Below are 72089 nucleotides of genomic sequence, written 5' to 3' on the forward strand. Positions count from 1 at the left end.
TTTGTATGGCGAATGTAGAACTTGGATAGGGTGAGGGAGCTTGGGATACCCCAATAATCTGTATAACTGAATACTCTGAGGTCCACTTTATGGCTGCACTGTACAAAGAAAGGAATGTTCCACAGGATCTCTACTGTAGGCTTATGATGACTAGTACTCCTTCCAAAGTTTAAAAGCTACACATAGTCACTAACTCTTCAGCACTGGGGTTATTTACTCACATAGCCACATGATCATTGGTTGTCTTTTGCCGATATTCACCAGGCTCCTCGTAGTGAGGGAGATGTAGCCTCACACCACCATAAAACAGCTGGACTCTTTCCCACCAAATTCTTCCTAGTTCTCTGCAGTCAGTTTATCCAGACTCAACTTGATCCCTGGACTAAAGCTTGCAAATTCGCCCCCAATCTAAGCCTAGCTGGGACTTTGATGTCTTCCTGGTAACTTCCTTGTAAAATCTGGCCCCAGGGAAGAGACCCCCCTAGGGTTCTCCTCCTGCAGAACAGGACCTAGGAACTCTGCTGCTCAGGCCTCAGACTATTTATGGGCTCCCTCACCACCTACTGGGCACACCTCCCCAGGGATTGGATGGAGTCCCATATATATTTTGGCTGCCTGCTCTGTTCTTCCTCCCACTATACTTCTAGAATCCTCTTGAAGCCAGGGGGAAGTAACAGAGCAGCAGCTTGTAAGACTCTGAGCACCCCTAAACAATCAACACCTGCTTCTCTGGCTACATGCTAATTACATTTTCTTAGCAGCAGGGGTGGAATGACCATTTGGAAACTTGGGCACTGCCCGAGGGCTCAGGATCAGTAGGGGGCCCCATGAGATGCCCCTGGTACCTTTTTCATAGGCTTTTTTGAGTTTGGGCAAGGACACAGGGGCCTCATAATCCCCTATTGCCCGGGGGCCTCATGAGTTGTCAGTACGCCCCTGCCTAGCAGCCTTCTCTACACTAGGAAAGTGCTACACATGGATTATATGGCCAAAAGTTGGTGGACACCTGACCATCTCATCTACCTAAATGATCAATAGTATTTGACCCCATCCAAATTTTTGAGCTCTAGGGTTTCCATTGAAAGGTACTGTTAATACTATAGTATTCAAAGACATTTTAAAGATTTTGCACTCCCCCTTTTCTTACTAGCATTAATTCATTCCTCCCCGTAACATGTGCAGCGCACCCCCTAAAGAACCACTGGCGAATTTGCTCCTATTTCCCCACTTGGAGCACACGCAGCCAGGAGCACCACATTTTTGGCATTCTTCAACTGTCTCCAGATAGCAGTCTGTGGATTTCTGTTTGGGTTTTTATGGCGAAAGTAGAACTTAGATAGAGTGAGGGAGCTTGGGATACCCCGATAATCTGTAGAACTGAAAACTCTGAGGTCCACTTTCTGGCTGGGCTGTACAAAGAAAGGAGTGTTCCACAGGATCATTGGTTGCCTTTTGCCACTATTCACCAGGTTCTTCCTAGTGAGGGAGATGTAGCCTCACACCAAAATAAAACAGCTGGACTCTTTCCCACCATTCAAAGACATTTTAGGAAATTGTACAAACTGTGAATTTTGGAGGGCCATTTTTGTTCCAGCACGACTGTGTCCCTGTGTACAAAGCCAGCTCCATGATGATATGGCGTGTTGTTTCCTGCACAGACTTCTATTCAGTACCATTGAAATGTAATAGAATGTTGAATGTGAGACAGATCTTCTCAGCCAACATTAATATATAACCTCATGAATTCCCACAGGAATGCTCCAAACTCTTGCAGAAATCCATTCTACAAGACTGAAGGCTATTATAGTCACTGAGTTGGGTGGTGGGAACCAACTCTATATTGTTGTCTCTAGTTTGGGAACTGAAAGTCCAGGAAGCTGATACGGGTGTGATGGTTAGGTGTCCATAAGTGTTTGATCTATAGAGTAGTTGTTACATAACAAAACTGGCCATACACCAGTAGTATTTAATTTGAAAATATTTGTTTTTGAAACTTCCATTGATTTTCTAATAGTTAGTGGGGGCAAGCAATGATCATTTTTGACAATAGTGATGAGAAAATTAGAAGGAACAGGATGGAAAATGTTTTCTTGAGCTAACGAAATTGTAATTTTGAATATGGTTTTTGTTCAGGAACAAATGTACATGTTGTAATGTTCATGTTCTAGGCATAAAAGAAACCTGTTTGACATGTCTGGAATTCTATTCAAGTAGCAGGTCTGGATCACATTTTAGGGGCGTTTGAACAAAATGTGTTGAACAAATGGCAAGATCAAATGCTCTGATAAACGAGTTTTCAGAAATTTTATACAAATGTTCAAAAAAATTCTACTGATATATGGCAAGCTTTAGGTTGCAAAGAGGGCACTTGGACATTCATAGGAACTAATTAAAAAAGCACCTTGAATCCTTAGAAACCCTAGTTGATCAAGATTCAGAGGAAGGCAAAATGCTCTGTAAAGCATGGCCCAATTCATATGTACTAACCCCTTAATGGATAATCAATTGGACTAACAATCCATTGTGTATTTTTCTAAGTGTAACCCTTTATAATATTCTATTATTTTCCTTACAAGACGGTATCAAACTTTTTTTAAAAAAATCCTGAATCTGCTAGAATTATGGAGTTCTACGGAAACTCAAGTGGCCTTCTCAGAGTCTGGATCTCAACCCTATTAAACACCTGTAGCACTACCCTTGTGAGGGCTGCTGGATTTGTTCTGGGTCCCTCTATGTTCTGCATGGCATGGCAACATGCATTTTCCACATCTTGCACACTGGAGTCAAAAAACGGTCCATGAGCTTGGTTTTGTGATTTTATTAAGGGATTAAGAATTTGGATGAGGGCTAAGGGTATATGGGATGGGAGTTATTGTAGGACTTGAAGACAGCTCCTTAGCAACTATGTACAAAATGCAGATAGTAACAGTCTCTTCTTAGAGAGAGCAATAAAGACTCTTTGGTGTACCTTCTCAGACCCTGGATGATCACTCCTCTTCACCCAGCTGCACTGAGGGTATTCCTTGGGCAAAGGGACCCAAGAGCTGTTCATTTAGAAACAGTCCCATATGAGAAGCAAGTTGGGTCTTGAACCTGACTGCCCTCTCTCCTTATCTGGCTCAGGGGGAGTAGGACAACTTACACTGTCCTATCCTGTCAGCTTAGTGGGTTGATAGCTGTCTTTAGGTCTTTCACTGGGCTGGTTCCTTCCCTGCTGCTCAGGATGTCCTCCCCAGGAGACACAGTGGAGGTCCTCTTTTTTAGCATGTTGCTTGTAGGTAGGCCCCCTCCCTGGGGTCCCCTCCCAAGCTCCACACTCCAGCCTTCCTCACTCCATCTTCCACCTGACGCTGCCCTGCTGCACAGGCTCTGCCATTTTTAAGGGTTCCCTTGGTCACCACGCCCAGCCTCCTGCCAGGGGATTGTCCAAGGTCCCTCAAACATGTAGATCTGGGCCTCCTCCCCTCCTCCACCACTCTTCCAGAAAGATATCAGGTTTCTGGAAAGGTGGGAAGGCTCCAGAATTTCTAACCTGTTAGAGCCTCCTATCCTGTCCTGAGGTGAATGTGCTACCTCACTCCTAGGTTGAGTCATCCCAGGCTGCTACTCAGCCTTTATTTTGAAAAAAGAAAAAACAAAGCCTATCTAGCTAAACCTGGAAGGCCTTACACACCTATGGGGTAATTTGGCTACAATTGTGAGATAGGTCATCTCTTGCAACATCAGTATCTGACCTCACAAATGCACTTTGGCCCAATGGTTGCAAATTCCCAAAAGACACACTGCAAAATCTTGTTGAAAGCCTCATCAGGAAAGTGGAGGCCACAAAGAGTAGGACAAATACAAAATAATTCCTAATAGTTTTGGAATGAGATGTCCATGTAGGTGAGATGGTCAGGTGTCCAAAAATCTTTTAGGCATTTTGTTTAGTTTCATTCCATGTTGACCCTACCAGTAGTCTGTTGCTGCTCAGAAACCATTGTCAGGTTGTTCCTCCATGAAGAGAGTTCAGTACTGGTTCTAATATAGATCTGTGGAGTCCACCAAGTTTTATCCTGTGTTGAGCCCTGATAAGGGGGAGTGGTGTTGCGCCCAAAACACATTGTCTGTTTTTATATGACTATTTTTATCAATAACTAAATTTTTGTTGGATTCTTTTATCCGATCTTGGTCTGGTGCTCCTTTCTGTATTTCTATGACCCTACTAGTAAATTTTTTATTTTTTTTACTTTCCTAATTAACCTATGGACAGGTAGTATTAAATGGACTTTAGAGAAAATGTAAACAACATAATGCACAACTTTAGCCAATACTGGTTTAAGCAGTTATGGTTAAATATACTGTCTCTTTAAATGTTTTATTTTCCTTTTTTTTTTTTACTATTCTTCAATTTTTAAGACAAAACATAAATAATGAGGGGCCATTTTCTGGTACAAGAATAGGTCCAGGATGGATGAAAAAGCTTCTGTACCATCAAGAGCAATCTACTTTAGTACATTTTGCCAAAATTGAAAAGAAAGCCCAATTTTAGTTGGAATTTAGCTGAAATGAAAACTCGGTTTCACTCATTCCTATATGTCATCATGGTGGGAAATGATCCTAGGTTTGCATCAAGGTAGAAGCACTGACCATGTAGTCCCTAAGTTACATATAAAGGGTCTCTATTAAGCATTAACTTTATCTACTAGAGTAGCATAATACATCTTATTGTTTATCCCAATATTATTTTACGTGCATGATGAGCTGTCTTCAAATAAAAATAAATCTTTAAGATAAATAATAGATAAAATTGTGCCTGTGCAACAAAAAAAGAAGATAGCAAGCCAGCACACTTCTATGTATCACTCGTGCAGACTCCACCTCCGCAACATCGCCAAAATCCGCACGTTCCTAACCCCAGAAACCACTAAACAGCTCATCCACTCCCTCATCATATCACGACTCGACTACTGCAACTCCCTCCTCACTGGCCTGCCTCGCCGCTGGCTATCCCCGCTTCAGTCCATCCTGAATACGGCTGCCAGACTCATCCACCTTACCAACCGCTCCGTTTCCGCCACCCCCCTCTGCCAATCCCTCCACTGGCTTCCAATTGCACAACGGATCAAATTCAAAATCCTAACACTGACGTACAAAGCTGTCCACCATACTGCCCCGAACTACATCACTGACCTAATATCCAAGTACCACCCAACACGCACACTCCGCTCCTCACAAGACCTCCTTCTCTCTAGTTCCCTGGTCTCCTCCTCCCATGCCCGCCTCCAGGACTTCTCCAGGGTGTCACCCATCCTCTGGAACTCCCTGCCCCAACCCATCAGATTATCACCTACTCTCCTCTCCTTTAGGCGCACCCTGAAAACCCATCTCTTCAGGGAAGCCTACCCCACCCCCTGCTAACTTGCTGACATCCTCCACTCTTCCTACCACTCCATCCCCCACAGCTATCTCCTCCTGTGCCACCATCCCCTCCCTCCTAGATTGTAAGCTCGAAAGAGCAGGGCCCTCAATCCCCTCATGTTTTGCATTGTATTGGTATTGTTCTGTCACATGTTCTGTCCCCCTTTGTAATGTACAGCGCTGAGCGAACTATTGGTGCTTTATAAATACTGTATAATAATAATAATAATCACCCGCAAATGAACAAATAATATGCCAAATCAAATAATAGTGTGCTGAGCTAAAAAATATTATGTACAAATAAAGAAATATGTAGCATATAGGTATCTTTCTGAGGAAGTCCCCTCCCAGGGACGTAACGTGTAAGGGAGGAGCCTAGAGAGTGATGTCATCATACACGCCCACCTGCTGTGTGCTCTGCTAAGCAGATGTTCTCCTATCTGTCGTCTTCATTTACTGGCTCCGACCACCAGGGAAGCAGATTTTTTTCTTTCTGATTTATATTATTTAACAATAAAAGTTTGTATGGAGAGCTCTATTTGGGGTTTTATTGATTTAAAGGCTCTTACGATTTAAATGGAGCAGATCTTATGGACACGTGTGAAAGAAAGTTGGAGCAACAATCCCTGTTACCATTACAGTACCTGTTACCATTGAGGGCGGAGTGTTGGCTAATGTTTATATTTCCGATTCTGTTTTAACCTCTTATAATTTGAAGGTTAAAACCAGGGGCGGACTGACAACTCATGGGGCACCCGGGCAATAGGGGATCATGGGGCCCCTGTGTTCTTGCCCGCACTCAAAAAAGCCTATAAAAAAGGCACCAGGGGCATTTCATGGGGCCCCTACTGACCCCGGGCCCTCAGGCAGTGCCCAAATGGTCAGTCCACCCCTGGTTAAAACCAAGGTGAGTAGAATGACATACCATGTGGTGTTGGAAAAGTTACTCGCTTGGTCACAGACAGAAGATTTCGTATAAAGTTTACAAGCTTCAATTCTGAGACTGAACTTTTATGCCGCTGTATAGTCACTCCTCACTTTATCACACAAAGAATTTCAGAAGTTAGAAAATTGATTTTTAGCGATTGAGGACACTTATATGTGACATTTATTTATTTGTACATAATATTTTGTAGCACTGCACAATAATATTTGATTTGTAATAACTTTAAGATACATACTGAAAATAAAACACTGAAATGATGACACAAAATGTAATAATTCAACATATACATGCTTGCTGAAACTACTCTTCCTTTAAGATGTAAAGGCTGTAAATCTTTCATATAATATATGCTTGCTGAAGTGAACTCATTTATATCCACTAAGATGACTGACTACCTATTTTAAAGATCTGACAGCTTAAAATCCTCAAAGTCCATCAGACATTAATAGATTTGTTATGTGGAACAAGAATACCAGGTGGGTGGCAAGTATCACCAAATCTAGATATTTTTGTTGTGATTCAGTGAACCTCTTTCGATCACACTGAGGAACAAAAGGCACACACGCAAAAGGGACTAACTTATTAATGGAATCCTCTCCAGCCAAGCATGTGCCACTTCAAATATCCAATCAGGTTCAGAGGCAATGTTACTTTCCTTTTTCTTTTTTGTGTGTGTTTGTGTGGGGGGGGGGGGTTGTCCTTAAAAGAACAAAGGTCCATCCACTCACTGATACTCACCTTCCCTGTGGTCCCAGATCCATTGGAGATGGGAGTCCTGCACCCAGGTAAGCCCCACCTGTAGGTTTCCCCTCTGAAGCAGGGCTGCTCAACCAGGTTTCCATGGAACCCTGGGGTTCCTCCAGAAGTTGCTAGGGATTCCTTCCTTCCATCCACCTTACCAACCGCTCCGCATCTGCCACACCCCTCTGTCATTCCCTCCATTGGCTTCTGATTGCCCAACGCATTAAATTCAAACTACTAACAATGACATACAAAGCCATTCATAACACTGCCCCAAACTACCTCACCGAACTGATACCCAAATACCACCCAACCCGTGCTCTTCACTCCTCACAAGACCACCTACTTTCTAGCTCCCTGGTCTCCTCCTCCCACGCAGGACTTCTCCAGGACTTCCCCCATCCTCTGAAACTCACTACCTCAATCCATCAGACTGTCACCTAACCTCCTCACCTTTTAGGCGCACCCTGAAAACCCATCTCTTCATGGAAGCCTACCCCACCCTCACCTAACAGCCGATCTCCTCCACTCCTCCTACCACTCCATCTCCCACAGCCACTTCCTCCTGTACCACTATCCCCTCCCTCCTAGATTGTAAGCTTGAAAGAGCAGGGCCCTCGAACCCCTTGTGTATTGTATTGTTACTGTATTGTCTCATGTACTGTCCCCCACTATGTTGTGCAGCGCTGAGCAAACCCTTTGGCACTATGTAAATACTGTATATTAATAATAATTCCTTGAGTAATGAGCAATTTCTGCCTCTCAGGTAAGTTCCCACTGACACCATTGGTCTTTTTAGCTACCTACAAGTGTAAGGAAGATTCTTCCCACTGACCATCATACTAATGTATCATGAATTGTAGATATTGTCATTTTTAGCAAAGGTTCCCTGAGACTGGCAAGTTATTTCAAGGGTTCCTCTGTTTTGAAAAGGTTGAGAAAGGTTTCTCTAAAGGGCCAGCTAAATTGGTCCCAAGGTCCTTTCCCCAGTAGATGCTCTAGCAGCCAGGCACACTGTCTCAGTCACTCCTCCAGCTCAATGATCAGTCTAGGGGATTTTTTTGTATGCTTTATTGAAGAAACGTGAACTTGGATGGGTGCAGGGTAGCCATTAGACACTCCAGCAACGTTTAAGTAGCAAGTTGAGAACACCTATCTTCCTCCTAAAGATTCTGAGCACAGTCCTTTCAGAAGAAAATAATGGGCTGAACTATGCTGGGACACCAGGTACAATGTCCACTTTTAAGCACAAGCTGACTCATATATAGGGGACAGAGGGACAGAATCAGCACTCACTGGTATCTCATCCACAGGTCTGTACTCACTAATGTCTTTGGATAACTGAATGCCTCCTTTCAATATCACCCAGACACCTATCTCATGAAGTCTTCAGACCAGATCCCCAAAAAGAGATCCCTAAGTCAGCTCCAGATCCCTAAGTTCAGCAGAACCAATCCCCCAACTAGCAAGTTGGGACCTCCATGAGCTGTAGAAAGCACAGCTGGACTGCCCAGAAAGGCATCAGCCCTTCAGGCTGAGATCTCCTCCTCCTGGAAATGAACCTTCTACTGCTCCAGGTCTATGCCCGCTCCCAGCCACCATGTGGGCACTTTCCCTAGGTATTAGCTAAGGTTGCATAAATATTCAATTGCTGATTTGACTCTTCCAGCACACTACTTTCTAGAACCATCTAGAGAACAGGTGGTAGCAGTCAATTCTGCAACCAGTGAGACACAGTCACCAAACATCCATTATCTCCTGCGCTCAAGGACTCAGATCAAACAAAGGTTAATAACAAACAGTATGTTCATCCACTCGTGATCAAAGGTTGTGCAACTCTATCATGAAGCTGGGGAAGCTGAATAAACCTGTAGAAGGGGATAAAAGAAAAAAAGCACAAACCTTGCGCATTACCTCAATAAGAAATGAATAATTTTATTGTATTTAGGAAATATACTCACAAGAGTAGTGGTAAAACAGGCATAAAATAACCATAATCCACACAGGGTGACAGGTCAATCCAAAGGGGAGAAAAAACTAACGCGTTTCGAAGGGTGCTCCCTTCTTCATCAGAGCTGATCAAAAAAACACACACAGGTTCTCCTCAAAATATTACATAAATCACAGATATTCACCATGGCATAACAGGTAGTAATACTGTAGATGAGCATAAAAATACGCATAGAAATACTGTAAATGAGCATAGAAATACTAATACTTATAATGTTAAGGTCAAAAAAGACACGCAGAAAAAATGGGTAGGAATATATGGTGGAAAGATTGAGCGCTTCATTGTAAAACTAACAGAAAAATAGATTGATTGACAATAAAAAGTAGTGTACCAGTGAGACACAGAACAGACCAAAGTAATCACATGCAGCTCCACTGATTACAGGAGAGCCAGAACCAGGGGCGGACTGACAACTCATGGGGCCCACGGGCAATAGGGGATCATGGGGCCCCTGTGTCCTTGCCCAAACTCAAAAAAGCCTATGAAAAAGGTACCAGGGGCATCTCCTGGGGCCCCCTACTGACCCTGGGCCCTCGGGCAGTGCCCGAGTTTCCAAATGGTCAGTCCGCCCCTGGCCAGAACTAAATTTACCTCAATTAGCACCTGACTAGGAGGGTGCTACACCCATAAAATGATGCTGATGCTTACAAAGAGTTAAATTGTTCCTCTTCTCCTCATGTGATGACTGCTTGCCCAAGCAAGGCATAATGGGAGAAAGTTTCACACTTCCCCATGATCAGAATTAGTGGGTATTTAACCTCTTCCTGCCCGGCCTATGGCCAAATGGCGACCGGCAAAAACCCTCATTTTTCCGGGTGGACACCATATGGCGTCCTCCCACACATGCGCAGTTTGCGCGCCTGCAAAGCCGCTCAGCGGCACGATCTGTCACCGCCCGTGTACCTCGGACACGGCTGATGACAGATCTGAGTACCGGCCCTGTTGCCGGTACCATGTGACCTGCTGTGACCAATCACAGCAGGTCACGTGACAGTTGTATACAATGGATGGCTTCATTCATGCCATCCATTGTATACTAGTGTGCCTAGCTGTGAATGGTCACAGCGATCACATGCACAAGCTGGGCCAATCACAGCTCAGCTGTGTCATGTGATTAGCCGTGGCCAAATCACAGCTAAGCACAAAAAAAAAAAAACCTGAATGAATCGATGTCATTCAGGTAAATGCTTGCTTATTACAAAGTAATTCTTTGCTATAAGCAAATTGTGTAAAAAAAAAAAAAATACTGATCACTTCCCCAAAGTAGTACAATGTTACTATGGTAACATTATACTACTTTGGTCATAGAGAAATATGAAAAAAAAACTGTAATAAAAAATAAAAAAAATAAATTATAATTTTTTTTTTCATGCTGTCACCAGTCAGTGTCCCTGATCACCGCCATGCCAGTTATATGATGACGCTGTACTGCACTGGTGACAATATGTAAAAAACAAATAGTGAAAATAATTTTTTTAATTTTTTCATTTTTCGAAAAATTATGACAAAACAAATACAACTTCAAAAAACTCGCCATTCCTCTTATGAAGTACATCGGACTGTCTACTCTGCAAAAAGGGGTCATTTGGGGGATATCTGTACTGTCCTGACATTTGGGAGATATCTGTACTGTTCTCACATTTGGGGGATATCTGTACTGTTCTGACATTTGGGGGATATCTGTACTGTTCTGACATTTGGGGAGATATCTGTACTGTCCTGACATTTGGGGGATATCTGTACTGTCCTGACATTTGGGGGATATCTGTACTGTCCTGACATTTGGGGGATATCTGTACTGTTCTCACATTTGGGGGATATCTGTACTGTTCTGACATTTGGGGAGATATCTGTACTGTCCTGACATTTGGGGGATATCTGTACTGTCCTGACATTTGGGGGATATCTGTACTGTTCTGACATTTGGGGGATATCTGTACTGTTCTGACATTTGGGGGATATCTGTACTGTCCTGACATTTGGGGGATATCTGTACTATTCTGACATTCTTGGACCTCAAGAAATTAGATTGGCTGTCAGTACTTCAGGATTGATCAATATTCAGATCTATCCCATAGTTTGTGAACTCTATAACTTTCCTACAAACTACAAAATACATCCTAATTTGGGTTATTTTCACCAAAGACATGTAGCAGAATACATCTCGGCCTAAATTTATGAAGTACAATTATTTATTTGTAAACTTTTATAACAGAAACAAAGAAAAACGTGGGTTTTTTTTTTAATTTTCAGTCTTTTTTTGTTAATTTAGCAAAAAATAAAAACCCCAGCAGTGATTAAATACCACCAAAAGAAAGCTCTAGTTGTGTGAAGAAAATGATAAATTTTTAGCTTGGGTACAATGTTGTATGACCGCGCAATTGTCATTCAAAGTGTGAGAGCGCTGAAACCTGAAAACTGGCCTGGGCAGGAAGGGGGTAAAAGTGCTCGGTATGGAAGAGGTTAACAATGGCTCTGATTGAGCACTGGAGTAGGGATGAGTAGCATGATTTTGGTTAAACTTATTTTCCTACAAAATGGAGAAAGATAGTTTGCCCATTGACTTGCTAAGGCAAAATTTACTTTGAAAAATACTGAACTTTCCTTTATATAGGGGGTGTGGGGGTGTATTTAGAGATTAATAATGTAGCCAGAAGCACCATGCTGCCCACCATGCTCTTTATCAGATAATATTACAATTTTCAGCTTTCACAGTCTACTGTACTCCTGAAATTGATATCAGCCTGTTAAAATGAACATGCAGCTGCCTTTGCAATTACAAGTGAGCCACCAATAATGTAGGTCAAAATGCACCTTGGATCCTAGGTAGTATTTAGCGTAATAGGTTCTGCTCTCTCTTCACCCCTCATGTGAAGTGGGGATGCTATCCCGGATGCTCTCTGATCTTCCCCTCTTACCTTTCTTTTGTTTTGAAGATTCTACAATTCAGTATGCAGGATCGTTACTGCAATTATTATTCCTGATTTATATAGTGCTAACAGTTTGCACAGAGCTATACAATATAAAGGAATACAGTACAGTTGCAATACAACTCAAGACAGGAGGGTTAGGAGAAGGGGCGGACTGACAACTCATGGGGCCCCTGGGCAATAGGGGATCATGGGGCCCCTGTGTCCTTGCCCAAACCCAAAAAAGCCTATGAAAAGGGTACCAGGGGCATCTCATGGGGCCCCCTACTGACCCCGGGCCCTCGGGCATTGCCCGAGTTTCCAAATGGTCAGTCCGCCCCTGATTAGGAGGGTTAAAAAGGTAATAACTGTGTGGGATGAGTTGTTAGGTGTTAGACGAAGGCAGGATAGGCCATTTTGGGGCATTTATTGACCACAAAGGAAGTGAACAGATCCCCCAAACTGCGACAGGGACAACATTAAAAGCCTGAATATCACATATCTAAAGGTGGTCTGTAAGGTACCTGGTAGGGGACTGAACTGACAAGGTTGGCCTATCTTGTATCTCCAGCCCAGGCCCTGCTGAAGATGTAATAGCTGGTGCCGAGAGACAGAAGGAACATGAGCGCTGGCAGGTGTTGACAGCAGAACCTGCAGCAGGAGATGCTGAAAGGGCACTCCATATGTACTGTAGGTCCTAGAGACAGGAGCGAGATCACAGAGGTAGCCAAGGTCAGTAGCCGGGGGGCAGCGAGGTACAAAAGTGTAGGTGGGAACAAGGCCGAGGTCAGGAATTGGAGGGCAGAGGTACAAGCAGAATTCAGTATCAGGTCGGTAAAAAGTTGGGTTATTAACAGAAATCAGATACAGGATACACTCAGGACACAGAAAAAGCTGAAGGCCAGGCAATACTGACAGTGAGCAAAGAGCATCCCTATAAATAGTCCATCTGGTGCCAGGAATTGTGGACACGTTCCTGTATGCACATGCATTCCTGCGCTCATGCACACATCTATGCGCCAGTCGACTTACTGGAATTTTCTTACATGGTCACAGACAGTGAAAGGGCACAAAGTGCAGGCTCTACCAGAATATGTGCTACTGCCAAATACCTAGAGCAGAAAACTAAAGATCATAGAGCAGGAACCAAGTGCAGGAACACTGTGGTACCAGAGGAGGTTACAGGAAATAGGTTAAGGCCCTTGCTGAGGGTGAACATGGTCAGACGGTGGGGTCAGGAACAGGGGTGGACTGACCATTTGGAAACTCGGGCACTGGGTCAGTAGGGGACCCCATGAGATGCCCCTGGTACCTTTTTATTAGGCTTTTTTGAGTTTGGGCAAGGACACAGGGGCCCCATGAGTTGTCAGTCCGCCCCTGGTCAGGAAACAGAGGCAGAGTTGAGGCACAAACCCAGGTCAGGAACATCTGAGCTGCATAGGGCCAAATCAAGAAGCAAATAGAGAGTTCAGCAAAGAAGCAGAAGTCGGTAATAGCAAAACAGAAAGGTGCAAGGCAGTAAGCAGAATCCAGAAGGTACGCTGAGATCACAATGAAGAGGCAAAAATCCAGAGGCAAGCCAGGTCAGGTCAGGTCAGGTAGAATCCACAGAATAGCTCTTAAGTCAATGAGAATCAGCTGAAGACCACTTAGCAACTTCCTTCTGTTGTACTTTAGTTTACATAGACCACTCCAATAGGCTCCAATATCACTGCTCATTTCTATGTGTGAATGCTTGAGAATGCACGTCAGCCGGTTACTCTATGCACAGAGGTATGGGCATAAGTAAGCACATGCACATAAGCCCATACTGGTTTCTTTATACTGAAGTGAATACATAGTTAGTCTGGCTGAAAAAATACAAAATTCCATCTAGTGCAACCATAAAAAAAAAAGTTATAATCTTACACCCACATTTGATCCAGTGGAAGGGAAAAAAGCCCAGCAAAGCATGATCCAATTTGCTCCTGCAAGGAAAAAAAATTCCTTCCTTATCCCCGAGAGGCAATCGGATATTCCCTGGATCAACTTTACCTCTAAATGTTAGTATCCAGTTATATTCTGTGTAGGGGCGGACTGACAACTCATGGGGCCCCCGGGAAATAGGGGATCATGGGGCCCCTGTGTCCTTGCCCAAACTCAAAAAAGCCTATGAAAAAGGTATCAGGGGCATCTCATGGGGCTCCCTAATGACCCCGGGCCCTCGGGCAGTGCCCGAGTTTCCAAATGGTCAGTCCGCCCCTGATTCTGTGTATCCAAGAAAGAATCCAGGACTTTTTTTAAAGCAATCCACTGAGCTGGCCAGAACCAACTCTTGAGGGAGTCTATTCCACATTTTCACAGCTCTCACTGTGAAGAAACCTTTTCATGTTTGAAGATTACATTTCTTTTCCTCCAGATGTAAAGAGTGCCCCTTTGTCCTCTGTGATGACCTCAGGGTGGATATCTCTATACCGAGTTCACTATATGAACCATACATCCTTCCTTACGCTGAAGAAGGTTCTTGCCCATCACTACTCTTTCCAAAGCTAGGGTTGGCTGGAGTTACACCATAGCCATTCTTTCCACATAAGAGGTAAGCAAATGCAACATGTTATGTTTCCTTGGAGTATGCTATTACCAAAAAAAGTTGTTTTACTATTGTCTATGCCAGGGTTTCTCAACCAGGGTTCCTTCAGAGGTCGCTAGGGGTTCCGTGAGCAATGAGCAATTCTGCCTCTCAGATAACGTCCCACTGACACCATTGTTCTTTTTAGCTCTCTGTAAAGGGGTAATTCTTCCCAATGACCACAAGTTTAAGGAGCATTCTTCCCAATGACCCTCACAAAAATGTACCATGAGTTGTAGATATGTAGATATAGTGATATTTAGCAGGGGTTCCCTGAAACCGGAAGGTTATTTGAAGGGTTTCTCTGTGTTGAATGGTTTGAGAAAGGCTGGTCTATGCCATCAGAGAAATTCAGCTCACTTCCTGTTGCAATGAGCACACAGGAAGTCAGGGAATATTTCCCCAGCGACTGCAGAAACAGCAATATAAACAGGCGGAGCTGTTAACCATTAATCACTCATTCCAAAGCTAAAATAATAAAAAAAAATTGTCCGGAGTCCCCCCGTGACAGGGGCGGACTGACCATTTGGAAACTAGGGCACTGCCCAAGGGCCTGGGGTCAGTAGGGGGCCCCATGAGATGCCCCTGGTACCTTTTTCATAGGCTTTTTTGAGTTTGGGCAAGGACACAGGGGCTCCATGATCCCCTATTGCCCGGGGGCCCCATGAGTTGTCAGTCCACCCCTGCTCCGTGAACAGTTGCAATGGGGAGATGTGTCAAAGCCAGTCCCTCCAGTTTAAAGGTGAGATGACACAACTTGTTCAGCTTCCTATGAGTATTCATCCAGGGCTGCCCCTTATGTAATCACCGTAGCTGTATATTAAAGGCGTCCCTGGTTCCACGAAGAGGCGCTGTACTGATGAATGACCCTTTCTACGCTCCCTGATCTGTCATTAATCATTTTAAAAAATACAGGTAGCTGGAACAATTTATAAGTTCAGAGCTAGCTTACCGTATTTTCTACCTCCTGTATTTATTATATGTATACAAGGGACGAACAATCTAAATGTTTCTATAAAGAAAGCACAAGGCTGCGTGTTTATTCATTATGGTACCGAGAGCTGTGAGGATGACCTCTAGAACCAGCAGCAGATGGAGAAAAAAATGGTATCCTATTAAATTGGACACCAATAACCTTTAAAAGAGTTTCTGCACTCAGATGTAATTAGTGGTGACATCTCTTTACATTAAAATAAATATAAAAAGTGGAAACATAAAGTTAACTGAACTGCTAAAAGAGTTTTCTAAACATCAACCTTTACATGAAGATTAAACAAATACTCAGTATGTACAGCAGTGGCTGCTCATCGCTTGTAAGTCTTGTAAGTGAACAACAATTGCAGCCAAGGGGTGATGAGGAGTCCAAAGTACACACGCTGGGAGGGAGAAACACAGGCAGACAAAATAATAATAATGTATATGTATTTATTTATTTATGCTGTACATATAATTATTTATATTATCCCTAATTAATAAAGCGCCATAAAATTGTACAACGCTGTGCAAACAATAAAAGAAACACAAAATAATGGATATTCCTAATCTGACAAATTAATTTCTTCCTCCCTCCTCCCTCCTTCCTCCTTCCTCCTTCCTCCCCTCTTTCTTCCTTCCGTATCTATCTATCTATCTATCTATCTATCTATCTATCTATCTATCTATCTATCTATCTACAGTATATCTATCTAAGTCAGGGGTCTGCAACCTTTAAGACATAAAGAGCCACTTGGACCCGTTTCCGAGAGGGAAAAAAAGACTGGGAGCCGCAAAACCATTGCAACATTTAAAACAAATCCGACACTGCATATATTGCGAAAAGCGCTCTGGTCATGAAGGGGGTTTAAGGGCCCAGTAAGCAAAGGGTTAACCAGGGCCACAGTGTATCGTCATAATCACAATCATAGCCTTAGGTCAGTGGTGGGCAACCTTTTTTTTCAACTGAGCCAAATCTCGCCAAAACCACGATTGAAATTTATTTTGAGAGAAACATTTTTAAAACTGAAAATACATCCCCCATATAGTAATTCATCCCCCATAGTAATTCATCCCCCATATAGTAATTCATCCCCCCATAGTAATTCATCCCCCATATAGCAATTCATCCCCCCTATAGTAATTCATCCCCCATATAGTAATTCATCCCCCATATAGTAATTCATCCCCCCTATAGTAATTCATCCCCCCTATAGTAATTCATCCCCCATAGTAATTCATCCCCCATAGTAATTCATCCCCCATATAGTAATTCATCCGCCATATAGTAATTCATCCCCCATATAGTAATTCATCCCCCATAGTAATTTATCCCCCATATAGTAATTCATCCCCCATATAGTAATTCATCCCCCATAGTAATTCATCCCCCATATAGTAATTAATTCATCCCCCATAGTAATTCATCCCCCATATAGTAATTCATCCCCCATATAGTAATTCATCCCCCATATAGTAATACATCCCCCATAGTAATTCATCCCCCATATAGTAATTCATCCCCCATATAGTAATTCATCCCCCCTATAGTATTTCATCCCCCCTATAGTAATTCATCCCCCATATAGTAATTCATCCCCCATATAGTAATACATCCCCCATATAGTAATACATCCCCCATATAGTAATTCATCCCCCATATAGTAATTCATCCCCCATATAGTAATTCATCCCCCATAGTAATTCATCCCCCCTATAGTAATTCATTCCCCCTGTGTCAATTCACTTACCTTTGCTCCGCACGTTCCTCTAGCTGTGTTCCCGCGCCGTTCTGGTCTTCAGGGCGGACTGTGAGAGGAGAGGAGTTCGTCACGCTGCCCCGCCTACATCCTGACAGCCAATGTTTGGAGGAGGGAGGGGAGCGGGCACCCGGCACATAGAAGAGCTGCATTAAAAGAGCCGCGGCTTGCCGACCCTATTGCCTGTCACCTGGTGGGCAGTGTGCTCCGGAGCCACAGGAAAGGTGAAAAAGAGCCGCATGCGGCTCCGGAGCCGCGGGTTGCCGAAACCCGATCTAAGTCATTCTTCCTCACCCCTTTTCCTTCCTTCCTTCCTTCCTGTAGCATCTATCTCATTCTTCCTCACCCTTTCCTTTTCCTTTTCCCTTTGCTTTTCCCTTTGCTTTCCCTTTTCCTTTTCCTGTCCTTTCCTTTTCCTTCTGTTTTCTGTCCTTTGAATGAATAACAACGTCCTTATGTGCATCTATCTTTCTATCTATCTATTATCTATCTATCTATCTATCTCTCTCTCTCTCTCTATCTCATTCTTCCTCACCCTTTCCTTTTCCTTTTCCCTTTGCTTTCCCTTTTCCTTTCCTTTCCTTTTCCTTCTGTTCTCTGTCCTTTGAATGAATAACAACGTCCTTATGTGCATCTATCTTTCTATCTATCTATCTATCTATCTATCTATCTATCTATCTATCTATCTCTCTATTTCTTTCCACCCTTCCTTTTCTTCCTTCCTTCTTTTCTTCCTTCCTTCCTTCCTTCCTTCCTTCCTGAGTATCTATCTATCTATCTATCTATCTATCTATCTATCTATCTATCTATCTATCTATGTATTTCTTGTCTTCCTTCCTTCCTTTTTTTTTTCTCCTGTCTTCCTTTGTTTCTTCTTCTGTTCTCTATCATTTCTTTTCTCTAGCTTTCTATTTTTGTGAATAACAATTTGCTTTATGTAAATTTATCTTTTCTATCTATCTATCTATCTATCTATCTATCTATCTATCTATCTATCTATCCATCCATCCATCCTTCCTTCCTTCCTTCCTTCCTTCCTTCCTTCCTTCCTTCCTTCCTCCCTCCTTTCCTTTCCTTTCCTTTCCTTTCCTTTCCTTTCCTTTCCTTCCTTCCTTCCTTCCTTCCTTCCTTTCCTTCCTTCCTTCCTTCCTTCCTTCTTTCCTTCCTTTTTTTTATCCTGTCTTCCTGTGTTTCTTCTTCTGTTCTCTATCATTTCTTTTCTCTAGCTTTCTATTTCTGTGAATAACAATTTGCTTTATGTAAATGTATCTTTTCTATCTATCTATCTATCTATCTATCTATCTATCTATCTATCTATCTATCTATCATTCTTCTTTCATAGTCACAACTCTATGTATTGTAGATCAGCTTGGCTCGTTACATTGTTTCTACTTCCCCTACCTACCTAGCACCAACCTACCTACCTAGCTTTCCTCCTTCCTTCCTCTCCCTCCCCCCCCCATGTATCTATGTTGCCCCGTCTCTCTCATTTTTTCCCGTCTGTCTCTTCTATTACCCTCTCCGGTTCACCTCTGGTGGCACTTTTCTGTCTTCATTTCTTTGTTCCTGGTTGCTGGAACTTCACGCTATTTCTGTCACCCACTGGGGGATTGGTTAGTAACAATCATATTGAACTTTGGTGCCTGGAGCTCATGGAACAGCAAAAACAATAAGATGAGATTGTATTGGGTGTCCTTGTAGGATGCAGACCCCGGGACACACAGCGAGTAAACAAGACTCCAACTCTCAGGTCTCCAGGGGAAGAAGACATTATAGGCTGTTTATTCATATTCATGATCTGTCTTGTCTTCAGGCACATTTATCAGCAGAATGTCAAATTATTAGTGATAGCACTCTGTGGCTTGTCTTTATTGTATGTAATTAGAATGTGATCTTTGATAACATTGATACAGATTGACACATTGTCACTGTTCCTTCAGTTATTTTTATACTTTATTCCTGTGGCACCAACATAGTCTGCAGCACTTCACACCTCCTAGAAGGAGATTTATCCACAAGTAAACTATAAAAGTGGGGAAAGAAGAAAATCTGATAAGAGCTAAAGTAGAAAGACAGAAAAAAACCCACAAAACAAACCAAAAAAACAATAACAGAACGTACAGAGGGTTCATACCTGTATATTTTGGACCAGTTGTTTTGTAGAATAGATAATAGCATTTTGTCCTTGTCACGGTATTTGAGCCTGCCAATTATTAATCCCCTTATTAATGCCTTGTATCACATGCCCTCAGCGTCCTGCTCTGTATTGTTCCAATTGTCCCCTGTGTCACTCAGCCAAATGGCCTAATTCAATGGCCTAATCAAATTACTCTGGGCCCCCCTCCCTCCTGGCCAGATGACTGGGAGCTCTCTGCACACCTCCCAACTTGCTTTTCATCTATGCAGACATCATCACTGCCTCCCAGGATGTCCCTGTCACCAGCCTGATTCTCCCCGAGGTCTAATATTCCCTTTTCCCCCTCCCGGTTGCCAAGGCGACCGGGGAGCGTCCTGCAGCAGTTTAAGAGGCTGATGCTGGGAGCTCCGTTTTCATTCCGTTGGGCAGTCATCAAAGGATCTCAAGCTCCTGCGAGACCTTTGTGACTAGACTCTGCAAGTCTACTCCCCAGCCTCACAGAGACCCCACGGGAGGGAAGAGACATCCAGAGAAAGCCTGCCTGCGATTGCAAGAGGCCCCACAGAAGGGGGAGAGACTATCCCAGCCTGCCTGCTTTTTGTCAGAGACCCCACAGGGGGAGAGACTACCACAGCCCGTCTGCCAGAGCCAGAGGCCACCCGCCTGCTCCGGACTCCACAGGTACCTGCATTCTGCTTCTACCCCTGGGAGACCAGGCACCCTGTTGGATCTGTGAGTACCTGCTTCCCCACTGTGTTACCTGAACTGTTGCGGTGGTGACCCCTCGCACCCCCTCCTGTGTCGGACTACCCGTTACAAGGACACCCCCCTTGGCTCTCCTAGTGGACTATAAGTGGGTGGGGCCCCCTCGTTACCATTTAGTGGCAATCCACCCTCTCTGCCACCCCCCATATTGAAGGACTGCCATCTGTTTATTTCAATAAAGCTTTGTGCATCTGCCATCCACTTTGTGTGTTCTGTCCTGCCTTTCCTCCGTCACAGTCCTGTTATAACCACAACCATCCTGGCTCTCTTGGAGAGTACTATTGCTGTCAGATGAAGAAGTGTCCCTCTTTGTTATTAGAGATACCTTGTCTATTTGGAACTTTTTTCTTGGAGCCTTTTGAACCAGTTCCACTTTGGACCATACAAGTACCCTGGTTACTGTGCTTCCTACTATGGATTGGCAACTTTATTTAGCTGGTGGTCATCAGCACTCTTGATTGAGGGACCTCTTCCATTTGTGTTTGGACCTAATTCTCATGCTTTTTCATTGGCCTTCTATAGAGTCATTGATGTTACCAATGGAATTATACACTGTGTCTCCCTGAAGAAGCGAGCTGCGTCCTGTGAAACACGCTGGAGAAACAAAAAAAAGTATCAACTGGGAATGATTATGGTAATTATGATCTTTATGCTCTGAAAGGCTAGATTTTAAAATGTTGTTTCTCAATTATGTTTGTTATAAGCATGTTATGCTTTTTAAGAGTAATGTATGTGTTCACATGCTATTTTTCATCACCACAATTGTGGTTCAATTTTATCAATAAAGTGGTAACTGTTAAAACATTTGGACTATATCAATTTTGTGGTATGGTACCTTCAAAACCCCATTAGTTTCTTTTTTTTTCGTTAGGGATGTTATTAGCAGAATTGTAACCACAAAGACCTGTTTGCAACATATGTTTCTATGTATATGCAGGACCACTCCAGCCATTGCCAACTGTACGAACTCAGGAAAAGGTGGAAAATAATAAAATCTTCATAAGCACCGTGCTTAATGGGTAGTTAGCGTTTTGTTACTTCCATGAATTTTGAGGTGCGCCCTATTCACATGAATGAAGAGGCAGTGCTTGAAAAGCATCAGTCAAAGTACAAACATAGTCACTCTACAAACATAGAAGAGTGACTACAGAAAAAAGACCAAGTGGTCCATCAAGTTTGTCCCCCTTTTTTTTTTTTTACTTTTTTTCTGAATATAGATTTTTGCTTGAAGCCTGTTATTGTTGACCTCTGCTACCTCTGCTGGAATCCTATTCCAAGCATCTTTTGGTGACATAATACTTTCTAAGGTAAGTTTTGAACTTTCCTCCTGCTAGTTTGAGGTTATGTCCCCATGTTCTTGATCTTAGCTTCCTATTGATAATACTGCCCTCTTGAACTTTATTCACATCCTACATGTATTTAAAAGTTTCAAGGTTTCATGTTCCCCCTTTCCATTTTTTCCTCCAGACTGAACATATTAAGTTCCTGCAGTCTCTCCAGATATGTTTTATCCCTCAAACCTTTCACCATTTTTTTGCCCATCTCTGGACTCGTTCTATATTATCAATATTTTATGGCAAATAAGGTCTCCAGAACTGGATATAGTATTCTAAATTAGGTCTAAATAAAGATTTATGCAGAGGAATCAGGACCTCCTTCCTCCTGTTGGTGACCCCTCTATTGATAGAAATATCTATATAGAGGAATCAGGACCTCCTTCCTCCTGTTGATGACGCCTCTAGTGATATAAAGATCTATATAGAGGAATCAGGACCTCCTTCCTCCTGCTGGTGACCCCTCTAGTGATATAAAGGTCTATATAGAGGAATCAGGACCTCCTTCCTCCTGCTGGTGACCCCTCTAGTGATATAAAGGTCTATATAGAGGAATCAGGACCTCCTTCCTCCTGCTGGTGACCCCTCTAGTGATATAAAGGTCTATATAGAGGAATCAGGACCTCCTTCCTCCTGCTGGTGACCCCTCTAGTGATATAAAGGTCTATATAGAGGAATCAGGACCTCCTTCCTCCTGTTGGTGACCCCTCTAGTGATAGAAAGATCTATATAGAGGAATCAGGACCTCTTTCCTCCTGCTGGTGATCACTCTAGTGATATAAAAACCTATTTGGAGGAGTCAGGACCTCCTTCCTCCTGTTGGTGACCCCTCTAGTGATGCAAAGATCTATATAGAGGAATCAGGACCTCCTTCCTCCTGCTGGTGACCCCTCTAGTGATATAAAGATCTATATAGAGGAGTCAGGACCTCCTTCCTCCTGTTGGTGACCCCTCTAGTGATGCAAAGATCTATTTAGAGGAATCAGGAATTTGGAGCAGCGGATTAACATCAAATGTTGCATGAAAGTTGTCAAAAGTGCGAGTGAGACTTTAGCTTTGTTACAACAGGCTTATGGTGAACATTCCATGAAGAAATTAAGTGTTTTTGAATAGCATAGGTGATTTAAAGTGGGGCAGGAAGATGTCCACGATCACACGAGAAGTGGGTATCTAAAAACAAAAAGGACGAATGCAAATATGGACAGAGAATCTGAAAAGACCAGAGCTCTGGCCTGACAAGTCGATTCCCCACAACAACAATGCCCCTGCACATGATGTGACAAGTGTTCACGAGTACCTGCCCCGGAAATCCATTCCGAAACTTGACCAACCATCTTATTTCCCTGACTTGATGACATTGCGGACATCCAGTGCACCAGAACAGATACTGTGCAGAGTTCTGGAAAACTAATGTTTCTAGCAGTGGCACAGTCCTCTAGCATAGTGTGTCGCTTCACAAGGAGACCACTTTTAAGGTGTATGAGTACACCACTAGTGTATGAGTAAGCAAACATTTTGTTTCACAGTCCACTCTGGGAATTAAATGGTCACATCTTGTACAGGCATAGATCCCCATGCAACCTTTATAACTCAGTTGGGCAAATATTGTTAAAATATTAATATGTAGTCATACTCAAATTCAATTGGGCCTTGAAAATTGATTCCTTCAGCAGAAAAGGAACCTGTATAGCGAAACAGTCACATGGTGAAAAGTGAGGCTAGCACTTCATACAGCCCTGGCAGTGGGTTGGTGAACATCTTCCATTGGAGTGAAGGCTATGAAGAAGAAGGTTTCTAGCGGTAGTATAAAGAGACTAACAGGTTGACAAGATTGTTAAAAACAAGTAGAGAGAGAAGAGGGAAAAATTAAGGAAGGGAAAATCAGGAACTGGGATATCAGGGGTAGGGGTCAGGGAGGGAGCCTGGGGGTTAAACCATTCTTGATAAACAACTCTAGGGAGGTGCTGTTCAACCCATAGACTCAGCCATATTGAGTGCTTACCAATCATGACCATTTTCTCATTAACTATCAACCATGGCATCCTTTACTTTACTTGTGCAATCATGGGAGTGTGAGACTATCACTCCTTTGCCAAAATTTGCTTTGCTGCCATCAACAGAAATGTCAAGAGATGAAATTGTGAACTTTGTGAACCATTCAGATGGTTTTTAGGATTGACGGTGCCTGCCTAGGTGATTCTAATATACCCTTACCCAAAATGGTGTACACTAATTAGCACAGACTAGCCCAGGACATCTTGATCTCAGAGCATTCCCACCACGTATGTAAAGAGTGTAGCCCAGCCTTTCTCAAACTTTTTAACTTATAGAAACCCTTGAAGAAACTTTTGGGTCTCAGGGAACCCCTGCTTAACTCATTGTCATGCTATTATGCTGATAATTATTAATCATAGAACGTCACTATTAACTGTCGGCTGTACATGTAAGAATAATTAAGAGGACAGGAAATGTGACATACCTTACTATTTAATAGCAAGAGCTACTGTATACAACAAAAATATTTTCAATTATCAATCTAATACTAGATAATGTTTATAATAATAATAATATTAATAATAAAAAAGCTAGAAAAGAAACATAGACAGTGAAAATTATATTGTTCACTCACTTTGATGGTCAAGTGAAAGTTTTCCCCTACATTGGCAGTCAGTGAAGAAGGGCCCCAGGTTGGTGGTCAGCTGGAAAATAACCGCTTACATTGATGGGCAGATGGAGAAGGGCCTTCTTACACTGGTAGTCAGTGAAAAAAGCCTAATCCCACTGTGGTCAGTGAGAAGAATGCTCCTTGTATTGGTGATCAGTGGGAAGAATGTTCCTTGCATTGGTGGTCAACAGGAAGAAGGCTCCTTACATGATCAATAGGAAGAATCCTTATTACATTGGTCATCAATAGGAAGAATGCTCCTTACATTGGTGATCAGCGGGGAGAATGCTCCTTACATTGATGCTCAGTGGGAAGAAGGCTCCTTACACTGGTGGTTAGTGAGAAGAATGCTCTTTACATTGGTGGTCATTGGGAAGAATGTCTCCTTCCATTCGTGGTCCGTTGGAAGAATGTCTCCTTACACTAATGGTCAGTGCGAAGAATGTCTCCTTATATTGGTGGTCACTAGGAAGAAGACTCCTTACATTGGTGGTCAACAGGAAGAAGGCTCCTTACATGGTCAATAGGAAGAATCCTTCTTACATTGGTCATCAATAGGAAGAATGATCCTTGCAGTGGTGATCAACGGGAAGACGGTTCCTTACACTGGTGGTTAGTGAGAAGAATGCTCTTTACATTGGTGGTCATTGGGAAGAATGTCTCCTTCCATTCGTGGTCATTTGGAAGCATGTCTCCTTACACTAGTGGTCAGTGCAAGGAATGTCTCCTTATATTGGTGGTCAGTAGGAAGAAGACTCCCTACATTGGTGGTCAGTGGGAAGAATGCTCCTTACATTGGTGGTCAGTCTGAAGAATGTTCCTTACATTGGTGGTCAGTGGGAAGAATGCTCCTTACATTGGTGGTCATTGGAAAGAATGTCTCCTTCCATTCATGGTCATTTGGAAGCATGTCTCCTTACACTAGTGGTCAGTGCAAAGAATGTCTCCTTATATTGGTGGTCAGTAGGAAGAAGACTCCTTACAATGGTGGTCATTGAGAAGAATGCTCCTTACATTGGTGGTCAGTGGGAAGAATGCTCCTTACATTTGAGATCAGCTGGAAAACTGCCCCTTACATTGGTGATCTGCAGGAAGACTGCCCCTTACATTGGTGGTCAATAGGAAGAATGCTCCTTACATAGGTGATAACTGGAAATAATTCTTACATTGGTGGTCATTGAGAGGAATGCTCCTTACATTTGAGATCAGTGGGGAGTATGCTCCTTATATTGGTGATCAGTGGGAAGACTGCCCCTTACATTGGTGGTCATTGGGAAGAACGTTCCTTAGATTGGTGGTTAGTGGGAAGAATGCTCCTTACATTGTGGTCAGTGGGAAGAATGTCCTTTACAATAAAGGTCAGTGGAAAGAATTCTATTTACATTGGTGATCAATAATAAGAATGCTCCTTAAATGGTCAATGGGAAGGATGCCCTTTACAATAATGGTCAGTAGGATGATTGTGGAAACCATACAGATACTGCAGCTAAAAATATTATTGGCGTTCGTGGTTACTTATCTAAAATGCAGAAACTGCTTTTTGCTCAAGGAACCCTGCAAGGATTCAACCTATGTCTGTAGCCTCTGTCCTCGTTATTTTCACAGGCCTGGGAGAAATAAAGCTCCGGACACCGAAGTGTTCAAGCTAAATCTCTGAAATTTTAATGCATGACAAGAACGTTTATACAGAACTCAGTAGGCGTTGCTTAATCTAAGGATGTCCAATGAAACATTCCAATCTTATCAATATAGTTACACGAAGAACAGGGGTGGACTGACAACTCCTGGGGCCCCTGGGCAATAGGGGACCATGGGGCCCCTGTGTCCTTGCCCACACTCAAACCACACCCAAACCGCCCCCTTCTGACCCCGGGCCCTCGGGCAGTGCCCGAGTTCCCAAATGGTCAGTCCGCCCCTGACGAAGAACAGAAACTGCAAATAGTTGAGGGATACTGTCATGTACCTGAAACTGAAATGGCGAGGTCGGCCTCACTTGTGTCACTAGCCCTAACCCCACTGGAAGTGTAACAGAGGGTGTCTAGGGACCAGGGGGACAAGAGCGCCAGCAGATGATGTTTGCAGCTCTTGCAGCTGGAGACTTTGGAAGACTGATGAACCTCCTATTCAGGATCAGTAGTGATATGCAGAGCTGGTATGGTAGGTCACCAGGTGTGCACCCACCAGAGCAAGGCAGGAAGCAGGGATGGGAGACAGGAGCAATGTTATAGGAATAGTCGGGGTCATCAACGGGCGGACAGCGAGGTACCAAATCATAAGCAAGGCAAAGTCAGGAGCAGAGCTAAAGTCAGGAGCCAGTATCAAGCAGGAGAGTAATCAGAGTCAGGTCAGGAACAAGCCGGCTCAGCAACAAGGAAATCACACAAGAATGAGCAGGAAACAGGTAACAGCTGAAGACCAGTCAGCACTCAGCACAGGCAGAGGCACCTTTTAAATAGTCCGTCTGGTGCTAATCTTCACCGTGTGTGTGCGCATGCATGTGCGTAATTGCGCATTTCTATTCGCCAATCGTTTTACCAGGATTCCATTGCAGATACCACATAAGGTAGATCCATTTACAAAAATGAAACTAGTCTAAGAAAACGAGAGAGAAGTTACAAAACCAAAACTAACTGTTCACACGTCTAGAAATGGAGGCATTATACAAAACGGATGCCAGTTAATAAGTCATATTTCCTTACAAACCCCCAACAACCTCTGGAGAAAAAACTACGGTTCCATGGAACCCTGAATGAGAAGGACTGATTTCTCCTGTACGCACATTGGTTATAAAGTCTACTTATTGCGTTTTATACATAATTTTCTATATTAAATACATGGTTATCTACATTAACTAGTTCTCGTTCTTCAAGAGGACAAACCTTAGCTCAAATTTTAGGTCAAACCATTTGAATAGAATGGACGGACCAGGGGCGGACTGACAACTCATGAGGCCCCTGGGCAATAGGGGATCATGGCGCCCCTGTGTCCTTGCCCAAACTTAAAAAAGCCTATGAAAAAAGGTACCAGGGGCATCTCATGGGACCCCCTACTGAGCCTGGGCCCTCGGGAAGTGCCCGAGTTTCCAAATGGTCAGTCCGCCCCTGGGACGGACTGAAAAGAAGTTTGGAGTTCAGCTTTTTGTATTGTGGGACCTACAGTGCACATGATAAATGCTATATTTTGTAAAAAAAAACACAAAATCCCTTGTGTTCATGGTTTTTATTTTTTGGAGAGTTTTATAACATAATCCATAAGCCTTCATATATTCACCTAGCACGAAGCATCTTCAGCCTCCCATCTCTCTCGGTATCGGTGTCATTTTACTTCTTCCTTTTGTCTTTCTTTTCTTCTTCTTTTATAATGTAGAATGACCTGAAGTAAACTCTCAGCTGTCTTGCCTTGTGCAGGCACGTCCTGTCTTCCCACACACAATCTCCCTTTTACCACTCACCTTTGTTATTTTCCTCTGAATGCCTCTGCTCCTTTCTCTCTCCACCACTCCTCCTCATTCGGATAAAGTACGCAAATCATTTTTCAAAATTCCAACAAATGAGAAGTCAGCTTGACAGATTTGTAAAGTGCATGGGGTGATAGTGTGACCAGGGGCTGTTGGGTTGTTAGGTGACTACTTTGCAATTCGTGAATTTAATGAGATCCAAATCACAATTGAAATTGACATTAGAATTGTTTCCATTGTTTTATATACATATATATTTATTTATTTTTATTATGTATTTATTTATTTATTTTTTCAAAGAAATAAATGTTTATACCAAACACAATAGGACATAAATGCTTTGTAAATTAATTTGCAACATTGAATTGAACAGAATATTGAATGCAGCCCCCCCCCCTCCCTTTACCCTTTTTTTTTGTTACAAAATTACTTAGAATCCCCAAACAATGATATATATTTATATTTTATTATTTATTTTTTTTTAAAGAAAAGAATGTTTATACCAAACACAATAGGAACATTTCAAAACAATTTTGCAAATTATTATTATTGTTCAGGATTTATATGGCGCCAACAGTTTGCTCAGCGCTTTATAATATAAAGGGAGACGATACAGCAACAATACAGTTCAATACAAGATTGTTAGGAGGGCCCTGATCCTTGTATTTATCTCTTTGAGGTGACCTGAAAAATATAATTGAAAGTAATCAAAACGTAAATGCTTTGTAATTTAATTTGCAGCATTGAATTGAACAGAATATTGAATGCAGCCCCCCCTCCCTTTACCCTTTTTTTTGTTACAAAATTACTTTGAATCCCCAAACAATGATATATATTTATTTTTTTATTTTTATTTTTTTTTTCAAAAAAATAAATGTTTATACCAAACACAATAGGAAAATTTCAAAACAGTTTTGCAAGTTATTATTACTATTATTCAGGATTTATATAGAGACAACAGTTTGCTCAGCACTTTACAATATAACGGGAGACAATACAGCAACAATACAGTTCAATACAATAGGGTTAGGAGGGCCCTGATCCTTGTATTTATCTCTTTGAGGTGACCTGAAAAATATAATTGAGATTAATCAAAACACAAATGCTTTGTAATTTCATTTTTGCAACATGGAATTGAACAGAATATTGAATGCACCCCCCCCCCCCTTTACCCTTTTTTTTGTTACAAAATTACTTAAAATCCCCAAACAATGATATATTTTTATTTTTTATTTTATTTTTTTTATTATTTTTTTTTCAAAGAAATAAATGTTTATACCAAACACAATAGGAAAGTTTCAAAACAATTTTGCAAATTATTATTATTCAGGATTTATATAGCGGCAACCGTTTGCTCAGCACTTTACAATATATCGGGAGACAATACAGTAACAATACAGATCAATACAAGAGGGTCAGAAACGCAATAGATACATTTCAAAATAATTTTGCAAGTATTTATCTCCTTGACGTGACCTGAAAAATATAATTGAGGGTAATCAAAACACAAATGCTTCGCAATTTTATTTTTGCTACATTGAATTGGACAGAATATTGAATGCACCCCCCCCCCCCTTTACCCTTTTTTTTGTTACAAAATGACTTAGAATCCCCAAACAATGATATATATTTTTTTAAAACAGAGGCCGTGTAGAATAAAAATGGTGGCCGTTGCTATATTTATGTCACACAATTTAAATTATGGATGAAAGTAGAACTGTTTCAATTAAATTATGCATTTATTTATTGTATTGTTTATTAAAAAGATGCTTGGGATTCTTTTTTTAAATGAAACAAATGTGTATACCACAAACAATAGGACCACTTTAAAACAACCTTGCTAGTTTGTAACTTCATTGTTTTCATTGAGGAAAAATGTTTATACCAAATACAAAAGGACTACTGTAAAACAGTGTTCCAAATATTTATTCTTTGAGTTGACCTTAAAAAAAATTAATTGAGATTGATTAACCACCTCCCGTCCGGCCGTTGCATATAAACGGCCGGATGGTGGCAGTACAGGGTCGGGTGGCCGTTTATGAACGGCCTCCCCGCACCCTGCTTGTGCGTGCTCCCTGGGAGCGCGCAGCACCGCGATCCGGTGCCCGCTGTGTCCTCCGGACACAGTGAAACACCGATCGTTGGACGGGACCTCTGTACGAGGTCCCAATCATGTGATCACTGATTGGCCAATCAGTGATCACATGCAAAGTAGTACGCAAGATGTCACTTGTGACATCATTGCTTACTACGTGTGAAATCTGTGAATGATCACAGAGGTCACATGGTACAAGGCTATTCACAACAGCCTTGTACCATGTGACAAGCTGTGACCAATAATTCTGAAGGACCCTCTGCACACTGGTATATACCCTTTCAAGCAAACTATGCAACAAATAGGGATATTTGGTTCACACATATTGCAATACATGTTTAAGCTGGCCAACTGCGTCAAAGTAATCCCTCTATGGCCAGTCCTACTCTGCTCTGCCTACACAAGTGCTACTGTGGACACAATGCTAGCATAGAGCATTTCTAGAGTTAATGTGGTTACACCCCTTTAGCACCTGATGGATAAATGCATGCACTAGCTGTATGGATTTGAGCACAGGGATCTCTTGTAAGCTGTGACCAATCACACCTCACTCAGTACTTCTCAATGTGTGCAAGAATGCAGACAGTGAGAAAGAGAAATGATTGCTTTTACATCCTATATGGGTGTAAAAGCAATCATTGTAAAAAAAAAAAATCTTCATCACCCCCCACAATAGTACAGTGTCACCATGGTGATACTATACTGCTAGGGTGACAGTATGTAAAAAATAAATAAATAAATAAAAAATAATAATATAAAAAAATAAAATAAAAATGTAAAAAAAAATGTTTAAAAATTATAATTTTTGGTTATAAACTAATTTTTTATTTTTTTTTTTACTAAAAAGATAACAGAATATATTTTGGCAAAGATTTATGATGAAATATTATTTATTTGCAAAATTTTATAAAAAAAACACTTTTGTTCAAAATTTTTGGACTTTTTCATTTACATAGCAAAAAAAATAAAAATCCCAGCGGTGAATAAATACCACCAAAATAAAGCTTTATCTGTCTCAAAAAAATTGTAAAAATTAATTTGGGTACAGTGTTGCATGACCGCGCAATTGTCATTCAAAGTGTGATAGCGCTGAAAGCTGAAAATTGCCCTGGTCAGGAAGGGGGTAAAAGTGGTGGAAGTGGTTAATACATAACAAAAATGGTTTAATGTTTGTAACCTCGATTTTCAAAATGTATCAAATTATTGAATACAGACCCCTTTTACCCTGTTTGTTTTTTTTTTTTTAGAAAATCATTTAGAACCCCCATACAAATATATATTTTCTGAAAGCAGAAGCCCTGTTGAATAAAATGGTGGCAATCTCAAAATTTGTATGCCACACAATTGAAATCATGGATGAAATTAGAGTTGTTTCATTTAAATTATGCATTTATTTATTGTTCATTAAATAATAATATTTTAGTTCTTTTTTAAATGAAAGACAGGAAACAAACATACAAACAATAGGATCACTTCAAAACAACCCTACAAATATTTTCCTCCTTAATTTGAACCAAAAAATGTAAATGAGAGTGAACATAACAGAAACAGCTTAATGTTTTGTAATGTCATTGTTTTCATTAAAAAAGAAAAAAAAAAATGTTTATACTGTACACAATAGGACCACTTCAAAACAGTATTCCAAATATTTCCTATTTGATTTGACCTGAAAAAATGGTTTGATCTTTTGTAACTTTATTTGCAATATTGAATTGAACAAATTATTGAATATGGGACCTTTTTACACTTTATCTGACCATCTAAACAGCTAGAGGCCCGGGGCAATTTATTTCTTTATTTCTTTAGAAGGAAATAAATGTTTATAATAGAACCACTTTAAAACAATGATGCCATTATTTTCCTCTTTGAGTTGATTTAAAAAAAGTTAATTGAGAGCGATCATAACACAGATGGCTTGATGTTTCACAACTTGATTTGCAACATGGAAATTAACAGATTATTGAATGCAGGCCCCCCTTTACTCTTTACCTGGGCATCTAAACCACTTGCAGTCTGGGGTAATTTCTTAATATGTTCACACACACGGTAAAATCTGATTAAAAAAAAAAAAAAATTACTTAGAACCCCCCAAAAAATGATATATTTTGTAAACGTGGAGGCCTGTAGAATAAAATGGTGCCATTTGCCATTTTTTTATGACCCACAATTTAAATTATAATTGAAATTAAAATTGCTTCAATTAAATTATGCATTTATGTATTGTTTAATAATAAAATATAAAATTTGTATTTATTTATTTTAACAAGGAATTGTTTATATCACACACAAAAGGATTACTTCAAAACAATCTTACAAATATTTTCCTCTTTAAGTTGAGCTAAAAAATATATAATTGAGAGCGATCATAGCACAAATGTCTCCGTTTTTTGTAACTTCATTTGCAACATTGAAATAAACAGTTTATTGCATTTTATTCTCTACCTGAACATCTAAACCACTTGAAATTTGGGGATTTTTTTTTAATTAATTTAATTTTTTAAATTTTACATACATTTTAAAGTCTGCTTTAATTGTTAGAACATGTTATATATATATATATATATATTTTTTTATTTTTTTTTTCTGGAAGCAGAAGCTCTATATAATAAAATGGCGGCAGTTGCAATTTTTTATGTCACACAATTGAAATTATGATTGCGACTAGAATTGCTTTAACTAAATTAATATTAAGAAATGTTATACCATGAATTACTTTAGAACCCCCAAACAATGATATACTTTTTAAATCAGAGGCCCCATAGAATAAAATGGTGCCAATTTTCATTTTTTTATGTTGCACAATTGATATTATAATTAAAATTACAATTATTTTCTTTAATTTGTATTTTTTTTGTTTATACCAAACACAATAGACCCACTTCAAAACAATGTTGCATATATTTTCCTAATTGAGTTAATGTAAAAAAATGTAATTGAGAACGATCATAACACAGATGGCTTGATGTTTCACAACTTGATTTGCAACATGAAAATTAACAGATTATGGAAAGCAGGCCCCTTTACTCTTTTCTGGACATCTAAACCACTTGCAGTTTGGGGTAATTTCTTAATTTGTTCACACACATGGTAAAAAAAAAAAAAAATTACTTAGAACCCCCAAAAAATCATATATTTTCTAAACGTGGAGGCCTATAGAATAAAATGGTGCCATTTGCCATTTTTATGCCCCACAATTTAAATTATAATTGAAATTAAAATTGCTTCAATAAAATTATGCATTTATGTATTGTTTAATAAAAAAATATAAAATTTGTATTTATTTATTTTAACAAGGAATTGTTTGTAACACACACAAAATGATTACTTCAAAATAATCTTAAAAATATTTTCATCTTTGAGTTGAGCTAAAAAATATATAATTGAGAGCGATCATAGAGCAAATGTCTCAGTTTTTTGTAACTTCATTTGCAACATTGAAATAAACAGTTTATTGCATTTTATTCTCTACCTGGACATCTAAACCACTTGAAATTTGGGGATTTTTTTTTTTAATTTTTACATTAAATTAATATTAAGAAATGTTATACCATAAATTACTTTAGAACCCCCAAACAATTATATACTTTTTTTAAATCAGAGGCCCCATAGAATAAAATGGTGACAATTTTAATTTTTTTATGTTGCACAATTGATATTATAATTAAAATTACAATTATTTTCTTTAATTTGTATTTTTTTTGTTTATACCAAACACAATAGACCCACTTCAAAACAATGTTGCAAAATATTTTCCTATTTGCGTTAATGTAAAAAAATGTAATTGAGAGCGATCATAACACAGATGGCTTGATGTTTCACAACTTGATTTGCAACATGAAAATTAACAGATTATGGAAAGCAGGCCCCCTTTACTTTTTTCTGGACATCTAAACCACTTGCAGTTTGGGGTAATTTCTTAATATGTTCACACACATGGTAAAAAAAAAAATAATTACTTAGAACCCCTAAAAAATGATATATTTTCTAAACGTGGAGGCCTATAGAATAAAATGGTGCCATTTGCCATTTTTATGCCCCACAATTTAAATTATTATTGAAATTAAAATTGATTCAATTAAATCATACATTTATGTATTTTTTAATAAAAAAATATAATTTTTTTTATTTATTTATTTTAACATGGAATTGTTTATAACACACACAAAAGGATTACATCAAAACAATCTTACAAATATTTTCCTCTTTAAGTTGAGCTAAAAAATATATAATTGAGAGCGATCATAGCACAAATGTCTCCGTTTTTTGTAACTTAATTGCAACATTGAAATAAACAGTTTATTGCATTGTATTCTCTACATGGACATCTAAACCACTTGAAATTTGGGGATTTTTTTTTTTTATTAATTTAACTTTTTAATTTTTACACACATGTTAAAATCTGCTTTAATTGTTAGTAAACTACTCAGAACCCCCAAAACAAATATATATATATATATATATATATACATATATATTTTTTTATTTTTTTTTATTTTTTTTCTGGAAGCAGAAACTCTATATAATAAAATGGTGGCAGTTGCAATTTTTTATGTCACACAATTGAAATTATGATTGTGACTAGAACTGCTTTAACTAAATTAATATTAGGAAATGTTATACCACACATGCTAGGACAACTTCAAAACAATCTTGAAAATATTTTCCTCTATAAATTTGACCTAAAAATTTTTAATTGAGAAAGATCAAAACATAATACTAATGGCTTGATGTTTTGTAACTTCACTTTCAATATTGAAATGAATAGAATATACCTGGCCATCATGACCACTTAAAGTTCGGGGCAATTTTTACCCTTTTTACTGAGATGGAAAAAGGTGCCCCCCCCCTTGTGTCGGAATTTTGTTGAACCCTTTTTTGCTTTAATTCCAGCCTTTAGTCTGCTGGGATATGTTCCTACTAACTTTGCACAGCTAGACTTTGCAATATTTGTCCACTTTTCTTTGCAGAACGACTCAAGTTCAGTGACATTTGATGGTGACCGTTTGTGGACTGCAGTCTTCAAGTCATTCCACAGATTTTCAACGGGGTTGAAGTCTGGGCTCTGACGAGGCCATGCAAGGACATTCCCCTTCTTCTCCTCCAACCATTGGGTGGTCATCTTTGCTGTGTGCTTTGGTTCATTGTCATGTTGGAAGGTAAACCTTCTTCCCATTGACAACTGTCTGGCAGAGGACAGCAGATTTTCTTCCAGGATTTTGCCCCATCCATTTTTCCTTTTATCCTGACAATGGATCCAGTCTCTGCTGCAGAGAAACCCCCCATAACTTTATATTACCCCCCATAGCAGGATATTCCCCCCTCCATGCTTTACTGCAGGAATGGTGGGATTTGGATGGTGAGCTGGATTGGATTTCCACCAGACCTATCATTTAGTGTTGAGACAATATCATTCCATTGTATTCTCGTCTGACCAGAACCCCTTTTTTCGTGTGGCCTCAGAATCTTCAAGGTGCGTTTTGGCAAACCTCAGTGGTGGCTACATGTGGCCTTTCTTGAGGAGCGGCTTTTTTCTTGCAAAGCAGCTTTTTTTTTGCAACCCACACGTACAAGCCACATTTGTGGAGGATTGGTGATCTTGGTGTCAAATGCACACAATGACTGCTCTTCAACTCCTGATACGGCTTCAGAGTTGCTGGAGGCCTCTTGGTAGCCTTTCTGACCAGTTTCTTCCTGGCTCTTTCATCTGACATCCTGATCCAGGGAGGGTCTATGTTGTACTAAATAGCTTCCACCAGGGGTGGACTGACAACTCATGGGGCCCCAGGCAATAGGGGATCATGGGGCCCCTGTGTCCTTGCCCAAACTCAAAAAAGCCTATGAAAAAGGTACTAGGGGCATCTCATGGGGCCCCCTACTGAACCCGGGCCCTCGGGAAGTGCCCGAGTTTCCAAATGGTCAGTCCACCCCTGCCTTCCACTTCTTCATAATAGACCTCACTCTGCTTCTAGGCATTATGAAAGCCTTTAAAATGTTTTTATATCCATCTCCCAACTTGTGCCTGTCCACAACTTTATCCCGAAGATCTTTTGACAGTGTCTTGCCACCGTAGTTGATTGTTTGCTTCAGTTGCCCATCCAGGGACTTAAAGCAGAGCTCCACCCAAAAGGGGAACTCGCATAAAGAGTTCTATCATCTCTGAGGACACCACACCCCACCTGCAGGCTTGTCTTTTTTGCATCTTAAAGCCATACCAGTTTGGGAATTCACAGCATATGGTGAGTGCAGATCTATAAAAATGCTTTTCACAGAAGATGTGAGCAAGCTGGAAAATGTATAAAGTTTGGGTAAATAATAATTTTTTTTTTTTTTGGGAGATTGGACTTTAATTTGGGACTTTTTTTGGACTTTCACATATAATTTGTCACAATTTTGATTATTTGTATTGTTTGCTCTGTATTATTTTTATTATTATTTTTTGATGTTTAGTCAATTCTTGAACAGCAGCATTTCATTTTTCACTTAATTTTTCACTCATTTCCTTGGCGCAAATTTGATACATATTTTATGTTATCCTATGTGTTCATGCTGGAAAAAAACCCAGGACTAGTGAGATTCTTGAAGGGTTTTATAGCTGTAAAAATGCCCTAATGCTGTAAAACGGCGTTTTTTTTATTTAAAAAAAAAACAAAAAGGCTGAAAAATGCAAAAGCTAATCCCCCCTCCTTTCTTTTCCCCTTTTCCAATTTTTTTTTTACCATTGTTACATGATTGGCATATGCTGTATCCCTGCAAAAAATCAGCCGATTATCGACCCGTCTATGGCCGGCATTAGGAGGGAGGGGGTGATCCTTTTTCTAACAGTGATTCAGTTTTTGAATTGTTGAATTTTTTTTTCTGACATGTTGGTGATATATCTTTCCCTTGGATGTTATAAGTTGCTCAGCTGGATAAAACGAAAACTGTGTCTGTCTTTATTTCAGGTTGCAAAGCAACAAAATGTGATTCTTTTACCTCCTTAGCGGTATTCCCGAGTGTAGCTCGGGGTAAAACGTCAGTACCAAAAGCGGTAACCCCGAGCTACACTCGGGCTTACCATGCGGTGTTGCTCAGGGACTTACCTTGTCCTTCGCTCCCGCGATGTGTCCCCTGCAGCGTCCCCGGCCATCTCCTCCGGCCGATTCCGGCATCTGGCTTCCGTGTTCCGGTCCCTGTGATGTCGGGACGTACGGGTGCCGCAACCGGCGGCAAATTTGAAATTTTTCAAAAAATTCATTTTTTTTAAAATGACTATTACATAGTAAAACATTGCTGTTTCAATGCATTTCACATACATTTTGTCCCGAGTGCTTTGTCCGGCGCCCTGCCTGCATTTTTACTGTTCTTTCTGCCTGGAAACTTAGAAAAGTCCATGGCGTCCAAAAAGCATCCCTTTACGTCAAAATCGGTTTTAGACCGGCTAGAGAACAGCGATAGTAAATCAGAACCACTTGCAGAATTGAGTGATAATGATTCGTGGGGGAAACTCCTCATCAGACACTGAAAACGATTCTGCGACTTTGCTCAGCGATGTGCGAATTTGCCTCTGTATTTCAAATTTCAGTGTTTTTGGTTTGATTATATTATTGAATTACATTTATTATTATTATATTATTATTTTTTATGATTATTCATTAAATTATAATTTCTGATTTCGTGTTTCAAATTTTATCCTACCAGGGATGTATACTAGACTCTTGTTCGGACAGATTTCAGTGAGTTATTCCTAAAAATTACAGCCTACAATAAAAAACTACATATTTCCCTGCAAAAAAATGGTACCGCTTTCAGAACAAAAAATCAGACCGCCGAGGAGGTTAAGGGCGGGTGATTCTTTTATATACGCGCTGTATACTATCGTTTCCATTGAAGTGAAAGCCTGTGACTTTGTCTTATGTCGGGTTGCTGGTTTTTTTATGTCTGTCAGCTTTAAAAACGTATCATAATTTATTACATTAAAAGGTAGAGAAAAAAAATCACTAACGCTAGTCACATTGTAGCACGTTGCTGCCACGTTTTGTCCCTGGGTGCAACAATAAAACTTGCAGCGGCATTATCCTTCCTAGGATAGATGTATTATAGAAATGTTCTGGCTATTTTAGTGCTTGACACGTTGGGGCATTAAGGTCATTTTTCATCACACTTTGAAGGTCAGCATTTATTGAAATAACACCCCGGCCATGATTTGTCTCTGCTGGAGAGATAATGTCAAGTGCTTGTGAAATACATAATAAAATGAAAAGTACATTTGCTTGATATTTCCTGAATTCACATTGTCCCTTCCTTGGCAATAGACAGATCGCTTTATGCCGCCTCTGACCGCATGTACAAACCTCATGCACAAAGCAAGGGGGCTCATTAAGCTGTCTTTGTTGGGAAAAGACAGCTTTTGCAAGGCAAGGTAGACTTGAAAGTCGAGCTTTGAAAGGCCTAGGAGGCACACAGCCTAACTGATGAAGGTTTCTGCTTTTTATTCAGGCATAATACGAAGCTGTAAAAGTAAACAGGAGGGTGCAAAGGCCTAGTGCATTGCCAAACAACACTTTTATTAAAATTCCAAATGCCAAAAATATACTCACAAGGATGCTTATGTAATAGCGTAGTCAACAATCACAGTAGAGAAAGATCCAGCAGTGGGGCAATGTCGCCAAGCCCGGGCCCTCACTTCAATTGGAAGAGCTCTGAGGAAGGGAATGTGCCTCCAGAAACCGCAAGAACCACTGCTGGATCTTTCTCTAGTGTGATTGTTGACTACACTATTATACGAGCATCTTTGTGAGTATGTTTTGGCATTTGGAACTTTAATAAAGTGTTGTTTGGCAATATACTGTAAGTTCAGATATTTAAAATTAAAAAGGATGTAATGCCAAGACCAAACATAAAGGTTCTACAATGCTTGCCTTTATCTGGCCCTTGAAGCACTGTTTCTGCTACTAATATGAAGCACAATTCCTCCCAGTGACACCAATGTTGGGTCACTCCTTCCACTGACACTAACAATGGGGCATAATTCTTCCCACTGGGGAAATAAATGATGGGGCACTCTTCTATCCACTGAGACCAATGATGGGGTACTATTCTTTCCACTGAGACCAATGATGGGACACTATTCCTCCCTTTGAGACCAATGATGGAACACTATTCCTCTCACAGACACTAATCATGGGGCACTATTTCTTCCACTGACACCAATGATGGGGTACTATTTCTTCCACTGAGACCAATAATGGGACAATATTCCTCCCACTGACACCAATGATGGGACACTATTCCTCCCACTAATACCAATGATGGAGCACTATTCCTCCCACTAATACCAATGATGGAGCACTATTCCTCCCACTGACACAAATGATGGGTCACTATTCTTCAAACTAATACCAATGATGGGACACTATTCCTCCAACTGACACCAATGAGGGGGAACTATTCCTCCCACCGACCCTATTCCTCTCACTAATACCAACAAAGGTCAGTATTCCTTCCACCGACACTAATGACGGGGCACTATTCCTCCCACTAATACCAATGATGGTCACTATTCCTCCCACTGACACAATAACGGGGTACTATTCCTTCCACTGATACCAATGATGGAACACTATTCCTTCCACTGAGACCAATGATGGGACACTATTCCTTCCACTGAGACCAATGATGGGACACTATTCCTCCCACCGACACCAGTGATGGGGCACTATTTTTCCACTGATACCAATGATGGGGCACTATTCTTCAAACTAATACCAATGATGTAACACTATTCCTCCCACCGACACCAATGATGGGTCACTATTCTTCAAACTAAGGTGTCCTTTTATGAAACTGAGATCGGCGGTGATCCTCAGGATCGTTGCTGATCTCAGATCATTAGTGGTTTAGGAAACAGAGATGATCAGTGGAGAACATGTTCTCCGCTGATCATCTCTGCACACAGAGGATATGTCACTGAAACGGCCAGTGTATGAAGGAGCAATGTCCGCCCTTCACTGGCAATCTGTGTGAAAATTCTCCCTCCCAGATTCTCCAGCCCTGAGGTGGAGAATCGGGGAGAGAAGAGTGAATCCTGAGAGAACTAAGGAGCAAGGAGGAAGATTATTGACTTCCTTCTTCCTCAATCAGAGCCCCCAAGACTGTGGAAAAGCCCCCCTGCCTTTCACAACCCCCGATGGGGTAGAGGAAGTTAGAAAAACAGTGTGTGTGTGTGTGTGTGTAGTGTAGTGTAGTGAGGTACTGAGTGGTCTCCTCTGAAAGTGCCGGCAACTAAGCAGCGGAAATTTACCAATATATCAAAAAATAGGTGCAGAGCCAATATTAAAAGTACAAAACATAAATACTGTGCAAAAAAATCAGTAATATAGAGTAATATATCAACAAGCAATATAAGTTAATATTAATCAATTCATATCTTTAAAGTGAAGGTAGTGCTGATTAAAGTAACCAACAAATTAGTGTTAGCAAATTTATAAAGTGACAAAGTATTCAATAAAGTGAATAATGGTGTTATAAAGTGCCAAAAGTCCACATATATTAGTCCCAATACAAGATCTCAAGTTAAAAGTGATCCACTTTCTATCTTCTGGTGATAAATCAAATAATAGAATTGCGCACTCACCAGATGCGCAATAACATCACGCATTTGAGAACACAATATCTCAGAAGGTCAGCTGGATCCTCTTAAAGGGCGTCTACACCCTGGTATGGATTCCTCTCTGGACTAACCGTAGGTAGCAGCAACTCCCATCTCCTCATCAAGTGGCTCTGTGGGTGGTTAGACTCATCAAGAGCCCAAGAAAGGATGCCAGAATAGCGTGCTACTGCTTTTAGAGGGTTTTATTATCCAATCACAGGTATAGGCAATAACAAAATAGAAAACCGGAAATGACTGACCATATGTGTAGGTAAGATGGCTGCCGGACCTACAAGGGGCCTCGGCGGCGTGACGTCACGACCAGGGGCGGACTGACCATTCGAGCACTCGGGCATGGCCCGAGGGCCCGGGGTCAGTAGGGGGCCCCTGGTACCTTTTTTATAGGCTTTTTTGAGTGCGGGCAAGGACACAGGGGCCCCATGATCCCCTATTGCCCAGGGGGCCCCATGAGTTGTCACGACATTGCAGCTCCTCTCTGACGCGTTTTGTGTTCTAGCATATACTCATTAGGGGGTGTGCGTGATTCCGACGTCCGCGCCATATTGGGATTCCAGGTACACCCACAGTACTAGGATACCATGAGGATTTGCATGATGCTTTAAATCGTTTGTGGACATGTGAGTGGGCATTTTTTATATACATTTTATCAATAAATATTACGGTATCACGCTATGGGAAGTCTCTGTTTATGTCTCTGAGCATCGTTTGGTGGCATATTACCACCACTATACAGCGGCTGGAGGTGGCTTTGGATAACAGTACTTGAGGTGGAATCAACTGTGGACCTGTAACCGGTTGACATCTGAGGGATACACCCTATGGTACAAAGGCGTATTGGCCCTTGTGGTCAGTGCGGGGAGGTGAGGAGGCACTCAGTCATCTAGGGACATTATGAGTACAGACCTGAGTCTAGGATCCTATTGACAGTTGTTGTGCACCAGGCCGCCTCTACACTAATGGGGGAAAAGAACCTGTAGCAATCAGGGGCCCTTTTAGGGGTTAATGCTACATGTAAAAATCCTAGAAGGTCAGCATTTTGATGTCTGCCATCAACAATCAACCCATGGTCAGTAGATCAGATCATTGATCTTCCCCATGCTAATGGTTGATCAAACAAAAAAAATTCTTGATTATGTCTACATGCTTTATGTTTTAAAGTGCAACCACATCAAATGTCCTTTAGCAATTTATTTTAGAGCAGGTGTGCTTTAGAAAGTGGCCACTGCGTGTGTATTTGCTCTATTGTTTTTATCTGTAGGGAATGTCATATAGAATAGACCTATTTATTTGATTTTCAAGTCTCTTCTCCTACTCCAGGCATCACAAATTGATCAGCTGTGCCGTCCTTCCCATCATGCTCTGCTCTGCTATCACAAGCACACATCCACTTTAATGACACCTACAAACAATTGAAGAATCCTGTGACTTTCCCTCCATACTATGTAATTCACTTTTTTTCCCAATGACAGTGGAACAATGAAATCAATTGCATTTCTAGTCAAGAATGAGCGGCTACAAGTGGAAAGATAGCAGCAGCACGCCTGTTACGGTTCGTCCAGGCAGAAATATTGATGAGATTTGATTGCGTTATATTGTGAAGCTTTGCAACCCTCCCGGAATTTCAATGCATCTTCTGGATTGCAAAAGGAAGATTAAAAAAAAAAGCACAAACCAACCAAATCGTCATCCAATAATCACTGACTGTTCTGCGCTAAAACACAATAGCAATCAGTTCTCGCGGTGAAACGGGCATTGGGAATTTTGAGTGCTTTTGGAACTCTCTGATGCTGTTTAAGTGACCACCAAAATTATACAGTTACAATTTAGTCCTGCAATGCCCTATACCATTGTTTGCTCAACTGTTTTAAAGTTGAACTGTAGACAGGTATAAAAGATACAGATTGATCCAGCCCTGTAATTAATAATACATAATCAGGGGCAGACTGACAACTCATGGGGCCCCCAGGCAATAGGGGATCATGAGGCCCCTGTGTCCTTGCCCAAACTCAAAAGAGCCTATGAAAAAGGTACCAGGGGCATCTCATGGGGCCCCCTACTGACTCTGGTCCCTCGGGCAGTGCCCGAGTTTCCAAATTGTCAGTCCCCCCCTGTACACAATTAACCTCTTGTCTACTAGTGCTACTTTTCAACTTCCCCCAACTTACATTCAGTGCTGTGAAAAAGTATTTGCTCCCATTCCTGATTTGTTTGCATATTTGTCACTCTTACATAATTCAGATCATCTCACAAATTTTAATATTACATGACCATTACCTGAGTAAATACAAAATGCATTGATGTTTTCATTTATGAAGGGCACAAAGCTGTCCAAACCTGCCTGGCCCTCTGTGAAAAAAATTATTGCCCACCCTTGCTAAATCATAAATGAACTGTGATTAACCACATTTTTTGAAAAGCTGAGTTAAATTTAACTTTCCATACCCATGCCTGATTACTGCCGGACCTGTTGAATCAAAAAATCACTTAAATAGGAGCTGCCTGACAAAGTGAAGCATGCTAAAAGATCTCAAAAAGCAACACAAAGATAAAATTAAATTCAAGAATAAGTGAGAAACAAAGTAATTGGCATGTATCAGTCTGGAAAGGGTTACAAAGAGGTCCATTATCCACAAATGGAGAAAACTTGGAACAGTGGAGAACCTTCCCAGGAGTGGCCGACCTACCAAAATGACTCCAAGAACACAACGACGACTCATCCAGGAGGTCATACAAGAACCCAGAACAACATCTAAATAACTGCAGGCCTCACTTACCTCAGTTAGGGTCAGTGTTCATGATTCAGCAATAAGAAAGGGAGTGGGCAAAATGGTATCTATGGGACCAAAAAGAACACAAAGGCTATTCTCACATTTGCCAAAAACATCATGATTATCCCCAAGATGTTTGGGCAAATATTCTGTGGACCAGGGGTGGACTGACCATTTGGAAACTCAGGCACTGCCCGAGGGCCAGGGTCAGTAGGTGGCCCCATGAGATGCCCCTGGTAACTTGTTCATAGGCTTTTTTGAGTTTGGGCAAGGACACAGGGGCCCCATAATCCCCTATTGCCTGGGGACCCCATGAGTTTTCAGTCTGCTGTGGACTGATTTGACAAAAGTTGAACTTGTTGCAAGTTGTGTTTCCCATTATATCTGGCATAAAACTAACACAGCATTTCACAAAAAGAACATCATACCAACAGTCAAACATGGTGGTGGTAGTGTGGTGGTCTGGGGCTGCTTTGCAGCTACAGGACCTGGACGACTTGCCATAGTTGATGAATGAATTCTATGCTCTACCAGAAAATCCTGAAAGAGAATGTTCAACAATTTGTGACCTAAAGCTCAAGCACACTTGAGTTATGCAGCAGGGGGTTTAGGGGGCAAGTACATTTTCACATAGGCCCAGACAGGTTTGGACAGCCTTTTCCTCTGGATAAATGAAATTGTCATTTAAAAACTGCATTTTGTATTTATTCGGGTTATTTTTGTGTAATATTAAAATTTGTTTGATGATCTGAATCATTTAAAGTGATTGTAAAGAAAAAATTAATTAAAAAAACCCCATCTCTATACTTATCTGCACAGAGCGGCCACGAACCTTTTCTTCTCTGGTCCTCCGCTGGTGCTCCAGGCTACTCCTCTCAGTCCAGTGCCCCCACGGGACACTGTTTCCCATGGGGGTACTCTTGCATGCTCGTTCCTGAGCCCCGCTGCTGCGTCCATTGACACAGACAGCGGGTCTTGGCCCCACCCCCCTCTCCCTCGTAACTGGAGTTGATTGACAGGAGAGAGAGCCAATGGCTTCTGCTGCTAGCAGTCTACCCAATGAGGAGGGAGACAGGAAGGAGAGCTGCTGCTATCGTGCACGTCGCTAGATAGGATCTGGCTCAAGTAAGAATAAAGGGGGCTGGGGGATCCTGCAGCAGAGAAAGTTATTTACCTTAATGCATAGAACCACTTTAAGTGTGACAAATATGCAAAAAAAAAAAATCAGGTAGGGGGCAAATACTTTTTGACAGCACTGTATGTACGTAAACCCGCGGTCAGGTGTATTTACCAGACATATGAAAATGACCATTGCATTACACATATTAGTATCATCTTGAATGCTGGAGTGAGAGCAATAATTCTACGGCCATCGTTCAGAGTTGACTCTAATCTAATGACCTGTAGGGGCTTTTAAAGCATCAGCTGTGGTCAGTTTTGGGTACCAAAGTTCAGCACCATTTCATGGGTGCTTGCAATTTTAGAGATTGATGTGTTTTGTATCGACAGTATTTAGTCCACGCAACAGTAATTTTAGAAGTTGGCTTAAAGTGACTCTTCTGCCAAAGGGTTATGTAAGGGAATTCCCGTGAGACGGCTGGTGAATAGACGTGTGCATGTGCACAGAAATGCAGGATCACGCACACGCATGTGCACACGCACGGTGAAGATTGGCGCCAGATGGGCTATTTAAAAGGTGCCTCTGCCTGTGATGAGTGCTGACTGGTCTTCAGCTGTTCCCTGTTTCCTTCACATTCCTGTGTGATTTCCTTGTTGCTGACCCGGCTTGTTCCTGACCTGACTCTGATTACTCTCCTGCTTGATACTGGTTCCTGACTTCGGCTCTGCTCCTGACTTTGGCTTGCTTATGATTTGGTACCTCGCTGTCCGCCCGTTGATGACCCCGGCTATTCCTATGACATTGCTCCTGTCTCCCATCCCAGCTCCCTGCCTTGCTCTGGTGCAAACCTCGCAATCTACCATACCAGCACTGCATATTACTACTGTGCCTGAATCGGAGGTTCATCAATCTTCCAAAGTCTCCAACTGCAAGAGCTGCAAACAACATCTGCTGGCGCTCTTGTCCCCCTGGTCCCTACACACCCTCTGCTCCACTTTCAGTGGGGTCAGGGCTAGTGACACAAGTGAGGCCGACCTCGTCATTTCAAACTCCAATCAGGTACATGACAGGTTATCTTTATAAATTGATATCTCCTGTAAAAGAAGCATTTATCCACTTATCTCCCTGGCACCCCATGCAATATATTGAAAATTAGCTGCACGTCTGGTCTCCAAATGCTGGAAGCATTCAACCATTGGATGAGTCAGATACTTGCTCCCACAAGCTGGTGGGAGGGGAAATGTCATGTACCTGGTGGAGATTGAATTGGAGAGGGGGCTCTTCTTGCACCTCTTCGCCAACAGCCCTGGTAGTGGTGACATGAGATGAGAGGACACAGAGTGGCACGAGGGCCAACGTTGCTGGCAGTGCCAACTGTTGAATGGGAGAAAAAAATGACCATCAAATAAGAACCAGAGGTAGGAATATGGTGAGACTTAATTAACCATTTCAATACCGGGCACTTTTACCCCCTTCCTGCCCAGGCCATTTTTCAGGTTTCAGCGCTCTCACACTTTGAATGACAATTGCGCGGTCATACAACATTGTACCCAAACTAAAATTTTATCATTTTCTTAACACAACTAGAGCTTTCTTTTGGTGGTATTTAATTACCGCTGGGGTTTTTATTTTTTGCTAAATTAACAAAAAAAGGCCAAAAATTTTGAAAAAAAAACGTTTTTCTTTGTTTCTGTTATAAACATTTGCAAATAAATAATTGTTCTTCATAAATTTAGGCCGAGATGTATTCTGCTACATGTCTTTGGTGAAAATAACCCAAATTAGGATGTATTTTTTTAGTTTGTAGGAAAGTTATAGAGTTCACAAACTATGGTATAGATCTGAATATTGATCAGTCCTGAAGTACTGACAGCCAATCTAATTTCTTGAGGTCCAAGAATGTCAGAACAGTACAGATATCCCCCAAATGTCAGAATAGTACAGATATCCCCCAAATGTCAGGACAGGACAGATATCCCCCAAATGTCAGAACAGTACAGATATCCCCCAAATGTCAGAACAGTACAGATATCCCCCACTGTCACCAGTGCAGTACAGCGTCATCATATAACTGGCATGGCGGTGATCAGGGACACTGGTGACAGTATAAAAAAAAAATATTTTTTTTTCATTTTTTTTATTTTTTTATTATTTTTAATTTTTTATTACTTTTTTTTCTTTTTTTTACAATTTTTTTTTCATACTTCACTATGACTAAAGTAGTACAATGTTACCATAGTAACATTGTACTACTTTGGGGAAGTGATCAGTATTTAGTTTTTTTACACAATTTGCTTATAGCAAAGAATTACTTTGCTATAAGCAAGCATTTACCTGAATGACATTGATTCATTCAAGGGGTTTTTTTTGTGCTTAGCTGTGATTAGCCCAGCTTGTGCATGTGATCACTGTGACCAAACACAGCTAGACACACTAGTATAGAATGGATGGCATGAATGAAGCCATCCATTGTATACAACTGTCACGTGACCTGCTGTGATTGGTTACAGCAGGTCACATGGTATCGGCAACCGGTACTCAGATCGGACACGGCCGGTGACAGATCGCGCCGCTGCGTGGCTCTGCAGGCGCACAAACTGCGTATGCCTGGGAGTACGCCATATGAACGCTGAGGGGTTTTGCTGGCCGCCAAACGGCCATTGGCCGGGCGGCTAATAGTTAATAGGAGCAAAACCAGAGAACAATACAGTGGTCGGCAACATCCAGACAGCGAGGTCCAGGAACATAAGGCAGAGGCAGATTTGGGATAAAGCCATAGTCAATTCATAGCTGGGCAGTAAGATATTGAATCAGGAAGCAGGAAAAAGTATGAACACAGGCCAAGGTCACAACGGTTAGACAGGAATCCAAAAGTAGGTCGAAGTAATGTCAGGTCATACACGAGAAGGCCAATGTAGTGGGTCAAGTCTAAGACGTCACTAGGGTTGCGGTAATACGTAATGTCACCCCAGTCCCGGGCTCTGTGTTGGGAGATGGAAAGATGTCCTATGCAGGGACTGGCCAGTGATGTGTGATGCAGACCATCAAGTCACAAGTAAATCTGTAGCTGAAGACAAATTCGGACATCCGTGCATGTCACAATCCAGCTTAAAAAGGCCATTTGGAACCAATACCAGTGCAAGAACGCACATGTGTTTACATGCACACTGCTCAGCTAGCAAGGGGATACGTTTGCACATGTGTACTAATACATGTCTTCCAGTGAGATTATGCTTGGAAATAAGTGCATGCAATTTTTGTGTCCTTTTTGTTTTCGCACATATGGGATTTTTCTTACAGGGAGCAAATGTTTTACACACCTGGAAATATAGAAAACGTATAGTGGCTATGGATTGGTAAAGAAGGCCAGGGGCGGACTGACCATTTGGAAACTCGGGCACCGCCCGAGGGCCCGGGGTCAGTAGGGGGCCCCATGAGATACCCCTGGTACCTGTTTTCATAGGCTTTTTTGAGTTTGGGCAAGCACACCGGGGCCCCATGATCCCCTATTGCCCGGGGGCCCCATGAGTTGTCAGTCCGCCCCTGAAGAAGGCAGATATATATTCATAACCCAGTGGTTACCCATCCTACTACATTTCTAGAAGCTTCTTCCAGAGGCAGGCAAAAGAGCAATCAATCAAGCACCAGACTTAGGGATAAACCTGGAAAGCAGTGAAAAATAAATTGCTGCCCAGTTAGATGAAAAAGAGCCAAAAACTAAATTTAGACAGACTAGGGAAGGAGTGCTCAATGTATTTATATGGGAATTTTCTGACCAGGGTTCAGGGGTGCTGCAGAAGGTCGACATGTATGCAACCTATTTTGAAAAGCTGCCTTTTTTTTGCCTACTGGGGCACCTTGACTGTCAATTTTAGGGAAAAGTTGAACATTTAGGTTAATGAAAAATACCGATTGTACCCATACCCAGAAGCAGGCAAGATTTTGAAATTATCTTTTCTACGACAATTGTGCAATTGGCCCGCAGAGGATTTTTTTCTCAATAAAAATGGAGTTTTACTTTAAATTTTTGTTTATTAAAATCTTGCAAACAAATAACATCATAAAAATCATATTTACATATATAGAGAATAAAATATATATAATTAAACAAAACCAGCTTACTTCAGCAAAGTACTAACCAGGGGCGGACTAACAACTCATGGGGCCCCTGGGCAATAGGGGATCATAGGGCCCCTGTGTCCTTGCCCAAACTCAAAAAAGCCTATGAAAAAGGTACTAGGGACATCTCATGGGGCCCCCTACTGACCCCGGGCTCTCGGGCAGTGCCCGAGTTTTCAAATGGTCAATCTGCCCCTGGTACTATCAAACCCTGACCGTCACCTAAACACACCCTCAGGCTAAGAAACGATTAAACATTGATCCCATGCATGCAGCCTTTCTTCAAAAATCTGATGTCACAAAAATCTAGGAGACGTGAAAGGACAGAAAGAGAAGCCACGACCCAAGAGACTGACAGACAGCAGCTACGGGGACCTGACATTCCTCCACGCCTTTGTCCAACCTTTGTCTTCCCAACCTCATCCAGAATGTTGTTCACCACCACCTCGACAGGAAGGACTTTTTTGCGAATGGAAACCTGACACCGTGCATTCCACGTGTAGTAACGGACTACTAAGCTAACTAGAAAAAGTGTCTCAAAATCAAAGTCCCGGTGAGTCTGAAAGGCTCCGTAAGACCACTCCGCGTAATGGAGTTTTACTGTAGCCTCCCCAGCGGTCTTTTTTGCATGGAAATATGTCGTTTTTTTATTGTATGCCTGTAATTCTTAGGAATAGCTCACTGAAATCTGTCCAAACAAGAGTCTAGTAAACATCCAATGATAAAATTTTAAACACAAAATCATAAATTATAATATATTAAATAATCATAAAAAATAATAATATAATAATAATACATGTAATTCAATAATATAATCAAACCAAAAACACTGAAATTTGAAATATAGCGCCAAGTTCACACATCACTGAGCTCAGTCGCAGAATCGTTTTCAGTGTCTGATGAGGAATTTCCCCACAAATCATTATCACTCAATTCTGCAAGTGGTTCTGATTTACTATCGCTGTTCTCTAGCCGGTCTAAAACCGCTTTTGACCTAAAGGGACGCTTTTTGGACGCCATGGACGTTTCTCAATTTGCAGGCAGAAAGAACAGTAAAAATGCAGGCAGGGCGCCGGACAAAGCACTCGGGACAAAATGTATGTGAAATGGTTTGATACAGGAATGTTATACTATGTGATTTTAGTGTATTTAGTGAATGTCACTTTTTGACATTTTAAATATCCCGCCAGTTCCGTCCCCCGTACGTCCCGACGTCGCAGGGAATGGAACCCAGAAGAGAGATGCCGGCAATCGGCCGGAGGAGAAGGCCGGGGACGCTGCAGGAGGGACATCGCGGGAGCGCAGCACAAGGTAAGTGCTGGAGGGATCGCGGAGCAGCGCCGCATGGTATTCCCGAGTGTAGCTCGGGGTTACTGCTTGTGGTGCTTAAACTTTACCCCGAACTACACTCTGGAATACCGCCAGGGAGGTTAAAGTACAAGGTTAGTGGGAAGTTGCACACACCCTGTAAAAAGTTTAAAGCAGGACTGAATGCATTGGCTCCCTGCCCTTCTTCTACGTCTCCTGTGTCTAGGATCTGGCAGAGACTAGCCATGCAGATGCGCACGTGTGGGGTGGATTTCTGAGCATGAGCACAAAGCTGCCAGCTTCTGGCAGATTGCCACTATACCACCCAGCGGCGTTTGTGTGCAACCGCACAAATCCGCTACCCATGGGTCACACCGTGGCAACCTAGTAGCACCCTGCCTCCTGGGATAGCTATAATGTGCCTAGGCCAGAAACCCAGCAGTGCTGAAAATAAATAAAACTGTAAAAAACAAAATAAAAATGATTTGCTTTTATGTAAGGGGGGGAGGGGTAAAATAAAAAAAGTCGCTAAAGTGAGTTTAGTCTTGCTTTAAAAAAAAACCAACCTTTTACTGGCTATACACTATGTAAGTAAAGGTCTGTGGACATTTTTATATGAGCTTGTTGGACATCTTTATCTAAACTATGGATGTTATTATGGAGTTTTTGCTTTAACATTTCAAATGTATCATCGTGCTGTATTCGTATGCAGCTCACAAGAGATTGTAAACTTCTATCAAATCAAAACATTAAAATCTGTCAGCCTTAATTAGTGACATTAATCTTCCACCTTGCTCCTCTGTTATAGTCCAAGAAGAAATCATTTTGGCTATTAAAGGGGTTGGATGAAATCCTCATTACATTCATCATATTTTAGCATTTAGCATGATCCATTAACTAAAAATTTAAAGCACATTGGAATATGATTGAACAATTTTCTTTAGTTCTAGCAACTATACTACATGGTTGGTTGTTTGCGGACCCTTGACCATCACATCTATAGGAGCTTGTTGGACATCCCATTCCAAAACCAGTAGTAATATGTAGTCAACCCCCCAGTGTGGTTATAACAGCCTCCGCTCATTTTATATTGTAGGTTGACTTGAACGGGCAAAAATGACTATATGATATGGCCAAAAGTTGATTGTCATATCTATATAGACTTGTTGGACATCCCATTCCAAAACCATGGGCATTAATAAAGAGGTGACTCTCCTTTGCAGTGACAACAGCCTCCACTCTTCTAGGAAGGCTTTCCACACAATTACAGAGTTTATCTGTGGGCATTTTTGCCCATTCTGACAAAAGAGCATTTGGGAAATCAGGTAGAGATGTTGGGCAAGAAACCTGGCTCACAATACGTGTTCCAATTTAAGGTGGTCGCTAGCATTGAGGAAGAGGACACTCAAGTTCCTCCATATCAAACTTAATAAAACATATCTTTATGGAGCTTAATCATAAGGGGATCTTCCCCTAAGCTATTGCTACAAGGTTGGAAACACACAATTGTCTACAATGACTTTATTAGTACAGTATTAGTACTCTTCAGTGAAAAAAAACTGCAATCAATTATTTGGTCTTGGAATGGGATACCCAACAAGCTCAAATAGGGGTCATTATCAGCTTGTTCAAAATTTGTATTAGTCTGATAAAGGTAAAAACACTTGGAGCTAATACAGAAGGATGTTGTCAGAGCTCCAGGTATGACCAGAGGTGTGTGGACTGACACAGGGAAACGCAGGCTTCAGATATGGTATAAACAATATAATTTATTAAGACTAACAATACAAAACGCAGTGCAAAACTAAACATAAACACAGTGCAAACAAACCAAACCACCCACCGATAACAATACATACAATACAAAGAGTAGTCAGGCAGGCCAGGTCAGTAGCAAACGGGCAAACGGAGTACCAGGAACAGGCGGGAGAGTGGTCGGGGTCACAAGCTGGGTTCAGTAACTCACGGGCAGCGCGGTACAGAGGGTCAGGCAGAGAATGGTCAGGGTCACAAGCCAGGGATCAAGCAGGAGAAGTCAGCAGAGGTCAGGATCAGGCAGGGTCGGCAACAAGTCAGACAGGAACAGGAATACAGGATAAAAAGGTACAGGGGCCCATGGAAAAACACACACCAAGGCCCTGACTGTGAGTCTGGCCATTCCTTAAATACAACCCCTGCAATCAGCTTCAGGTGTTTGGCTGATTGCAGGGGTGAGTCTCTGATTGCTGAGAGCACCCGCTGGCCAGCCCTGGTACTGCAGCCCACAAGGCAGGTGAGTCCCACCATTATTGGCAAGTCCATTCCTGACAGATGTGTAACAAATATAGTTACAAACACTGAAGACAAGGGCATATAGACAACAAAATTAGCCTCAAATGGAAAAAGGAGCAACCAGACATAGAGAAAAAAAAATAACATCACGTTGGGTCCTTGGATCTCCCCTAAAGTTTCAGTGAGTAGGGAGCCTCATTATGTGTGTGCTGGTAGGTACACAGGGGATGTAGAGCAAGTGTAGCTACAGGATAACTTCACTTCTCAAAAAAATTAAAGGAACACTTTGAAAACACATCAGATCTCAATGGGGAAAAATCTCCTGCTGGATCTCTATACTGATATGGACTGGGTATGGTTATAACAGCCTCCGCTCTTTTTATATTGTAGGTTGACTTGAATGGGCAAAAATGACTATATGATATGGCCAAAAGTTGATTGTCATATCTATATGGACTTGTTGGACATCCCATTCCAAAACCATGGGCATTAATAAAGAGGTGACTCTCCTTTGCAGTGACAACAGCCTCCACTCTTCTAGGAAGGCTTTCCACACAATTACAGAGTTTATCTGTGGACATTTTTGCCTATTCTGACAAAAGAGCATTTGGGAAATCAGGTACAGATGTTGGGCAAGAAACCTGGCTCACAATACGTGTTCCAATTTAAGATGGTCACTAGCATTGAGGTAGAGGACACTCAAGTTCCTCCATATCAAACTTAATAAAACGTATCTTTATGGAGCTTAATCATAAGGGGATCTTCCCCTAAGCTATTGCTACAAGGTTGGAAACACACAATTATCTACAATGACTTTATTAGTACAATATTAGTACTCTTCAGTGAAAAAAAACTGCAATCAATTATTTGGTCTTGGAATGGGATGTCCAACAAGCTCAAATAGGGGTCATTGTCAGCTTGTGCAAAATTTATATTAGTCTGATAAAGGTAAAATCAGTTGGAGCTAATACAGAAGGATGTGTAACAAATATAGTTACAAACACTGAAGACAAGGGCATATAGACAACAAAATTAGCCTCAAATGGAAAAAGGAGCAACTAGACATATGGGAAAAAAAAGATAACATCACGTTGGGTCCTTGGATCTCCCCTAACGTTTCAGTGAGTAGGGAGCCTCATTATGTGTGTGCTGGTAGATACACAGGGGATGTAGAGCAAGTGTAGCTACAGGATAACTTCACTGCTCAAAAAAATGAAAGGATCACTTTGAAAACACATCAGATCTCAATGGGGAAAAATCTCCTGCTGGATCTCTATACTGATATGGACTGGGTAATGTGTTAGGAACGTAAGAATGCCCCATTGAGTGATGGAAATGAAAATGATTAACCTACAGAGGACTGAATTCAAAGACACCCTGAAAATCAAAGTGAAAAAATGATGCAGCAGGCTTTGCTGAAATTTCATTGTAGCAACACAGAATGGTTCTCAGTAGTTTGTATGGCCCCCACGTGCTTGTATGCATGTCTGACAACTTCGAGGAATGCTCCTAATGAGACAACAAATGGTGTCCTGGGGTATTTCCTCCCAGATCTGGACCAGGGCATCACTGTGCTCCTGAAAAGTCTGAGGTGCAACCTGGCAGCATCAGATGGACCAAAACATGACATCCCAGAGGTGTTCTATTGGATTTAGGTCAGGTGAGCATTCAATGGTATAAATTCCTTCATCATCCAGGAACTGCCTGCAAACTCTCGCCACATGAGGCCGGGCATTGTAGTGCACCAGGAGGAACCCACGGCCCAGCGCACCTGTGTAGGGTCTGACAGTGGGTCCAAGGATTTCTGTAACCTAATGGCAGTCAGGGTACCATTGTCTAGCCTGTAGAGGTCCATGCCTCCCCAGACCATCACTGACCCACCACCAAAACGCTCATGCTGAATGATGTTACAGGCAGCATAACATTCTCCATGGCTTCTCCAGACCCTTTCAGGTCTGTCACGTGCTCAGGGTGAACCTGCTCTCATCTGTGAAAAGCACAGGGCACCGGTGATGGACCTGCCAATTCTAGTGTTCAATGGCAAATGCCAAACAAGCTCTATGGTGCCGGTCAGTGAGCACAGGGCCCACTAGAGGATGTTGGGCCCTCAGGCCACCCTCATAAAGTCTGTTTCTGATTGTTTGGTCAAAGACACTGACTCCAGTGGCCTGCTGGCAGTAATTTTGTAGGGCTCTGGCAGGGCTCATTCTGTTCCTCCTTGCACAAAGGAGCAGATATCAGTCCAGCTGATGAGTTAAGGACCTTCAACGGTCCTGTCCAGCTCTCCTAGAGTAACTGCCTGTCTCCTGGAATCTCCTCCTTGCTCTTGAGACTGTGCTGGGAGACACATTCACCTATAAGTGCAATACTGAGAGCACATTGATCTACATTCTGACAGCTAGCAGTCAGCAATGTGTTCAGATGCTAGCTGACTGACCATTCTGTCACTTACATCTTCAGCCTCCATTAACGAACAAAAACCAATGAGAAAGAATTGATCCAGATCATGTAATCATAAGTGGTCACATGCAGGCTGAGGCTTGTGTTAAAAAAATAAACCTTGAACCTACAGTTGTCACTGCAGCCTGAAGGTGGCATTGTGCCTCTGTTTAATACTGTAATTGTCGAATACAATTACAGTATAAAAAAAGTAATAATTTTATATATATATATATGGATGATGAAGTGAAGCCGGCTGTCCTAGGATGGTTCAGGCATACTGACAAATCTTTCTATGTCAAAGCTTTCCAGGCATTGGTTAAACTCTGGAATAAGTGTATACAAGTAGCAGGAAAGTATGTAGAAAAATAAATGCAGTTTCCACTCATTGAAATTAGTTTTTTTTTATTATATAAACTCAAAAGTCTCTGTCTTTTTTTCACAGACATACACTTTAAATTCCACTGTACTTTGATTTGTTCCATCTTGGTATGTTAAATATACAATTGAAAGGGCTTTGTTTTATCGGTTTAATAAATGTAAAAAAGACTTGTTGATCCTGCCAGAAAGGTAATTTAGTGAGCTGATATGTGAGCTAACACACTTTTTGCCCTAGTCTGACCACGTTGCTCCTTCATAGATAAAGTACAGTGAGTGTTGTCACCCTAAGGGTTTTTTTTTAATTTAAACAATCTATTTTTATATTTAGACCATGAGGATATGCACCCCCACCAGTGTAATGCTCTCAGTCTCTGTAATTGTTGTAATTGCTGAACAGCATAGACTCATTGTAAACGCGGAGAGAAAGAAAAGGAATCAATATGCTGAATATTATCATTCCAAGTAATTACCCCAAACAATACAATATCTTTAGCTATAGTGCTCATAGTGGTCCTTTAACTGTGGATATGTCTCTTGTATTGGTCCCTACATTGAAACCCCAAATAAATAGCTGTTAGGTATTTCCAGTTGGGAGAAGGACCTAGGATTTTCTTAGAACTCCCTGGAGAGAAAGCATTCTCAGAACTTGGAATTCAGGTGGAAGAAGTCTGTGGCCAGGCAGCAGACCTTTTTAAGCACAACTTAGCCAGCTGCTCCATATTCAGGGGCGGACTGACCATTTGGAAACTCGGGCACTGCCCGAGGGCTGGGGGTCAGTAGGGGGCCCCATGAGATGCCCCTGGTACCTTTTTCATAGGCTTTTTTGAGTTTGGGCAAGGACACAGGGGCCCCATGATCCCCTATTGCCCGGGGGCCCCATGAGTTGTCAGTCCGCCCCTGTCCATATTATAAGTGTATTGGGATTATGAATATAATATTCTGTATATCTCACCATAACACAGTCTAGTTTTCGACACTTTATGATCTTGTGCTTCCAAAGAACCTCAAATCCCAGCATTCCCAATCTCAACTTTTTTGGAAACAACCAACTGCAACACAAATAAATAAGCAATTGCATAAATACACTTTACTGCAAAATATAAAACTGCTTCTTCCACCAACTAAAATAGTTTTTCTTCTTCGTATGAAACGCTCACCACGGTTTTATCGCATCAGGTGAGACGTCCATCTAATCAATGGGAAGATAAGGAGACGGATTGAAGTGAGCTATTGAAATGGTTGGATCATTTATTTCACAAAATCCGGATATAATCCTTATTCAAATGCAACTCCATTTTGAAGAGATTTGCCCAGGAGCCTGCAGAGAGCACAACAAAAGCTGTGCATTAACCCCCTTGAACGCTCGCTAAACTTGTATCCTTCTAGCCCTCTGAATTCAAATGAGGAATGACAAGCTCCCTAATTTGTGTTCAGCTGAGCGTGCATGGAAAAAGATTTCATTTGTGAGATTGTTGCCTTCTCTATGCGTGATACCTGCATCCCGGCACTACGATCTGTTAGCTGCAGGATGAAATCACTTTCCGTATATGTGACAAGGCTTCCTCTCTTGTCCTGTGGACCAGTGAACCTAAAAACTCAACCTGCGTGAGGAGTTTAAAGGGCATGTAAAGTGTTTCTGTATATATTTTTTCTCTTTAGTACATTCAGTACTGAAAAATCAATTTCAAGTATATCTAAAGCCAAAACATGAGGGGTTGGAGCTCTAAAGTATTGGGAGGCCTGCCATTAACCATACAAGAACTTTATTGGCATCCCAGTCTTGGTCTGTAGGGTTCAATATTGAGTTGGCCCCGCCCTTTGCAGCTATAACAGCTTCAACTCTTCTGGGAAGGCCATCCACAAGGTTTAGGAGGGTGTCTATGGGAAGGTTGGACCATTCTTCCAGACGCGCATTTGTGAGGTCAGACACTGATGTCGGACGAGAAGGCCTGACATGCAGTCTCCGCTCTAATTCATCCCAAAGGTGTTCTATTAGGTTGAGGCCAGTCATGTTCCTCCACCCCAAACTTGCTCATCCATTTCTTTATGGACCTTACTTTGTGCACTGGTGCACAGTCATATTGGAACAGGAAGGGGCCATCTCCAAATTCTTCCCACAAAGTTGGGAGTATGAATTTGTCAAAAATGTCTTGGAATGCTGATGCCATAAGACTTCCCTTCACTGAAACTAAGGGGCAAAGCCCAACCCCTGAGCGACGACCCCCCACCATGATCCCCCCTCTACCAAACTTTACACTTGGCGCAATGCAGTCAGGCAAGTACCGTTCTCCTGGCAACCACCAAACCCAGACACATCCATCGGATTGCCAGACAGAGAAGCGTGATTGGTCACTCCAGAGAACACGTCTCCACTGCTCTAGAGTCCAGTGGCAGTGGACTGGCTTGCCTTCCGGTGTATGACTCCAGCTGCCATCTTGAATACGCTTCTTTAGTTCATTCCTGCCAGCCTGATCCTGCTTCTACCTTGGTTGCCACCTTGCCTGTGGTTGCTGCCCTGGTTTCACTACCTCGCCAGGAATAACTGAGGTCCTGCCATTTGTCCTGAATAGACCAACTGAGAGCTATCTGGTTGAATATACTGCAAGCATTTTCCAGCAGATCTACCTAATGGTACCTATGCTTCTTTGAGCTTGGCATTTCCTGTTCTTACCCTCAGGAGTGCTTGGCACTTACCCGCAAGGGAAGCCTCAGACAAGGGACTTGACAACCAGATAAAAAAAGGGATGAAAGAGTCCAAGAAAATTTTAATTGTTGGTAGATAGTTCATAAAATTATCCAACACATTTTAGGGCAACACTTCCCTTTATCATGGCTTAAAACAGAAAAAAAACCTTTGGTGTGCACTCAGAGAAAACATAGACCATACAGATCTACATAATGAAATGGTCTCTTTTTGACAGTGCATTTTTAGGGAGATTGGCCTTCTCTTTTTGTTCTGGTAATCATTGTCAGTAGTACAGAAAGTGAGGGAAAATTCTAAATTTTGAGTTCTCACCAGAAAAAGAAAAGAGAAAAACAAAATTCCAATGGATACTCGTGTTTAGGTGACCGCTGTCTAAGAGGGCATTTGCCCTCACTTTAGTAATATTTTCCCTCAAAGGCAAATTTCCCCAATATGACTCAGCAAAAATAAAACCACCTGAATATGGTTTTTTGCCTTTCCCTATTTATTTGAACAGCTTCTGCCCCTCCCCCTTTTTTTTAATTGGTTAGGTAAATATAAAATATTGGATCTTATTTTTTATTCTAATATTCAAGGAGCTTTCAGAGTACTGAGGATGGTTGGTGGGTTGTAGGGCTAAGCGTTGACCATCCTTCTACCACCACTCATACCGGGCCATCTAATGTGCCGTTTACACTTATCCCTACTTCAGCCTCTTTTACCTTTGTTCTCCGATTGGTCATTGTACTTGGCCAACTGATAGCGGGTTATATACACAGAGACTGTAAAACAATAACAAAAGACACATCAGATAGCCTTAAAAGGAAGAGCTACATGACTGAGCAAATAAAAATCTAGACTACGAGGCCACTAATTGGATTTATTAATTACTGATTTGAAGATGGTGTTTTGCTTTTTTTTCTGTTCCGAAATTATAGGTTTGTCTGTTCACGGCTGGACGCTTCACAGAGTAACAATAGAGCTCCATTCAATAGAGACGGAAGAGCATTACAGAAGAAGAAAAATACAAATCAGCCAAAGCATTGATCTCCAAGGGGATTAAAAAGCTCAAAAGACGGTATCAAGCAACCAGCACTCATACACACACACACACATATCTCAATACATACACTGTACATACACACACATACATACACACACCTTAGCTATGTGTAACAATGTAGCCATGCCAGAGGAAAATAAAATGTCAAATCATCTCTACATGGGAAATCTGGAACATTTCAGATCTTTGGAGAATTGATCGATCTATCTATCTTCTACTTAACACCTTCCTTCCTTCCTTCCTTCCTTCCCTATCTATCTATCTATCTATCTACACTATATTACCAAAAGTATTGGGACGTCTGCAGTTACCCACACATGAATTTTAACGGCATCCTAGTCTTAGTCCGTAGGGTTCAATATTGAGTTGGCCCCGCCCTTTGCAGCTATAACAGCTTCAACTCTTCTGGGAAGGCCGTCCACAAGGTTTAGGAGGGTGTCTATGGGAAGGTTGGACCATTCTTCCAAAAGCACATTTGTGAGGTCAGGCACTGATGTCGGGGGAGGAGGTCTGGCTTGCAGTCTCTGCTCTAATTCATCTCAAAGGTGTTCTATCGGGTTGAGGTCAGGCCAGTCAAGTTCCTCCACCCCAAACTCTCTCCTCCATGTCTTTATGGACTTTGCTTTGTGCACTGGTGCACAGCCATGTTGGAACAGGAAGGGGCCATACCCAAACTCTTCCCACAAAGTTGGGAGTAGAACTTGTCCAAAATGTCTTGGTATGCTGACACCTTAAGACTTCCCTTCACTGGAACTATGGGACCAAGCAAACCCCTGAAAAACGACCCCACACCATAAGGAGGTGATTGGAACACCTAAATCTAATGAGTTGGAGGGGTGTCTATATACTTTTGGAAATATATTGTATTTATCTTTTACTTGACACCTTCCTTCCTTCCTTACTTCCTTCCTTCCCTCTTTCCTTCCTTCCTTCCTTCTTTCCCTCCTCCCTCCCTCTTCCTTCTTTCCTGTAACTTTTATCTATCAATTTATCTATCTTCTGCTTAACCCCTTCCTTCCCTCCCTCCTTCCTTCCTTCCTTCCTTCCTTCCTTCCTTCCTTCCTTCCTTCCCTCCCTCATTCCTTGTTTCCCCCCTCCCTCCCATCCTTCCTTCCTTCCTTCCTTCCTTCCTTCCTTCCTTCCTTCCTTCCTTCCTTCCTTCCTTCCTTCCTTCCTTCTTTCCTTCCCCATCCCTCCTTCTCTTCCTGCCTTTCATCCTTCTTTCATGTAGCATCTATCTATCTATCTATCTATCTATCTATCTATCTATCTATCTATCTATCTATCTATCTATCTATCTATCTATCTGTCTGTCTGTCTGTCTGTCTGTCTGTCTGTCTGTCTATCTATCTATCTATCTTCCACTTGATTCCTTCCACTTCCAATAGACTATTTAGGTAAGCCTGCTTAAAATCAATTTGCATCTTATGTGCCCACCATAGGAAAGACCAGATTACAATAAGATTCCTACAAGTGGCCAGCCTTGCCAGACTATGGATCTGTAGAGCAGAATGTTTCACCCATTTTCCATTAGATGGGCAATCTTGTTATCTGTCTGTTTCATCATTAAACAGTTGATGAATGGCACACAATATGTTCGCACATTTCCCTGAATCCAGAAGCGTTGGTATAATCTGAAATAGTTATATATGTATTATTGGACTGTAGAATGGTTTTGGTAGAGAAATTTGCAATTAGTGAACAATCTTTTATGCTCGCAACAAACATCTAAAATTTCACCCGTATAAATTTTATAGACGTGCCATATAGAAAAAAAAATTATCCTGGTGGGTATTTTAATTAAAAACCCAGTCCAATGCTTCATACTTATTGCTGCTGAATACCGTCATGATCGTCACACACAATATCTCTGTCTAGCAAACTTTACATGTAAAATTATGTCTTCAATTAAAAGGGATAACCTGCATCTATCATGCTTGTATTCCTGCAACCTAATTACCCGGTATGATCAAGCTTTTTGTCTCCATGGCAGTAAATTATAATGATAAGCTTAATTTCCGTGTTTTCCGTGCCCTGTGCCTCCAGGCATTGCAGTTTTCTGCGAGCGTGTGTCTAGTTGACGTCCTATGGCTTTGAAAGGCTTCAGCTGCATAACAACCTGTCCATTTGGCAGTCAGATTTGCCCTGAAGAAAGAAAAAATAAAAAAAGAAGCTTTGTGTTTTATGATTTTCAGTGTGTGGCTTTTGGCATGTCAGCGTCAACAGGTGTGAAGGAGTCCAGAGGGGTATTATGGCAAAGCAAAGCTCAATTCAACACAGGGCGACTTAAGTACCCAATACTAAGTTGTCATTAAAACTTGTTCTTTGGCCGACTGAGAGGTTTTTTTTTTTTGTTTTTTTTTTACTCTGCAAAGCTATAAACCTTATCACAGTGAACTGTGCCACAAAAACAGATGGGCATGAGTTGAGGGAGCCAGAAGGCCAAACACTCTGTACATGATTTTAAGAGGATTCATGACTGCATCATTGGCACTGATGTCTGCTTTTTGGAGAGCCGTATTCCAAGGCTTGCACACTAAATGAGAAGTACGTAAACTTCTACATAAATGAGCAAACTGTCAGCTATATGCAATACTGCCAAAGGTTTGTGGCCATCTGACCATTACACCTAGCTGAATGGCTTAAAGTATGCTTACACTTTCCTAATGATTGACTTCAGGTCTTTCTAGTGAAGGGCACTGTTAATGTTATGGCATACAAAGACATTTTGGCCAAACATGCCCTTCCAACACCTTGTAGGAGTCTCCAGCATGACTGTGGCCTGTACACAAAGATAGCTCTATTAAGACATGGTTTGGGGCGTTTGGTGTGGAGGAGCTCACGTGGTGCACGGTTAGTGGAATGACATCAAAAAGCCCATTGGTGGTGTGATTGGCGGAGGTGCACGTAGTCATGTGCAGGCAGGTGCAGTCTGTACTCCCCACTGTAGGTGGCGCTGAGCTAAAGCGGCAACACAGACAGGGAAGGAAGTAGTGGGGACCTTAGTTCCTCTATTATTTCCAATGGTCACCAGAGAGCAGCTGTCTGATTAGACGCTGGGCCCCTACTGACTACAGCAGTCATCTTGGGTAAGGGCAGAGCTTATTTAAGTCCCTGTCCCCATGATTTTGCACACATTGTACGAGTGGCTAGTGTAGGGACAGGTTTCTTGTCTGTTAGAGACAGCACTAAGTGACAAGGAAAGGTTCTGGAGGAGTAGGGAAAGGACAGGGACTATGCTATCTTCATTGAAGAAGCCTCCCAGTTGGGTTGGACCGGTCAGGCCACACTCCCACTCCTCCTTACAAAAGCTGTCAAACATTGCTCCAAGCTACAGGATCTCTGCTCTGCGTTTTGAAAATGGCTCCGGTTGGCTGTGCTCACCCACAGGGACCGGTTGTACCTTGCTGGAACATTTGCATTATACAGTTTACCTCACTCCGCCTCTGTGTGTTCTCCGCCGATGATACGTCACATTGCACCCCTGCTTACATATGTTTTTAAGAATTGATCGGAGTCATCTGGTTTACTGAACATGAATTATAGTGAATTAAACAAACCTGCTGGCTCAGCTTAGAAAGAAAGAAAGAAAGAAAGAAAGAAAGAAAGAAAGAAAGAAAGAAAGAAAGAAAGAAAGAAAGAGAAGTCATAGTGATCACATGGGTTTGTTTACAAAACAAGCCTGTTGGCTCAGCTTTCAATGTGTTTCACAAAGAAAGAGAGAGGGGGAAAGAAATAGAGAGAGACAGAAAGAGAGAGAAAAAGAGAGAGAGGGAGAGAAAGAAAGAGAGAGAGAGGGAGAGAAAGAAAGAGAGAGGGGGGGTCATAGTGATCACATGGGTTTGTTTACAAAACAAGCCTGTTGGCTCAGCTTTCAATGTGTCTCACAAAGAAAGAGAGAGGGGGAAAGAAATAGAGAGAGACAGAAAGAGAGAGAAAAAGAGAGAGAGGGAGAGAAAGAAAGAGAGAGAGAGGGAGAGAAAGAAAGAGAGAGGGGGGGTCATAGTGATCACATGGGTTTGTTTACAAAACAAGCCTGTTGGCTCAGCTTTCAATGTGTCTCACAAAGAAAGAGAGAGAGGGAAAGAAATAGAGAGAGAAATAAAAAGAGAGAAATAAATAGAGAGAGGAGGAGAGAGAGAGAGAGAGAGGGGGGGGGGAGAGAGAGAGGGGGGGAGAGAAAGAAAGAAAGAAAGAAAGAAAGAAAGAAAGAAAGAAAGAAAGAAAGAAAGAAGCCATAGTGATCACATGGGTTTGTTTACAAAACAAACCTGTTGGCTCAGCTTTCAATGTGTCTCACACAGAAAGAGAGAGGGGGAAAGAAATAGAGAGAGACAGAAATAGAGAGAAATAAATAGAGAGAGAAAGAAAGAGAGAGAGAGAAAGAGAGAAATAAAGAAAAAGAAAGAAAGAAAGAAAGAAAGAAAGAAGAAAGAAAAACCAAGAATAAAATGAATCATGGAGAGAGACAGAAAGAGAGAAAAGGGAAGGAGGGGGAGAAAGAAAGAAAGAAAGAAAGAAAGAAAGAGAAAGGAGACCTAGAGATAAAAAAAAGAGAAAGAAAATTGTAGTGATCACATGGGCTTGTTTACAAAACAAACCTGCTGCTTCAACTGTCAATGTGCCTCACACAGGCTGATTAAAAATGCATTAAATGAAATTAAAAATAATGGAAATGATTTTGGTTGAAAAATGTATTATAAAGAGAACATCTCACTTGCTGCTGCATGTTGGCACTGTTAAATTTGGCGTGGCATCTAGACTTTAATAGCCTCTGGTCAAAAAGGGGTTAAATGAAGGCAGCATTTATTTTAACTTTTTTATGTTTTTTTGTATTGCTTTTTTAAATTTTTCCTGCATTTCTTACCATTTGTTTGAATTATACTTTCATCATCATCACTGTTCTTTTCAGCTCTGTATGAGCTAAAAAAAAAAATAGTAAGGACATAGGGCAGCAAAATGAAGTGACAATAATCATAATAATACAGAAGCTTCATAAATAGGCCTCAGACTTGTGAGCCTCGCTTGAGCATTTTTTTTTTCTCTGAAAAATAGATGTTATTATTGGCTGTAATAGTATATTTATTCTTTGTGGTATTGCTGCAAAACATTTGAAAAGCAGGCTTTCTTTGGTTGCAGTGAAAAGGGCAATTTGGCTTGGGCTACAATGTAGCAGAAATCCCTAAACAGGATTCCTTTGTTTGCCGATATCTCTGTGATGTTTCACTTTCAAGCTTCTGTAATTTCCTTTTCTCGCATGTCTTCTTTGACAGTCCCCAGGAGCTGGTTTAATTTATCTTCGCTGCTTTAGCATTGCTGCTTTGGTATCACAAGGTAGCAAACGGTCACGGAGGTGCGGTGGTACCAAAGTTGGTGAATATATGCGTGTACATAAAAGTGATGAAAATATGTATTTGCTTATAGATGACAAGATTATGCGTAGCGCTGTGGAAGGCGCTAGTAATGAGCACTGGGGAAACTAAGATTCCTTTTAAGTTTGTATAATTCTTTAAAATGTTTCATATTAACATCTTTCTGCCACCAAACCAGGGGCGGACTGACCATTTGGAAACTCGGGCACTGCCCGAGGGCCTGGGGTCAGTAGGGGGCCCCATGAGATGCCCCTGGTACCTTTTTCATAGGCTTTTTTGAGTTTGGGCAAGGACACAGGGGCCCCGTGATCCCCTATTGCCCAGGGGCCCCATGAGTTGTCAGTCCGCCCCTGTACCAAACTATACTGTACATATACATCAATGCGGTGGGTGGTTTTAACTCCAGTTGTTTTTGCATATACAGTTGTGTTCAAACGTTTGCACCCCCTGGCAGAAATTGTGAAATGTTGGTATTGAAGATATGACTGGTCATGCCAAAAACTGTCTTTTATTTAAGGATAGTGATCATATGAAGCCATTTATTATCACATAATTATTTGACTCCTTTTTATTGATAACAGAAATCAGCCCAGATCAAAGGTTTCCATCCCCTGGAATGTTTGGCCTTAGTACAAACACACAAGGTGACACCAGGGGCGGACTGACAACTCATGGGGCCCCCGGGCAATAGGGGATCATGGGGCCCCTGTGTCCTTGCCCAAACTCAAAAAAGCCTATGAAAAAGGTACCAGGGGCATCTCATGGGGCCCCCTACTGACCCCGGGCCCTCGGGCAGTGCCCGAGTTTCCAAATGGTCAGTCCTCCCCTGGGTGACACGCACAGGATAAAATGGCTATTTATTTATTTCAGGTACTTACATATCGCCGTCAATTTACGCAGCACTTTACATATATACTGTACATTCACATCAGTCCCTAACCCTCAAGGGGTGTATAATCTAAGGTCCCTAACTCACATTCATACATAAACATAATAGGGACGTTTTAGACAGGATCCAGTTAACCTACCAGTATGTCATTGGAGGGTGGGAGGAAACCGGAGTAACTGGAGGAAACCCATGCAGGCACAGGGAGAACATGCAAACTCCAGGCAGGTGGTGCCATGGTTGGGATACAAACCAATGACCTGAGTACTGCCAGGTGGAAGTGCTAACCATTTAGCCACTGTGCTGCCCCAATTAAATTTCCCACATCTGTGGCTTTTTTATTTGAAATTAGTGTCCATGTATAAATAATCAATGAGTCTGTTAGCTCTCATGTGGATGCACTGAGCAGGCTAGATAATGAGCCATGGGGAGCGGAAGATAACTGTCAAAAGACCTGAGTAACAAGGTAATTGTACTTTATAAAGATGGAAAAGCATATAAAAAGATATTCAAAGCCTTAAATATGCTAGTCAGTACTGTTCAATCACCTATTAAGAAGTGGAAAGTTTCGGTGATCTCTTGATACTAAGCCAAGGTCAAGTAGACCAAGAATAATTGCAGCCACAACTGCCAGAAGAATTGTTTGGATACAAAGAAAAACCCCAAGTAACCTCAAGAGAAATACAATCTGCTCTGGAAAAAGATGGGGTGGTTGTTTAAAGAAGCACAATACAATGATGCTTGAACAAAAATATGCTACTTGGTTGAGTTTCCAGAAAGAAGCCTTTGCTGCGCCAATGCCACAACAAAGCCCTGTTACAGTCTGCCTGACAGTACATTGACCAGCCTCATAACTTCTGGCATACTGTAATCTAGAGTGATAAGACCAAAATAGAGCTTTTTGGAGAGGGATCAACAAGAACATGAATACCATCCCCACTGTGAAGCATGGTGGTGGCTCACTGATGTTTTGATCAAGGCAGGAGATGTGCACAGGGCCCCATTACAACCTTTGCCTGTGATTGACAAACCTTTTAGGAGGGTGGCAGTAGACATCGTGGGGCCTCTAGCCATCCCTAGCAGCTCAGGCAAATGTTATATCCTGACGGTGGTTGACTATGCCACCTGGTATCCCGAAGCTGTGGCTCTCTCCTCCCTCCGAGCGGACAAGGTTGCGGATGCTCTGCTGGGGATCTTCACCAGAGTGGCGTTTCCGGCCGAGCTCATTAGCAATCAAGGGCCCCAGTTTGTGTCAGACCTGATGCAAGCTCTCTGTCAGAAGATACAGAGGACGCACATCATGGCCAGTCCTTACCATCCACAAACAAATAGCTTGTGCGAACGTTTCAATGGCACCTTGAAACAAATGTTGCAAATCTTTGTGGAGTCCCAGGGGAAGGACTGGGAACGATATCTGACTCATCTGCTATTCGCTTCCAGAGAGGTGCCTCAGGAGTCCACCAGGTTTTCACCCTTTGAACTTCTGTATGGGCGGAGGGTGAGAGGGCCTCTGGACCTAATCCGTGCGACCTGGGAGGGCAAAATTGTTGACCCTGAGGTCTCTGTGGTGGATTACGTGCTCAAGTTCAGGGATAAAATGGAGACGCTGGTGGGGATGGTACCGGAAAATATGGCCCAGGCTCAGACCAGGCAGAAGCGTTGGTATGACCATAATGCCGGGAGACATACAACGTTGGGCAGCAGGTGTATGTTCTGCTCCCCTTGCGGCAGAACAAACTGCAGGCTGCCTGGGAAGGCCCGTACACCATCACCCAACGCCTGAACAATGTGACCTATCTGGTCAGGTTGGGGGAAGGGAGCAGACGGCAGAAGGCCTTCCATGTTAATATGATCAAAGCCCACCATGAACGTACGGCCTATGTCATGCCAGTCTGCAGCCAACAGGAGTCCGAGGAGGCTGACCCCCTCCTAGACCTACTCGCGGACACTAGGGAAGTGGATTCAGCCCTCCCGATCAATCCCCTCCTTACCCCCACTCAGGTCCCTGGGCTGGAGAGAGTCCCAGCAGTATATGGGAGTAGGTTTACTGGGAAGCCTGGGAGAACATAGCTCACTGCCCACAAAGTAGACACAGGGGCCCATCCTCCTATTAAATAATCAGCCTATCGCGTCTCTTTAGAGGTGCTGGCTGATATGAAAAAGGAGGTGAAGGAAATGCTGCAGTTGGGAGTGATTCAGAAGTCCCACAGTGCCTGGGCATCTCCTGTAGTCCTGGTCCCCAAAAAGGACCGGACGACCAGGTTCTGTGTGGACTATCGGAAACTGAACACCATCACCACTGCAGACGCCTACCCCATGCCCCGGATCGATGAATTGTTGGATAGGCTGGCGGCTGCCCGCTATCTCACAATCATGGATCTGAGCAGGGGGTACTGGCAAATTCCTCTGGTGTCTAAGGCCCGTGAAAAGTCTGCCTTCATCACCCCATTCGGCTTGTTCGAATTCATGGTCATGCCCTTTGGGATGAAGAATGCCCCAGGTACCTTCCAGAGGGTCATGAATGACTTGCTGTAAGGGCTGAAACAATGAGCAGTAGCCTACCTGGACGACATCGCCGTGTTCAGCCCCACCTGGGAAGAACATCTGGTGCATCTGTCACAGATTCTGGACAAACTGACAGCCGCCAATCTGACCGTCAAACCCAGCAAGTGTCAGATAGGCATGACAGTGTCCAGTACTTGGGACACCAGGTAGGAGGAGGCACACTGAGGCCCAAAACAGGGAAGGTGGAGGCCATCCTGGCCTGGCCTACCCCACAAACCAAGAAACAGGTCATGTCATTTCTGGGGACAGCGGGTTACTATCGGAAATTTGTATGTAACTACAGTAGCCTGGTGAAACCCTTGACTGACCTGACCAAGAAAAACTACCCAGGGTGGTGTCGTGGACACCCGACTGTGAGAAGGCCTTTCAGGCCTTAAAGGAGGCGCTGGCAGCGCCCCTGTGCTACAGGCTCCAGACTTCACCTGCTAGTGCAGACGGATGCCTCTGCATATGGATTGGGTGCTGTCCTGAGCCAGGTGGATGGTGCAGGAGAGGAACACCCCATCCTCTACCTGAGCCGGAAGCTGCTTCCCAGGGAGGTAGCCTACGCCACAATTGAAAAGGAGTATCTGGCGATTTTGTGGATGCTCCAGAAGTTACAAATGTATCTGTATGGGCGGCACTTCACAGTGATCACCGATCACAATCCTCTGAGCTGGCTAAATCGTGTTGCTGGGGAGAATGGCAAACTACTTCGGTGGAGTCTAATTCTTCAGCAATACGATTTCACCATACAGGATAAGAAGGGCAGCACCCATGGCAATGCTGATGGGTTATCAAGACAGGTCGAGCTGGCAGAAGTGGGTTGCGTCAGGAGGGAAATTGCAGTCCCCTCCAATGCAACCACCTAAGGCGGGAGGTAAAACAGCGTATACCCAGAGATGGACGCGGTTCAACCATTATGGCTTCAACCTCCATCTTGGCAAAGGGATTAACCATCCTGACAAACATATTTCTCCCTCATTCTTCCCCCCTCCCTCTCTGAGAGGCCCAGTGACATTTGGCCAGTATGTGTGTGAGTTAGGAATGTCACAGAAGGGTCATAGGAGCTATAAAGCCCCCAAGGGAGTCGGGGTCTCCCTGTCCAAAGAACCTGCAAATTGTAACACCTCAGAAGAAATAAGGCAAGCTTTCCCAGGAGTTGAAAGAGATTCCAACCTAATAAACCTAACTCAGCGTATGTGACAGAATCAGATAACCACTTTTCAAAATCCATTTTTCCCCTATGTCTCATATCTTGGAATATGAGAGACTTACATAAAAACCGGACATATCGTCAGATTGGCCACGAGAAGGCGAACAGTTTGGTAGGTCACTCGCATTGTCTTGTATACATAGGAAAGCCGAAAAATAGATCTCGTGAACCGTTCAGTGTATAATTTCATAATTCATATCTAATCAATCCTCAGACGTGTCTGCCTAATAATCTACCCGTGGGTGGAATGTCACTGTGCATAGGAAAAGTTATGGGCCAAAATATGAGTTAAGGGAGATTTTGGCTCTAGTTGAGGTATCCGCCCATACCTACACGCCTAAACGGGGTATTGGTCCTTGACTTCAGAGACACCCCCTGCTGGGGACTGCAAAATAGGGGACATAAATACCAACTGGGGAGACCCGTGCCCTTTTGCTCTAAAACTTGGATCTGCTAACCCAGGACTTTGGCAAGTACCTTATCCCTTTCCCCTTTCCCCTCTCTCTGATATCTCTGTGCTGTGCTGTGCTGGGCTGTGCTGTGCTGTGCTGTTGGTCTCTGTATGTCTATATATATATCTTAGTTACATCTTTTTCTGTAAATATTTTTATTGCACCCGTTTGACCTTTTAGTAATACATCTTTCCTTCTGAAAGTGTTGAACTGTTTCTATAGCGCTTTATTGCAATTTACGAATTCCTGCCTCTAAAGAGAACACTACTGTATTTGTTTAACTCTCTGCATAATCGGCCTGCAGTGACCATATTATACAGATGATTATCTCAACCATTATAGTGTTTTAGCTGATATTGCCGAGTTTCCTCTTTCTCTGTACAAAAAGGAGGTGGTGGCAGTGTGAAGGGTTAATTGCATAATTAACTTGACCCAGTAACAATCGCTCAGGCTGCCGGTACATCGATTGTGGTCCAATTAGCTGGAAAATCGTTGTGTAGGGTGCAGCATTGTTACGCACGTGACATCGCGGTTTTAGATCAGCTAGTCCTTCGGTCACGAGTTTGGTGAGAATGTCTGGGGTCTGACACCACGATCATGACTGTCAGGCTCCGCCCAACGGGATCTCTAGTGGTCCATGGCACGGGGTTTCCCAGGACGAGGAGTCTAAGTCCCAGTCTGCCTTTTCACCAGAGCCCCTGATGGTGGGGATGGACTTGGTGCAAGACTGAAACCAGGTCGCGTTCCTGGGCACCCCCAGCGGTGGCAGAGGGGTCCCGCTGACGGTATGTGCCCGGGTTGAGCCTGCTGTGAAGGGGATGACAGATCCCGATCCGAGCGGGATGGATGGGATGACAGATCCCGATCCGAGCGGGATGGATGGGATGACAGATCCCGATCCGAGCGGGATGGATGGGATGACAGATCCCAATCCGAGCGGGATGGATGGGCGACTGTCAGGGGTAAGCGAGGTCAGACTAGCCGGGTCGGTATCGTGCGGGCAGCGTGGTACAGGGGGAGTAAGCTGAGAATGGTCGGGGTCACAAGCCAGGTTCAGCAGGTAGCGGGCAGCGCGGTACCGAGGGTCAGGCAGAAGGATGGTCAAGGACGAGCCGGGGTCAGAGCAGGAGAGGGTCAGCGTATATCAGAACAGGCAGAGTTTGGCAACAAGGAAATGTACTTACAGGACAGGAACAAGACCTTGCGGCAACTTGGATATGCCCAGGTCCGTTTAAATAGAGCGCCCTGTTCTTCCATTGGTGCCGCCGCGATCGCCGAGGACCCAGCGCCGCGAGCCCGGGATCCCTGACAATGACAATTACATGTACTAATAGAGTGCTGTTAATTTACACAGCTCTTTACATATATATTGTACATGCACATCCATCCCTGCACCTCAAGAAGTTTACAATATAGGGCCCTTAACTCACATTCATACATACACATAATAGGGTCAATTTAGACAGGAGCCAGTTAACCTACCAGCATGTCTTTCGATTGTGGGACGAAACTGTAGAAGTAGAGAACATGCAAATTCTAAGCAGGTAGTGTTGTGGTAGGGCTTCGAATCAACAACTCAAGTGCTACTAGCCAGAAGTGCTAGCCACTTAGCCACTGTGCTGCTCATCAGGATCATTATATTTTATTATATAAATGAAAAATGCTCAAACAATATTTCCAGTTTTTGTTATAAAATATATCCAATAATAATAATACAAAAAAATAACAAATTTCCTCATAAATTTAGGCCAATATGTATTCTGCTACATGTCTTTGGTAAAAAAAAAATCCCAATAAGTGTATATTAATTAGTTTGTGTGAAATTTATAGCATCTGCATACTATGGTGTATATATATATATATATATATATAGTGTGTAAATTTGCATCAAATGTAGAGCTTTACAGAAAACAGCCTTCTTTTTTTAAGGGCCGTTTAGCCCAATTTTATTTAAAGGAAAGCTCCATAACATGTTTCCCACGCAGGGGTATCCACCATCAAAACAAATTAAAACAAATATTCAGCCTCCTGGCTCTCTCAGGTATACAGCCCCTGGCTGCTTTGGCTCCCTCCTCTCCTAGATGGAGCCCTCCTGACTCCTGGGCAATGACCTCCTGTCTGCTGGGGTGGAGCTCAGAACCATGGTTAGGCCTCTGCAAAAAGGCCTGCACACACTTGTGTAATCAGTGTGCTGGATGTTCACAATACATGGTCCCAGGATTGGAGATTTCATCCCTCCCAAATCACTAAGAAATCTCCAGGCCCCAGGTCCCAAAATGGGCTTTACGAACCAAAGAGGAAATGGACAAACCTGTTTCCTCTGCATTAAGAGAACCTGTATAGTTGAGAATCCTGGGTTACAACCTTGATTTTCACCGTGGCAGGATACCGCACTGCCACAATATATATACTGGAATTTACACAGCTATGACGCTATACTGGTAATAGTGGTGATCAGTGACTTATAGTGTGACTGTGATAGTGTGCTGGGCAATCTGGCACTAACAGGCCTTCTCTGGGAGGTACACTAACTGACTAACTGATACTAACATCACTAGTGACAGATATAATACTGTACACTGTGACTGTACTAATGACACTGGCTGGGAAGAGGTTAACATCAGCAGACAAGTGTAATGCACACGCCAAAGAGGAGGAGCCAGAAGTGCCAGAAGAGGAGGATTGGGGCTACTCTGTGCAAAACTAGTGGTGCATTTAAGTCTTGTGCTGCCCTAGGCAACACCAAAATTGGCCACCCAACACCCCCCCCCTTCCGCAGAAAGAGTCTGACACCAATCAACACCACCACCCCCCCTGCAGAGAAAGCCTGACATTGACCAACACCCCTGCCCCCCCACCTGACAGAGCTTTCCACTACCACTGCCCCCCATGCACTGGCCACACCCCCCCGTCAAGAGAGAGAAGACACTCGCCTTCACAGCTCCGGACATCCCCGGGAGAGAGAATCAGGCTCCGCATCAAGCAGCCCACAGCCTCTCTTGGATCCCTCCGGGTTCCC

The sequence above is a fragment of the Staurois parvus genome, unplaced genomic scaffold (genome assembly GCF_062004578.1).
Source record: "Staurois parvus isolate SC_StPar_1 unplaced genomic scaffold, SC_StPar_1.0 ptg001044l, whole genome shotgun sequence".
In the NCBI taxonomy this organism is placed as follows: Eukaryota; Metazoa; Chordata; class Amphibia; order Anura; family Ranidae; genus Staurois; species Staurois parvus.